Below are 71,560 nucleotides of genomic sequence, written 5' to 3'. Positions count from 1 at the left end.
CTGCTAAGAGTCACAGGGACATCTGGGTTTTAGAAAGACTGTCCAGGCAGAGAGATCTTGGGCTGGCTGATGGATTGGAAAGGGGGAAGTCGGGGCTGAGCTGGTGGGGGACTGTCAAGATGATCTCAGAAACAATAAGGACCTAACTAGGGTGCTGGCAGTATATATGGACAGGACCCACTAGCTACAAGACACTTCTGGGGTAACAGCACTTGACCTTGAGGATTAATTGGGCCCCAGGAATTGGAGAAAGTGGAGGATTGAAGATATCTTAATAATTCCTAGCTTGGGAGGCTGATGAGTCCATTAATCCAGATATTTCCAAGCAAGAAATCTTATATTAGTGAAATGCAAAGTTAGAATCTTCTCTAATGGGTTCAGTGGTCTTCTGAACTACAGTTCTCTAATCCCTACATAAGCCATTATATGGCTCTCTTGTGCTTCTGAAATACTAAGGATAATGACTATTATTATATTAATTTTAGTATTATAAAAAAAAAACAGCTCTTTCTCTGGCAGTGAAATGAGTTACTTTCCTAGAATTCACTATCATTTCCTATTAGTTTTCAGCTCTCTCCAACCTCCCAATTTCAGTATTTTTTCCCTCTCTCCAAATAACATTGGTTTTTTTCTGCCCTAAGGGCTTTTAATCTGATTTCTCAAAAATAATGTGTCTATTTTCCCATTAGTTCATTTATTTTTTTTCCATTCAATCATGCACCTTATAATATGAAAAATCTCCTGCCAAACCTGGAGGACACACAGAATAAGATGATCCTTCACACTCCAGGACATGGAGTCTACATGCAAAACACATATATAAACATTGAAACACACAGTTAAGTAGTTTAGGGAAGAGGACATGGGGGGGGGAGAAATATGTAGTTGATTTTACCAGGGAAGGGCAGGGGTTGGTGGTCAGGCAGGGTGGGTGGATAAAGCATCCTGGGGAGAAGGAGGAGCATAGACCAAGTCACAGAAACCCCAAATGCTTGGGATGCTGGGGGAAATATGTGGATCTCGCCTTAGCATGCATTTCATCACCTCTGCTTGCTTCTCCAGCTTCATCTGTACTACTCTCCCTCGTCATAATCAACCTCTCCATACACCAGTTAAAAGCATGGACAGGAGTTCCTGTCCTGGCTCAGCATTAAGAAACCCGAGTAGTATCCATGAGGATGCGGGTTTGATCCTCTGCCCTTGCTCAGTGGGCTAAGGATCCAGCGTTGCTGTGAGCTGTGCTGTAGGTCGCAGAGTCTCAGATGTGTGGCTGCGGCTGTGGCTGTGGTGAAGGATGGAAGCTGCAGATCCAATTCCACCCCTAGTCTGGGAACCTTCATATGCGGCTATGAAGAAAAAAAGCATGGACAGCCATGGAAGCCTTCCTAACTATAGCCAAAAAATACAGATATTAGTGGCATACCTGGGAATTGATTGATGAGCGATGGAGAGGAGTCGGAGTCGTGCTCGACAGTTGCCCTTTAGAACACTGAGTGGCGCTGTCCACTCACCAAGGGGAAAAGACTCATTTTTGAAAGCATTTTCGGCAATCATTTTCCTGGGAGATGAGACTCTAATTATCCCGCTTGAGGAACATATAAGGCAATTGAGCAGCCCTCTCTAAAAGGAGACTAGATTGAATTGGGACAAATAAAAACATAAAAAGAAAAATTTATGCTTCTCAGCAGTGCCGCTGGGTTAATCCTTTACATTAGGTCAGGTCACTCCTCTGTTCAAAACCCTCCGGTGGATCCCCATTTATTCATGGGTAAAAACCTAAGTCCTGATAGTGCCTGGCAAGACCCAACAGGATCTGACGCTTCTCCTCTTTCCCCCACCCCACCCCCACCCCAGCTTGCTTTGACATAGATGTTAATTATCCAGTATGTATAGTGTGTGAAATTCATTTGAACTCTCCACTTGCTATTTGCCTATTTTTTTCTTATGTTGGTTACAATTCAAAAATACAAAGAATAAGAACTAGTGGACCACCTGATGGACATTCATTTACTAATTTCAGAGATCATCTTTAAAATCAATTGTTCAGCCTCACATTTCATTTATGTGGAACGATCTTTTTTTTTTTTTTTTTTTTTTTTTAAAGTGTACCAGAGAGGAATATTGTGTCCTCGAAGTTAGACCCTCTCGAGGAAGGGGGCAGTTTGGCGTGAAGCAAAACCCCCAAAACACAGTTTGAATCGTTCCTTCTTCAAGTTCTGCTTGGCTCCGCTTGGACTCCAGCCAGACCTTGTCGCCCTGCCCCAGCTCTAAGAGAGCAGTTCCTGAGAGGTGGCCGTAACCTCCCTCAGCCTCGGCTTCTCCCTGGCTGACTTGAGTTCCATTCCTCATGAGCCCCACGCTGGCAGCTCGCTGGAACGTCTCCACGTGATATCCAAAGTGGTAGAGTCCCCGGATGACGCAGGTAAACACCCCCGTGGTGAGATTGAAGTGGCCCTGATGGTTGTGCAGGGTTTCGTTGAAGACGATGGGCTGGGAGGGGGCTGGGAACGGCTCGGTTAGCTTGACAGCGAAGGCTGACATTTGTCTGGGTGGACAGTTCTTAATATCTCCAGGTATCCCGTTCAGCCCGGGTGGTCCTGGTACACCAGGGGCTCCTAGACTCCCAAACAAACAAACAAAACAAACAAAAAGCCAGGCTGGAATGAGGTGCTTGTGAATCATTTTCACCCTCAGTGACTCTTTCCTTGCTCTGCCTCCTACCCCCGCCCAGCATCTCTACTGATCCTCTTTTACTTCAGTCTGGAAAACATTCTCTCTCCTCTGTTTGCCAGGCACAGTACTCATGACACTGCAATATAAACCTGGCTTGGGAGTTCCCGTTGTTGCTCACAAAATAGTGTCAATGAGGATGCAAATTGGATCCCTAGCCTTGCTCAGAGGGTCAAGGATTCTGGGATGCTGCAAGCTGTGGTGCAGACCTGCAGCTGCTGCTCTGATTCCATCCCTAGCCTAGGAACTTCTATATGCTGCAGGTGTGGTGGTAAAAAGAAAACAAACAAATAAACAAACAAACAAACTTGGCTTAAAGGGTTGGATCCCCTATTTGACAGTGACTTTCCTGAAGGCTGGAATACAAAGTTCCCCTCTAAAAGTTATGGAATTATTTTTGCTACGGAATTGACTCTCATTATTCGGTTAAATGGAAGAAGGAAGAATAAAGGAAAGGAGTTCTCGTCGTGGCGCCGTGGTTAACGAATCGGACTAGGAACCATGAGGTTGCAGGTTCAGTCCCTGCCCTTGCTCAGTGGGTTAACGATCCGGCGTTGCCGTGAGCTGTGGTGTAGGTTGCAGACGCGGCTCGGATCTCGCGTTGCTGTGGCTCTGGTGTAGGCTGGCAGCTACAGCTCCGATTAGACTCCTAGCCTGGGAACCTCCATATGCCGCAGGAGCGGCCCAAGAAATGGCAAAAAAAAAAAAAAAAAAAAAAAAAAGAATAAAGGAAAATAGGAAAAAAGGAATGAAAGAAGGTAGAAGAGAGGAGAGGTGAGAAAGAAGAGGAATAGAGGAAGGAAATGATTTTCCAAAGTTACTGTATTGCTATGAAATTTTATTTTTTTTACTACAACCTGGGAGTCAAAGATTGCAAGGCAGTAATGTGTAGTGAGGAGATCAGAATCTCTGGCTAATGTCAGAGAATTTCCCTTTTAAACATGCTTCGTAGGCATTTTAAGGGAAGCATTGCCTTAAAACACCTATTTATCTAGCAATCTTGAGTCAAAGTAACGGAATAAGTGGCATGTATGGTGAACAGTGCATAATTCTTTGCAATACTGACCTTGGTCATTACATCTTATACTAAAAATAAGTTTTATATTGGAAAAAATGCTTGTACTAATCAAACTATGTGGACTTCAAAAAAAAAAGAATTATTATTAACTATTATTTTGGCTCACACATCTGCAAGTAAGCTGTATAAAACCTCACCAATGAGCACATACCTCACAAGATAGAAGAACTGAAATTAGTATGATCATCTGTTCTTCAATTTTAAATTTAACATTATTGGTTGCCATGCACTTCCACAGTTTCTTACATTCACTAGTAGGCAAGCACAAACAAGTTGCAGAGGATAAATGTGAACTTGCATAAAGAGCAATATTTGAGGGAATTTTATCTGCAAATATAACTTCACCTGCAATTTGAGAAAATTGCCATTTCTAGACTTTAAAATTCAAGTATCTATTTTTGTGACCGAGGATGATTTCCCCATGGTGAGTCCAAACTTCCTTTTTCTTTCTTTTTTTCAAATGTAGAACATAAGTTATGATCTGGGGATTTTCTAAAGTCACACAGCTTGTTTATGACAGAATCTGGCATTCTCCTAATTTTTGGGTGTATTGCCTTCCATGACGTCACCCTGTTTCTTGGAAGGGGCTATAAATGTTCAAATATAATTCATACATTCAAGTATAATGATAAGTACCAAGCATGTGGCATCTGGTGCAGTAAAATACTTCATGTGTATCCCAGATTTGCTCCTTCTCTGTTCATCAATCTGGGACTACATACTAGAGGAATTGATGTCTCATCCTGGTTGTACTACTTACTAACCGTATTAATTTAAGATATGATGCTCCTTGGATTAGTGGCTGTCCAGTCCATTGTATTCTCATGATGGTAGAAGTTCAAGCAGAGGGAACATGCAATGCCTGTTAAACCCTCAACTTGGAGAGGCACACTGACACTTCCACCCAATTCTATTGGTCAAAGCAAGTCACATGGCCAAGCTCAACAGCAATAAGTTGGGGACAGTTCCTGTCTCCTCTGGTAAGAGACACTGTAAATCCACATGGAAAAGGGCATACATGTATATTGTAAAACTGAAACTTAGGGAGGGATTGGGGATGATAACTCAATGTACCAGAACTAAAATAACAGTATGTACATGAATTTCAAAAGATTATTTAAATATGTTTGCTTACACAAAAAAATACCACTTTCTTCTGTATTAAGAGTAAATCTTCATAGTCAGAGCCCCCCCAATTTAAGGTATGATCTTTATTTCCTATTCAATACATGATTGACATGAATCCAATGAGATTATGTGATCATGAAGAACTGGAACATAAAATATGTTATAGATAATATGTTTTCCTATCTTATGGAAAGCCAGAGTGAGGTACAGGTTTAGTGTCATACATCAGACTCTCTTTCTCAAAACTTTCATCACAAGGAATTTTGCATCTGATAAAATTATACCTCCAGATTCTTGCAACCATATCAATGGTTGTCATTTCTATATGATCTGCAGATGAAGATGGCATATTTTTTTCCTTTATAATATTGCAGTGATGTGTAATTTTCAATGCAGTAATCCATATAGACTTCTCGGCACAGTTCCTAGCATAAAGGAAGTGCTTAATCATTATTTGACTTTTATTATCTTAATTTTTCAAAATCCTAGGCATAGAATTCAGAACACATGGTAATACCTGTAAGCAGGCCCACAGCCGTTGACAAATTATCTTAAACACTTCAAGCCACAACATCTGCACCTGGGCATTGCACCCAAGGCCGCCCATCAGAATCATCTGGGGTCCTCTAAAAATCCAGATGCCTTTACTGCCCTCTCAGTGACACTGATTTATTAGATCTGTGTGGTAGACCGCATGCCCGTTTCCAGCCTTTTAGTCTCTCTCTCTGCCAGCTGACCTTGAATTACGCATTAGCTGGTAGAGTATATTCCCACCTTCACTGAGGTTTGGTCCCATGCTGTTTTGGGCAGTGGGCATGCAGACAGGAGTGATGGTGTGTAAACTCTCAGTTTGGGCTTCAGGGCCATCACGTGCTCATTTTCCTCCTAGCATGGCCAAAGGAAAGCATGCTCCAGGTAGCCACTGTTCTTTCTCACTGGACCTCGGAATGAAACACAGGGCAGATGTTTGCTCTCAACTTAAATCCTAAAACCAGGCTCAATAGGTCTGTAGCCTGAAGCTGAGTTGTCCCATGGGACCTGCAGACTTGTGAGTCAAAATACTTCATTGGGTGGATTTTTATTAATAGCACCTGTTTGTTTTTTTGTTTTTTTTCCTGAAGTATAGATGATTTAAAAGGCTGTTTTCATTTCTGCCATACAGCAAAGTGATTCAGTTATTCATATATGTGTATTCTTTTTCCTATTCTTTTCCATTGTGGTTTATTACAGGATATTGAATATAGTTCCCAGTGCTATGTAGGAGGACCTTCTTGTTTCTCCATCCTATATATAATGGTTTGCATCTGCTAGTTCCAAACTCCCAATCCTTCTCTCCCTCCCACCCCCTTACTCCTTGGCAACCACAAGTCTCTTCTTTATATCTGAATGCTACTCCATTTTGATTTATTTGTTGTGAAGCATTTTTTTGTGACAACAGATAGTACAGTTGGGATTTGGCTTCAGAAATTTTTTTTTTTTAAGGTCTGCACCCCGGCATATGGAGGTTCCCAGGCTAGGGGTCCAATCAGAGCTACAGCTGCTGGCCTACGCCACAGCTACAACACCACCAGATCTGAGCCATGTCTGCGAACTACACCACAGCTCATGGCAATGCCAGATCCTTAACCCACTGAGCGAGGCCAGGGATTGAACCTGCAACCTCATGGTTCCTAGTCAGATTTGTTTCCACTGTGCCATGGCAGGAACTCCAGAAATATTTTTTAAAGCATTCCAAGTAGTTATATGTGCAAATGTAATGGAGAAACAAGGAGGAAGGAGATGGAACTTGCCAGTTCTGTGCCCTTTTAACCAAGAAGTTTGTTTTGATAATCACAGTCCATCATGGTCACCTTAGACCTTTTGATGATTAAGGTCATTTCTATAGAATAATAAGAAAGCTGGGAAGAAGCAGAAGAAAGATGATTCTCACCTGTCATGCCAGGATACCCAGGATAACCTGGGGGACCAGGAGGCCCTGGAGGTCCTGAAAGGTCACAATGCCCAGGATTTTCTTGGTCTCCAGAGGACACCACAGCCACGAGCATGGACATGGCCAAAATCCAGACCCCTGCATCAGAGAAGCAAGAAAGGTGGACACTTGGTCAGTGCTGGCATTTCCTTCATGTTAATATGAATCATATGCGATGGATTTCCTGGTGGAGATAGGATGTTATTTTCTTTGGAGGAAGAAATCCTGTCCTAAAAAGTTATATTTATGTGTATGGGAAGTTTCTCATCTTTGGAACTATCCCTTTAAGTTAGGTACCAATGACATATATCCATCCATCTCTCAAAGGGAAAGTTTATTTTTTTAAATTATTTTTTTATTTTCCCACTGTACTGCAAGGGGATCAAGTTATCCTTACATGTACACATTACAATTACATTTTCCCCCCACCCTTTGTTCTGTTGCAACATGAGTATCTAGACATAGTTCTCAATGCTACTCAGCAGGATCTCCTTGTAAATCTATTCTAAGTTGTGTCTGATAACCCCAAGCTCCTGATCCCTCCCACTCCCTCCCCCTCCCATCAGGCAGCCACAAGTCTATTTTCCGAGTCCATGATTTTCTTTTCTGTGGAGATGTTCATTTGTGCTGGATATTAGATTCCAGTTATAAGTGATATCATATGGTTTTTGTCTTTGTCTTTCTGGCTCATTTCACTCACTATGAGATTCTCTAGTTCCATCCATGTTGCTGCAAATGGCATTATGTCATTCTTTTTTATGGCTGAGTAGTATTCCATTGTGTATATATACCACATCTTCCGAATCCAATCATCTGTCGATGGACATTTGGGTTGTTTCCATGTCCTGGCTATTGTGAATAGTGCTGCAATGAACATGCGGGTGCATGTGTCTCTTTTAAGTAGAGTTTTATCCGGATAGATGCCCAAGAGTGGGATTGCGGGGTCATGTGGAAGTTCTATGTATAGATTTCTAAGGTATCTCCAAACTGTTCTCCATAGTGGCTGTACCAGTTTACATTCCCACCAACAGTGCAGGAGGGTTCCCTTCAAAGGGAAAGTTTAACAGGATATATTTTGGCTTTTTAAGGAGTATGGTATGAACTATTGGAACTGGTCCAGTGGGAGGAACTGTTGGAAGGAAAAAGATATATGTAGCCTAACACTCTACTGGTAAAGAGAAGCAGTATACAATGCAGCAATACAGTTTAGTGGCCCTGGTATAAGACAATGTGGTTTGGGACCTACTTCAATGATTGTGTAATGCTTGGAAAAATCGTCACCTTTCAGTTAATTCTAATAATCATAGGAAGTATTACTATAAGCATCTCCATTTCATGGATGAAGAATTTGAAGACTGGAAGATGAAATTATTTTTCTAAGGTCACACAGCTTGTGGATGCAAGCTCACAAACACTTAACCATTAAGTAATGCTGTCTTATAGCATACATATTTGAGACATACATACTGTGAGAGAAAGAACTTCATTCTTTTCACCAAGAGGAGTCCCTAAAGGTGGAAGTTAGGACATTGGATAAATTAATCGTTGGGCTCTAAGGACGTGACCTTGTTTCGGCAAAATGTTTACGCATCTAAACAGTGAAGGCAGGTCAATTTTTTAACCCAGATCTGATTCCTGCTTTAGTGAGGCTGTAAGTACAATTATATAATTATGATTTATTTGATGGAGCTAGGGCCCCTAGGAGCCTCTAAGTACATAAAACAGAATTTGGTTCCAATGCATAGAGAAGGAAAGGATTTCCGTGAGAAACAAATTCTAACAGTTTGAATATTAAATGCAACATTATGTTAATTGTAATTAAAGTCTAGCCAAGCCTGGGGACATGTAGTTCACACAAATATGTAACTACTTCCTGTGGCAATATATACTTTGTAATAGATTGCTGAATTCTGTATGCTAATATCTACCAAAGAATTACAGGTCAGTGTTTCATGAGAAATTTACCTCTGTGAAGCATAATGTTCCTGAATGGAGTGGGACGACCTGGGCTGGTTCCTTAAAACTCAAGTGGAGGGAGAAGACAAGGATTATATTGTGAGGTTTGTTGGTTTCTACAAGAGTAGAGTCCATGTGTTATTGCTTACCTGTGTGGTCCATGAAGAGAATTGCCAAAAGACTTAGTCTGGGGCTCCTAGGTTTAGACAATGCTACGGATAAGGGGTGGGGTGATGGTTCGTCAGACAGAGACAAGGCAACCAGTGTACTCTTGAGTTTCATAACTTTCCCAAAAGCTGGACTAATGGAGCCTATCAATACCTACAGTCCTGGAGATGTGGGGAGTCTATCACGGATTAGGATTGGGAAATGTCAGGGTGGGTGTAGCCTGCTACAGCATGAGGACAATTCATGGGCCCAGGGAAGGAATGTGGTGTGAACGCCTGGCCGGGAGTTAGTTTGAAAATGAAGGAAAGCCCAGAACACGAATAGCTTTGAGTCAGATATTATATTGGCAACTTAATTGGAGTTATCTGTGCTAAATTTTTAACTTAAATGCATGAGAATTTATAGATTTATAAATTATAGATTTAGACAGAGATTTCACTAAATGACCCTCTCTTTTCACAAGAAATGGATTAAACAAAACATAGCAGTTATTGGGTGAACATAAACAGGTCAATAGAGCAGGGTCAAAAACTGTGGACCCTAGAGCCAAAATCCCCATTCCAAAGGTGGGTTCTGTACAAGTTACTAGATATCTGTTTACCTCCATTGCTTTTTTTTTTCCTTTTTCTTTTTAGGGGCACACCTGCAGCATATGGAAGTTCCTGGGCTAGGGGTTGAATCAGAGCTGCAGCTGTGGGCCTATGCCACAGCCACAGCCATGCCAGATCTGAGCCACATATGCGGCAATGCCAGATCCTTAATCCACTGAGCAAGGCCAGGCATCGAATCTGCATCTTTATGGATACTAGTTGGGTTATTAACCCTCTGAGCCACAACGGAAACTCCTCTCTGCCTCTATTTCATTATGTATAATTTGAAGAATAACAGTAACCCATATCATGGGCTCCTTGTGTATTAAGTAAAGTAATCATGCAAATTCTGGTACATAATAAATTCACAATAAATGTTAGCTATTGCTTTTGTTCTCATTATCACTATTGCTTACAAATCAATAAATTGAGATTTCACAAAAGATGAGGCTATATATAATAGAATAAAATGTTTGCTTACTTTTTCTTAAGCTTCCGTCGGCATAAACCTCTCTAGAGTAAAGCATGTTTATTTCTTTTGTGCTATGGTCAGTTATTCTGCATTTTATGGGAATTCAGTAATAAAAAGAGTATTAAAAACTTAGAATCAGACCTGAAGCAAAGTAAAATGTTTTAATACTGTTGTCTTCATAAGGGAGCCTTACCTGTGATTCCCATGAAGAAATTTCCTCTTACTTCCCCAGGCATCCTGACTTGTGGAAAGAAGCTTGAACAACCATATACAATGTCTTAATGTCCCTGATCCAGTTTCATGAGCTTCATTTAGAAAGGTTCAGGGGAGCTGATTAAATCAATTGATTTCAATAAATGTTTGATTTCTTATCTCTCCTGGGGTTAATGGGCTCGTTAATTTTTAACCAGAGAGAATTCAGGGCAACCGACATTCAAACTGGGGTCCTTGTCTCCACAGACCTCTGGCGGTGAGTTGTTGGCTGAAGACCGGAACATGGATTATTGAAGCAAGTGGACTCTGCCCTGAATCTATGCCTATTTTTGCCAAATCCTAGCCCCAGAATATGGACCCATCTCCCCTTATTCTTCCTCCTGCCTACAGAATAGGACCAGAGGTGTTCATTGAGTCTATTAACTTGGATTTTTTTCCTTGGCACTCAAAGACAGAAGCGGGAATTAAAGAATGCCAGTGGGAAGGGTATGAAAGCTACAAGTTCTGTGTGATTCTTGACAGCTGACATGAAATATTACTACCAATTTAGCAGCTAAAACAGCATCCATTTACTATCTCATAGTGTCCATGGGTCAGAAGTCTGGGCGTAATATAGCTGAGCCGGGCTCTCTGCTAAGAGTCTTTGTCAGTCGAAATCAGTGGGACCATAGGCCTGCCTTCCTTTCCGGAGGCACTGGGGGAAAGTCTGCTTCCAGGCTGATTCAGGCTGTTGGGAGAATCCCATTCAATGAGGTTGTAAGTCTGAGGTTCCTGTTTCCTTTCTGGCTCTTGGTCAAGGACCATTCTTAGCTCCTGAAACCTACCTTCATCAGCTATTCACACAGTTACCTGCCTTTCTCTTTTCCTTCCTTTTCTGCTTACAAGGAAGGGCTCACGTGATTACATTACGCCTGCCCAGACTATCCCAGGGAGTCTCCCCACTTTAGCTCAGGTGTGCCATATAATAAAAGAAAATCAGAGACGTGAAATCACATTCACAGGAGATTGGGCTTGACATATGGTGTGGAGGGGGCGTGATTCTACCAACCACAATATCTTCTTATTTTTTTTTTGGCCTTTTAGGGCTGCACCCAAGGCACATGGAGGTTCCCAGGCTAGGGGTCTAATTGGAGTTACAGCTGCCAGCCTACACCACAGCCACAGGAACTCAAGATCCGAGCCACATCTGCAACCTATAGTACAGCTCACGGCAACGCCTGATCCTTAACCCACTGAGCAAGGCCAGGGATGGAACCCGCAACCTCATGGTTCCTCGTCGGATTCATTTCCACTGCGCCACAACAGGAACTCCCAATATGTTCTAATTTCTGTGTGACGAATACTCAGGATTGGAATTTCCTGACTCATATGGTGGTAGGTTTTGAAGTCTTTTCCAGAGCAACTGTACCATTTCCATCCCTCTAACAACACGTGGGACCTCCAGTTGCTCTGTATCTTTGTATTATTAGCATTTTTAAAATTTTTCTCTGTCCTTGTGGGTGGTTAGTGCTATCCTGGGTTGGCTTTAATTTGTATTTCCCTAATGATTAATGATTTGGGGACATTTTTCAATGTGCTTATTTTCTATTTTCCATCTATTTTCTTAAATTATGGTATAGAGTTTATTTTTAAATTTTAAAATTTTTTATAGTTGATGTACAATGTTCTGTCAATTTCTGCTGTACAGCAAAGGGACCCAGCCATATATATGTATGTGTGTGTGTGTGTGTGTGGGTGGGTGTATACATATATATATGTTCTTTTTCTCACATTTTCCTCCATCATGTTCCATCATAAGTGGCTAGGTGTAGTTCCCTGTCCTATACAGCAGGGTCTCATTGCTTATCCATCTATATATTCTCTTTGGTGAAATGTCCATTTTCTAAAAGGATTGTTTGATTTCTTACTTTCAGGTTTAGAGCATTTGTTATGCAGTCTCTATATAAGTTCTTTGTCAGATGTGAGATTTGCAGATATTTTCTCCTAGTCTGTGACTTGTCTTTTCAATCTCTTAGCAGTATCTTAAGAGCAAGAGTTTTTCTTTCTTTTTCCTTTTTCTTTCTTTCTTTCCTTCTTTTTTTTTTTTAGGGCTGGATCCATGGCATATGGAGGTTCCTAGGCTGGGGGTTGAATCGGAGCTGCAGCCACCAGCCTACGCCACAGCCACAGCAATGCGGGGATCCAAGCCACCTCTGCAACCTGCATCCCAGCTCACAGCAATGCCTGATTCCTTAACCCACGGAGGGAGGCCAGGGATCAAACCCAAGTCCTCATGGATACTAGTTGGGTTCATTACCGCTGAGCCATGACAGGAATTCCCCAGAAGTTTCTTCTGTTCCATAAAGTCTGTTTATCAAATCCTTTCTTTTATGATTTATGTTTTTGATGTCATGTCTAAAACACCTCACTCAAGATCAGGAAGATTTTTTCCTATTTTCTTCTAAAAATACTACAGTTTTACATTTTACATTGAGACCTATCATCCATTTAGAGTTAATATTTATCTAAGGCATGAGAGTTAGGTTAAAATTAGTTTTTTTGAGTACCAATTTGTTAAATATTCTATTTTTTTCTCCGCAGAATTGGTTTTGCATCTTTGTAAAAAATAGGTTGTTCACATTCTGTGGTGGTCTATGCGGGAAAAGAGTCTGAAAAATAATGGATGTGTGTATATGTAGAACAGAATCACTTTGTTGTACAGCAGAAATTATCACAACGTTGTAAACCAACTATATCAATAAAATTAAAAAAAAAGACCTTCTAACAAATAAGCTTGGACAATCTTTAGAAAACAATGTTTAGTAAAATTCTTAAATTTCCACAATTTTTCATACACGGTTAAAAAAGAAAATATGTTTTACATCAAAAAAAAAAAAAGACAGAAAGGAAAAGAGAAATGGAGAGAGAAAGGTTAACTCAGTTACTGAAGAAATGGATATTAGAATACTGATCTTATATGGACTTGTGGTGGCCAAGGAAGAGAGAGGAGGAAGTGGGAGGGACTGGGAGTTTGGGGTTAGTAGGTGAAAACTATCACACATAGAATGGGAGTTCCTATTGTGGCTCAGAAGGTTAAGAACCTGACATAGTTTCTGAGGATGTGGATTTGATTCCTGGCCTCGCTCAGTGGGTTAAAGATCCATCCAGCATTGTCATAAGCTGCAGCTTAGGTTCCAGAGGCAGCTTGGATCCTGTGTGGCTGTGGCTGTGGCACAGGCCTGCAGCTGCAGCTCTGATTCAACCCCTAGCCTGGGAACTTCCATATGCCACAGCTGTAGCCATAAAACAACAACAACAACAACAACAACAACAAAAAAACCCAAAAAACATTGAAAATGGATAAACAATAAAGTTCTACTGTACAGCACAAGGAACTATACCCAGTATACTGGGATAGAACAGGATGGAAAATAAATTAAAAAAATAAATAGACCATGATGGAAAATAATATGCAGTCAGTCACTTTGCTGACAGAAATTGGCACAATATTGTAAATCCACTGTATTTTAATTAAAAAATCCATTACTAAGCAAAAGAAAATAGATTTGTCAAATGTGATTTACACACAGACTTTCTTTTTTGTTTGTTTTGTTTGCAAATTATTTCTGTCTCTTTATTTGTATTCTCTATTTGAAGAGACATTGTCATTATACTTTCCTTAACTTCTTTTTTTTTTTTTTTTTTTTGACTGCATCCATGGCATGTGGAAGTTCCCAATCTAGGGATTAAACCCGAGCCACAGCAGTGACAACACCGAATCTTTCATTGCTAGGCCACCAGAGAACTCCTAGACTTTCTTTTATGTTCCACTGATGTATGTTCATATCCCTCTGCCAATACCACATTGTCTTGATCACTAACACTGTATATTAAATCTTAAAAACAGAGCAGGAAATTATATGATGATATCAGTTGTTGCAGAAAAATACTTTGACAAAACTTCAGCATCCAGAGTTCCCGCTGTGGTACAACAGGATTGGCAGTGTCTCTGGAGCCCTGGGACACCAGTCTGATCCCCAACCAGGTTCGGTGGGTTGAGGATCCGCATTGCTGCATAAGTCGCAACTGTGGTTCGGATCTGATCCCTGGCATGGGAATTCCATATGCCAAGTTGGGGGGAGGCGGGCAAAAAAAAAAATGTCAATACCTATTCATACGAAAAAGTCTCAACAAACTAGGAATAAAGGAGGATGTACTCAACTTGATAAAGGACATCTATCCAAACAGCCTTTGTTAATATCATATTTATGGTCTGAAAATCACGTCTGGTACATGCCTGCTCATTTACTTCTCTTTGGTCTTGATTCTAGCCGTAACCACATCAAAACACATACTCTTAGCAAGGACCCTCCCCAATAAGAAGTACACCCTCCAAACGGAATTTTAGGGTCCACATGGAAGATGAGGAAATCTTTCCCCACCTTGTTGTATATGAGGTCAAGTTTTAACTTTATTTGATGCAAGGAAATCTCTAACCATCATCAATTATATATCTCCTTGGTAGATTTTTAAAAATCTCAATCATATCTTACACAAAAGCAAAACAATGACAACGGTTTGATACTGCTTGCAAAAGTATTCTGGGGAGTTCCCGTCATGGCGCAGTGGTTAACGAATCCGACTAGGAACCATGAGGTTGCGGTTCGGTCCCTGCCCTTGCTCAGTAGGTTAAGGATCCGGCGTTGCCGTGAGCTGTGGTGTAGGTCGCAGACGCGGCTCCGATCCCACGTTGCTGTGGCTCTGGCGTAGGCCGGTGGCTACAGCTCCGATTCGACCCCTAGCCTGGGAACCTCCATATGCCGCGGGAGCGGCCCAAGAAACAGCAAAAAGACAAAAAAAAAAAAAAAAAAAAAAAAAAAAAAAGTATCCTGGAAGTGAAGTCAGAAAACTCATTTACCTACACATTCTGGGTTGTTTACTAGATACTTAAAGTCCACTGGTAGGCCAGGCAATTTTATTCTTTTCTTTGACAGCCATCCCTATGCCATTCGGCCTTGTATTCAGGCAAGAGGTGGTTTACAGGAAAGTATCTAGAAATGACTCACTTTTGAATTAGTTCACCTGCTTTGCTTTGTTCAATGCTGAGCTCTCCCCTATGCTAACTTCTTATAAAAATGTCTTTGCTCCATATATATGTATGTTTTATATAGATACTGAAGGAGACATCTGACCCAAACTTTGGAAAATGAATAAGTTCATCAAACATCAGAGGCATAAGAATTCCAGGAAGAAAGCATAAAATAAGGATAATATGAAAGAATATGGAATGTTTTGCAAATATTTTGCTTTGTATAAAATATATCACAGATATTTTCCTTAAAAGATTGTAACAGGGATCCAAAGAGGTGAGTGCCATGCATGTTAAAACAGTAACTAATATTAATTAGCACTGTGTGCTTTATACTTGTCTGGACATTCAGTTATATATCAATTAATGCTGCTTTCCCCTTGCACATTATTCTCCTTGGAAATTGCCCTCAATTCTAGACTTGCTGCTCTGCATTTGGCTTCCTGTCAGAAAATAGTTTGTGATGACTCCATATCTGTGGTGAAACATAAGGAATAAGTCTTCTGAAAGAAGTACAATGGAAGGAGAAATGGCCACTTGACTTGGGCTTATCATAGCTGCTCCCATAATAGACCTGCTGGAAAGGAACTCTGAAAATGGACTAGGACTTGTCGCTGACAACCCTACCAAACCTGAGATCCAGATTCAGAAAAAGTGGGTGGCTTGAATCTACCTTGTGATTAAATATTAATTTTTTGTGGTTCCAGTGTGGACCAGCGGTAAATATTTGAAGAGGCGGTTTCGTACCATTTAGTTAAGGCCTTGACAGAGTGGACAGTGGCAGGGGCCCAAGCCTCGGACACACGGCTAGGCATTTCAGAAAGAAATTTGAGAGAAGCCCACCCCCACAGAGGAAAGGCTTTGTCCTGAGAATGGCTGGTAGGAGACGGACACAGGTTGTGGGAGGGGGTGATCTCCTGGTTCAAGTTTTTACAAGAGGGCGGATAGAGGGTATCATTTTGTTAACAGAGGTATGAATATCCTTGCGCCAAAAATGGGTTCTGAGATTATGTCTCTGGGGGAGAGAGAATAAACCTGGTGAATGTGGGAGTTCCTGTTGTGGCTCAGAGGGCACCTGACACATTGTCTGTGAGGATGCAGGTTCAATCCCTGGACTCAGTGGGTTAAGGATCTGGCGTTGCTGCAAGCTGTGGTATAGATCACAGATGTGGCTTGGATCCCAAGTCATGGTGGCTGTGGCATAGGCCAGCAGCTACAGCTTCAGTTCGACCCCTAGCCCAGGAACTTCCATATGCCACAAGTGTGGCCCTAGATAGGAAAAAAAAAAAAAGAATGCCATCCAACTCAGGGTTCTTCTTGTGGGTTGCAGTACTACAAGACTTGGCTGGAAAAGAAAAGTGAAAGCCAAGAGCAGAGGATTTGAAGAAATGAGAGGGCAGGGGCCACTGGCTAACAACTAATTAAAAACATCTCAAATGATATACATGTATGACTGGGTCACTTTGCTGTACAGCAGAAATTGGCACCACACTGCAAACCAACTATACTTTAACAAAAAATTTTTAAAACTACTTGTAATTAAGCATGCCGATTCTTCATTCAGAATGCCTTGAATTAGAATCCTGTCTCAGGCTATAATTAACTAGCAGTCTGGTTAGGAATAAGTAGGATCGCTTCTTTGAATCTCAAACCACTAATCTGTAAACTGGAATAGGAACCTTACCCTGTAGGGATAGAACAAATTGTTCTAAATACTTTCACTATAAGCTTCTTTGTCATTGACATCTCTGTCACAAGCATTTTTTGCTACAAATGTTTTTGCCTGTAACTAATTGGCTGTTAGGCAATTTTGCTGTAAAAGATAAAATCATGAAAAATAAAAGGAGGACATTTAAAAAAAAAGAAAAAAATGAAACAGAAGAAATGAATAACAAAATTCAAAAGACTTTATTGTGACATACAAAGTATTTAAATACATTAAAATATGTGCAGATTCATAGCGATACTCTGCAAATAACTGATTTTACTTTGTAGATTGTACCTAAGCACTTGTCTTCCAAGTCTTTTGCAGTATTTTATACTCTTTTCTCTTTTCCTCTTTTGGTTTGCTGATTTCTCTTCATTTGGCATCACACTTTTCCTTTTTTGCTAAAAATTCCTCCTTCATTAAGAGAGGAATCAGGGAGTTGCCTGGTAGACTAGCAGTTAAGGACTTGGCATTGTCACTGCTGTGGCTTGAGTTCAGTCCCTGGTCCAGGAGCTTCTGCATGCCATGGGTGCAGCCAGAGAGAGAGAGACGTCCATTGAAAGATGTTCCAAAGTTCTATGCCACATGTGGATTCAATTCTATGCCTTCAAATCACCTGAGGATTTGCAAACTAATATGTTGTCATTTTCTAGCATAGGATTCACTATGGCTTTTCACTCATTTGACACCTCTAATAATTTTTATCACCGTATTTTCTATCAAGTTGATACATGCAGTTGTGATCATCCACCGTTTTAAGACGGCCACATCTCCTTGTCTCTGAAGAGACCGTTATGAGGGCTAAGATTTATGTAATGTAAGAATACTGAATCAGTGGAGAAATGAAACCACACAACTGTCAAGCAGTTATTTTATCTTCAACAGTGAAATTGCCTTATGGCCCATTGGTTACGTGGCAAAAATGTTTGTCGTGAAAATGCTTGTGGCAGAGATGTCTGCCACAATGATGTTTAGGCAGAAACCCTGGTCATGTAATGAAAACTTAATAATACAGTGTTTCTAGCACAATGTCTTTTCCATAATAAGCTCTCAATATGTGATAGGCTTTGATGAGAACGAATCATTTAGCAATCCAAGAAACATCATCAGGATTTCTCATTGCGGCTCAGCGGTAATGAACCCGACTAGCATCCATGAGGATGCGGGTTCGATCCCCCCATGAGGATGCATTGCTGTGAGCTGTGGTTTAGGTCGCAGATGTGGCTCGGATGTAGGCTGACAATTGCAGCTGCAATTTGACCCATAGCCTGGGAACTTCCATATGCCACAGGCATGGCCCTAAAAAGACAAAAAAAGAGAAAAGAAGAAAAGAAAAGAAGCATTATAAAGTGCTTACTATATGCTATCATTTCAAAGATGGATGAAAACAAAGGTTGACCATCAAGGGTACAGAAATACTTCTGAGTAATTATTGCTGTGTATTAGGTGGTAAAGAAGGGGTGTCAATACCCTTTAGGTTAAGTTCAGAGTGTTACTTGCTCAGTTTACTGGTAAAGATAGGGGTGATGGTTGAGTCCATGTGTCTAATTCTAGAGATAATACCTTTGCTGGACCAGGTTGTGACCCTACCTGTCTAGTCTTCAAATAAAAGTAAAACAAAACAAAACAAACAAACAAACAAAACAGGAAAAAAAAAAAAAACAACCCTCTCTTTGTTTTTTAATCAAGGTATCTGGATACTGGCCAGCATCATCCTAGCGGCTGTGTTGGAGAAAGGAGGATGTGTTGGGCCTCCAGGGCCACGAGGGCCTCCAGGACCTCCAGGTCTCATGGGGTTTCCTGGTTTCAGAGGTGAGAAATATACTTCTTCTGCCCTTTACTTGCCCCCTTTGTTTCATATTCCTAGTAGAAAAGTCATCGTCTCCATAGGCTCGGGATCCTGAGGCGTTGAGGATGGAAAGAATGCGGAGAAAATGATTCGCTGTAGGCCTGGGTCCCAAGGCGGGGTGACCAGAGCCCAAATCACAGAGGGCAAGAGAGACCGGCCTAGCTCTCGTGGGTTAGTCATGGGGGGAGCAGGTGCTAAGTAGAGTCGGTATCGTGAATCAGACTGTCTGGTAAACAGCAAGAAAACCCGGGGGGCGTTATGAGTTTATCAGGGCATCATGTACCATCAGAGCAACTGGATTTCCCTGGGCACTCAGAGCCCCAAAGCTAGTTATTAAGAAAACAATGAGGCCCCATGAACACCTGAACAGGCAGCAAATTTCCCCTAGATTCTGTCCTGGTTACCTGGTTACCCAGAACTTCCTGGTAGCTCGGTGAGACTGGACCTAGAGGGGACTCTCAGGGAAGCTCACAATTCTGTGTGAGACTCTTGTGGGACCATTATCATTGGTCATTATCCTCAGGGATTAGATTGGGTAATCTAAAGGTTTTCTGGTCCCCAGGTTTGGACACCCAGGTCTTTTATTTATCATCCTCAATAAGGTTAGAGTCATTAGGATTCTCTGGTGGCTCAGCAGGTTACGAATCCAGCAATGTCACTGCTGTGGCGCAGGTTCAATCTCTGGCCCAGGATGGGCACGGCCAAAAAAAAAAAAAAAGATTGGAGTCATTAGCGACACTTAGCCACACCCAAATCAGAATGAGCTAATATGTAGGCTCATTATCATCCATACAGTTTCCAGAAATCACACTGTTCTCTCTTTACTGTTACTTTTCCCCTAAAATAGCCCAGGCAGTACAGAATCTTATCAAAAAAAACAAAAAACAAAAAACAAAAAAACAAAAACAAAAACAAAAAACCGGGAGGACAACAGAATTAATCATAGCCAATGTATGTTGTCTTAACATTTGGTTTCTTTAATGGACAAATAAAAATTGTAGATATTTAAGGTGAGATTTTATACATGTGTCCGTTGTGAAATGACCATCGTCAAGCCAATTAATGTATCTATCACCTCAGATAGTTACCCGTTTTTTGTGTGTGCTGAGAACATTTAGGATCCACCCTCTTAGTAAGTTTCAAATATACAGTACAGTATAGTTACTTGCAGTCACCAAGCTGACCATTAGATACCAGAAGTCATTCAGGCTGTGTAACTGACACTTTGTATCCTTTGACCCACATCCCCCTCCTAGATACCCCAAGTCATTCAGGCTGTGTAACTGACACTTTGTATCCTTTGACCCACATAGCCCCACTAGATACCAGAAGTCATTCAGGCTGCGTAACTGACACTTTGTATCCTTTGACCCACATCGCCCCACCTCCCTCTTTGGTGTGTATTTGATTAAAAGGGAAAAGAAAAGAAATAGAGCCATGTTGGGATTCATCTGCATTCTCACTCTCTGATACGGCAAGAATTGTGAATTTTCAATGGACAGTCACAATGCTGTTCCTTAAATCTCGAGAACCTAATCCTCCTGCATGACCAAAATGGTGTATCCTTTGATTCACATCTCCCTTGTTCCCCCGCCCCCCAATCTCTGGCAATCAGCATTCTGTGTCTGCTTCTATGAGTTCAACTTTTTTAGGTTCCACAGGTATGTGAGGTCATGCCGTGTAGGTCTTTCTGTAAGGCTTAAAGTTTGGTAAGCCCTGTATTTGGTACTTTAAATGCATTGTCTCATTCCAACTTCAGTCATACGAGAGGTCAATAATGTTATTTTCAGGTGAAGAAATACAGCCCAGAAAGATTAATTGACTTTCGCAAGACCACATGGTTGCTCAGTTTCAGAGAGGTGACTCAACCATTGACTCACACATCAAAGATCCATCTCTTGACCATGATGTTATAACCAAAAAGTGGTGGTTTTCCCAGATCCCCCGAGGTATCACCTTTTAGCAGATGCTCTGACCTTCCTCCTGGATCTTCTCCGTCTTCCCAGGTCCACCAGGATTACCAGGATTACCAGGATATCCAGGACCAAATACAAAATGCCCATGTAAGAGGGAGTCAGCCTTCACTGTGAAGCTCAGTGGCAAGCTGCCTTCACCTTCGAAGCCTGTCAACTTCACGGAGGTCCTGTACAATGCCCAGAAGGACTTTGGGGAGGACACAGGGGTCTTCACCTGTGAATTGCCAGGAAATTACCATTTCGTCTTTGATGTAGAGCTCCGTCACTGCAAGGTGATAATTTGGCTGATGAAGGACAAAAGTCCTGTCTTAGAAAAGCATCAGGTCTCCACCCAAGAGATCAGGAATCTCTCTGGCATGTTGACCCTCCCACTGAGCAAAGGTGATAAGGTGTGGCTGGAAGCAGAAGTGGAAACTAAAGATCCGGAGCAAGCCCTAGCCATAATCTATTTCTCTGGTTTTCTGATATAGTCCTGGCCTCTATATAACAAAGACAAACCCCTTATGATTCTGCTAAAGCAAACAAATAAATATGCATATCATGGCCTCTTGGGCTTTCCTTTTCTTAGCATTTTGGAATTTGGGGTAAAGAAATATGAGGGAACAGGTAGATTTGGTCACAGTGGAACTGGGCCTTAGAATTCTTTTCCAGAAAGCAAGACATTATTTCACTTAAAAATCACTCTTTTAAGATTTAAAATATATGGGAGTGGAGTTCCCATCTTGGCATAGCAGAAACGAATCCGACTAGGAACCATGAGGTTGCAGGTTTGATCCCTGGCTTTGCTCAGTGGGTTAAGGATCCAGTGTTTCTGTGAGCTGTGGTGTGGGTTGCAGATGCAGTTCAGATCCTGCATTGCTGTGGTTGTGGCTAGGGCTCTGATTCGACCCCTAGCTTGGGAACTTCCACATGCCATGGGTACAGCCCTAAAAATAAAAGGCAAAAAATAAAAAAATAAAATATATGGGAGGATGTGCATAGGTTATATGCAAATACTATATAAGGGACTTGAGCATCCACAGATTTTAGTATTCTGGGGGTAGAGGTGCATCTTGGAACCAATCCCCTGTGGATACTGAGGGACAACTGCACATTCAGTGTATATTCGGCAGTAAATAGTACCTTCATTTACTAACATGCTCCTCATTGGCTAAATTTTTAGGTACAGAAGACATATTATTTATTGATTTACAAATAAAAGATTTTATTAAATGTTAAAAAAGTCACTCTTCTAATAGTTACCAAGGCCATTCATTCTGTCACTTAGTCCCCAGATGCCCATTATGAGCTGGAGACCCTTTTATCCAAAGGAAACATGGTCCCCCCTTGACTCAATCTACTCAACCATCTAATTGGCAAGTTCTGCATCCCTCTAAAACTTTCCTTTTCTATCTTTCTCACTGCAAATTCTGTCAAGTCTTTTTTTTTTTTTTTTTTTTTTTGCTTTTTTTAGGGCCACATCCATGGCATATGGAGGTTCCCAGGCTAGGAGTTGAAACAGAGCTACAGCTGCCCGCCTATGCCACAGCCACAGCCACAGCAACGCCAGATCCGAGCTGCATCTTCGACCTACACCACAGCTCACAGCAATGCTGGATCCTTAACCCACTGAGTAAAGCCAGGGATTGAACCTGCATCTCATGGATACGAGTCAGATTCGTTTCCACAGAGCAATGATGGGAACTCCCTGTCAAGTCATTTTTATAGTTAAAGATGGTTAAAGTAAAACACATTGCCATTATTCTGCTTAAGATAACAGTAGGATTTACACTCCTTCCAAAACAACAAAAATTTGGGGAAATATTGTATGATTTACAGTAACATAATTAATGACATAGGAGGAAAGGGTATACCTCAATAGAAGTTTATTTCTCACACATTAATTCCAATATTGAGGAGTTCCCTGGTGGCATAGCAGTTAAGGATCCAGTGTTTTCACTGCTGTGGGCGTGGGTTTGATCCCTGGCCCGGGAACTTCCACATGCCATGGCCTGTGAGATGATTTCTGGCCTCACCCGAGCATGTGGAAGTTCCCAGGCCAGGAATCGAACCCACGTCCATAGCAGTGACAATGCTGGATCCTTAACCCACTGAGCCACCAGGAGGCTCTCTGCATGTGAGATATTTTTAATGGGCAAAGCCAAGAGATGGATCAAAGAATTTCTGCTTGCATGCTCTTGACAAAAGTTCACTCACTGACCATCCCTTTTGCTTCCTTCAGAATTTCTGGTATTTTGGCAAATAGAGTCTATACATTTAAAAATCATTTTTCTCACAGCTACCAATGCCACACTTTCTTCTTGTCCCTAGACCCACTTCAATCTCTGGAGGAACCTTTTATCATATTTACAAATTAAATAAGAAAATTACAGAGTCATTTAAAAGGACAATAAAAGCACTGGATTAAAAAAATCAGAACTTATTAATAATTTAAATGATTAATATTTATTAATAATAAATCAGTAATTTAAAAATCTGTTGGGAAATAAAGAATAGAAGAGAATTTTCTTAATCTGATAGTGGCTACTGAAAAATTACATGTAGAATATCTCACCCTGGAAATGTAAGCTTGCAGATCAAGAACTAGAATAAGGGAGTTCCCGTCGTGGCGCAGTGGTTAACGAATCCGACTAGGAACCATGAGGTTGCGGGTTCGGTCCCTGCCCTTGCTCAGTGGGTTAACGATCCGGCGTTGCCGTGAGCTGTGGTGTAGGTTGCAGACGCGGCTCGGATCCTGCGTTGCTGTGGCTCTGGCGTAGGCCGGTGGCTACAGCTCCGATTCAACCCCTAGCCTGGGGACCTCCATATGCTGCGGGAGCGGCCCAAGAAATAGCAACAACAACAACAACAACAAAAAGACAGAAGACAAAAAAAAAAAGAAAAAGAACTAGAATAATATGCCCACAATCACCTCTACTCACTGTTGTACAGGAGATGCTCACCCATGGAGTAAGCAGGAAAAAAATGTAAGACATATAAAATTGGAAGGGAAGAATCAAAGTTTATTCATGCCAGTTTATGAATTCAGGACCCCCTCAAAGCATTTATACATTATTAAATTAATGGAAATATTTAGCAGATATATGGATATAAATTTAACTTAAGAAATCAATTGTGTTTTTCTATAGCAGAATCAATCACTTAGAATATGAAATAAAACCATACCATTTAATTAGCAATGAAAATAGCAAATACAGAAGACTTGGGCTGGAGAAGAGGGGCCTGGGTCATACCCCCTTGCTAAGCCGAGCCTGTGAAAGGAGACTGAGCTGCTGATAAGCAGCTTCCTGCTGCTCATTGGCTCCCATGGCCACTTCCCCCTGCCTCTGCTGGGAGGGAGGCCCAGAGTATTGCGAAGGCACAGTGAGGGAAAAAAAAAAGGCAAATGCATCTAGGATCAAACCTAAAAAAATTGTGAAGAGTATCATGAAGAATAGTATACTTTTTTTAATGGCCACACCTGTAGCATATTGAAGTTCCCTGGCTAGGGCTTGAATCAGAGCTTCAGCTGCCAGCCTACACCACAGGCACAGCAACACCAGATCTGAGCTGCATCTGCAACATATGCCACAGCTTGCAGCAAAGCTGGATCCTTAACCCACTGAGCGAGGCCTGGGATTGAATCATATCCTCAAGGATACTAGGATAGGTCTTTAACCCACTGAGCCACAACAGGAACTCCTGGAGAGTAGTATACATTTTTACTGACAAGTTTTAAAGAAAATAAATGAAGAGAGACCCTGTACATGGTTTGTAAGACTTAACATGGTGTTTTCTCCACATGGATTGACAGCATTGTTGGATTCCCAGTAAAATGTACGTATGTATATATGTGTGTATTTTTGCTTTTTAGGGCCACACCCTTGGCATATGGAAGTTCCCAGGCTAGGAGTCAAATCAGAGCTAGAGCTGTTGGCTTACACCACAGCCACATCAACGCGGGATCTGAGCCATATTTGTGACCTACACCACAGCAGGATCCCTGACCCACTGAGCAAGGCCAGGGATTGAATTTGCACCCTCATGGAAACTAGTTGGATTCGTTTCTGCTGGGCCACAAGGGGAACTTCTAGATTCCTGGTAAAATTTTAAAAGGTGGGGTAGGAGGTTTATTGTGTGTCATATGCCTAGAGTATATCCTTGAAGAGCAGGCATGCATATGGGCGGAAGGTAAGTGTGTTTGCAATAGCATAGTAACAACTCAGGTGTACCTTGACAGCAAAATAGAAGCGGGATTGGTGGTGCCCTCATGCAGTGCAGTGCTATCCAATGATATTAAGCGAGTGTTGCCCACCTGCCTTACACATACTGTGGAGAGAAAGTGCTATTGATTTACAGGGATACTTACAATAAGATCCCATTCTTATAAATTTACAAAACATGCAAACCTACACTGCATTTTTTAATGATTGATGTCTATGTATTGAAATGAAGAGACACAGGAAACAAGTACCCGAAAAGAGCCATAAAAGGGAATCCTGCCTAGGGGGATATTTTCTAGTCATTTATCTTATTGTTTATTTACGCTCTGGACTTTTCTGTCCTGGGGCTTTTTGCACAATTAGAAAAGTGTTAGTATGCAGCCACACTGGCTTCATTCTCAACTCAGGACCATCGGTCACAAGGAGGCCCTTTATGTTGCTTAGCAACTCCATGCTGTCTCCTTCTTTTCCATTTCCTATGTGACTCGCCTGTCTCCACAGATCTTTAGCACCAGCACTCAGCTTATTTCCTGGTGTTCTATTTTGCTGAGAAAAAAAGTATTTAGAGGCAAACTTTCCAAAGTCCCTCCATCGCACTGCTCCACTGCCTGTATCTGCTGAATTCTCTGCTTTCCACCTTGTTCCCCAGGCTGATGCCCCTTCCCATGTAGAAATTCCACTGGTGCCCTTGAGGCTATGTTCTTGGACCACTTGTGGACATAGTTTTCCTAAGTCTCTCTTCTCTCACCTCTTGTTTGTTTTCTCCTATATCATTCCTTCTGTATGTAACCACACTGGGCTTTCATGTCTCAAAGGGAAAATTCTCTCTTGACACCACATCTTTCGCCAACTACTGCCTGATTTATCTTCTTTACACAAAATCTTCCCAAGAAAATTGTTATGAGGAGTTTCTGCTGTGGCGCCGTGGATGAAAAATCTGCCTGCAGCAGCTTGGGTCATGGCGGAGACATGGGTTTGATCCCCTGACCGGTGCAGTAGGTTAAAGGACCTGCTGTGACATTGGTCACAGCTGCAGCTCAGATTGAATCTCTGGCCTGGGAAATTCTATACGCTGAGGGTGCAGCCTTAAAAAAAAAAGAAAAAAGAAATTTGATATGGGCTGAATTATGTCCCTACAAAGTTCCCAACCCCTAATACCTCAGAATATTACAGGATTTTTAAAGATATGATTAAGGTCATGAACCCCCACAGAAAGGTTCAGAGAGACAGCACACGAAGGCACAGTGAGACGGTGACTGTCCACGAGCCAAGGAGAGAGGCCGCAGAGGAGACCAACTCTGCCATCACCTTGATCTCAAGCTTCCAGCCTCCAGAACCATGAGAAAAGAAATGCGTATTGTTTAAGCCACCCAGTTCTGTGGTACTTGTCGCGGCAGCCCTAGCAAACGAAAACAGTTGTCTGTACTTCAATTCCTAACCTCCCCTTCTCTTCAACCTACTTCACTCAAGCTTGCTGTACTGTCCCACCAAAAACGTTGTTACCAATGGCACAAATAACCTTGAAACTGGTTCCAGATGATCAGTCTACCTATTTCTTGACATATTTGATCCCTGACTTATTGCCACATTCCTTGTTTGGCTCCTATGTCATCACACTTGCCTGATATTCCTTCAGCTTCAGTGATTTTTCTCTTAATCACCTGTGTGCTGGCATGTTCTATTTTTCTTTGTGTTGGTCACGCCCGTGGCATGTGGAAGTTTGTGGGCCAGGGATCGAACTTGTGCCACTGCTGTGACCTGGGCTGCTGCAATGACAACACGGGATCCTTAACCTGCTGTGCCACAAGAGAACTCCTGGCATGCTATTTTTATATCTGTCCATTTTTACTTCTCCGTATCTGTTCACCTACCTGTGATTTCATTCCATATCATGTCTTTTAATAATTTCTAGATGCTGACTGTTCCAGAGTGTCTCTTTTCAGGTCAAACTCCTGTGACTGTGCTTGACCTGCTTAACATCTCTGCTGGAGTCTGGTGTCCAGGCACTCTTCTGCCTAAACTTGACCAGCTTCTCAGCTTATTCAGTGAACATCAAAGACCTTCCAATTGTCTATGAGGCCATTGATGATCTGTCTATGTTCATCCATCACCCCAACTCCATGCACCCTTTGACTGCAGCCTCTATTGCTTTTTTCCTTATTGATTCCTCTTCAGAAACAGTGACTCCCTTGCTGTTCCTTGACCATGAGAAATGCGCTCCTGCCTCAAGGCAGTTCCCATTGGTCCGTTCCCACTTCCCTGAGCAGTCTTTATAGTTAACAAATGTCATGCTTCCTTATAATCCAGAAGACTCGAAGGAGTTGAGTCCATTAGAAAGCATGGGATACAGCACCCTAGAGGATGCGGTGTCCTTCAACAGGAACCAGGAGATTTTCTTTATGGCATTGATAGTAAAGACGTAATAGATGACCAAAGATGTATCACAATTTGACAGTGGACAATGTTTTATAGGGCAAACTAGTGTATCAGCAAAACTGGTGCTTTCAGAGCAAGACAGCCCTCTTCTTACTACTTAGTTCACTTATTTGTCTTTTGGGGGCCACACCTCTGGCTTATGGAAGTTCCCAGGCTAGGGGTCGAATTGGAGCTTCAGTTGCCGGCCTATGCCACAGCCTCAGCAACAGCGACGCCAGATATGAGCCGCATCTGTGACCTGCACCACCACTCACAGCAATGCCAGATCCTTAACCTGCTGAGCGGGGCCAGGGATTGAACCCATGTCCTCATGGATACTAGGTGGGTTCGTTCCCACTGAGCAACAGTGGGAACTCCTTATTGTTTGTTTTTCTGAACTATGAGATATGTGAGTTCTTTTCCAGGATCAAAACATGCAGGCCTAATTATATCTTTATGTCATGCCCGTGAAAAGTACACTGTAGGGAACTGGACTAAGAGGAGAAAAAGGAAAGCCAGTGGTAGTATCCCACTAAAAGTATTAGAAACAAAGAATTCGGATTTGGAAATAGATTCATGCAGATATTGTGAACAGCCTCTTGAGATTTGGGGGACAGATCATACCACGTTAGATTGATGGTAAAATTTTCCTTAAAATGTAAGGGATATTCCCGCTGATATTCATACTGGGGAGAAATTCATGCTGGGGTAGGAAACAAAGCAGGCTCTGGGTTGGTGAGTGGATATTTCTTCTCTTTGCCTTGGGGCTGAGGATCCCTAAGAGTTAAAAAGACTATTGAAGAGAAACTTGGAGCAATTCAGCCCTTGATGTTACATCAGCTCCCTTCTGTGTGCTTTTGAGCAACTTCCTTATGGTTTTTCCAAATATTCTCTCCAATTTTGCGTCAGTACACTAATACTTCAAAATGAGAGGAGATAGTTTCTACTCTCCAGCTAATTTTCCACGTGTAATAGACAAAGATACACTCTGTCTTTCAAATACAGAGTGGGGATATATCCAAGGAATATGATTTCCCATCCTGGTTCTGTTTTACTCAGGCATTACAGGCATTTACAAGCCAAGCTCACTCTCTTATCAAAAGAGCAGAGAGAGGTGACCTTATAACAGGTGAGCTGGTGAAAAAATATTAGGCAGCCTAATTCACCAAAAGTCAATTTTCCAAAAGCCAGTTCTATGAATGAGCTATTAGATGACTGGCCATTTTGCTAAACGGGCTTTCAGAAAATAGACCTACACTCTAGAAATTTGATGGAAACTCAAAACTTGTCAAAATGTATATTATAGAGAAGACATTTTATAAGAATTCAGGGAGTTCCTGTCGTGGTGCAGTGGTTAACGAATCTGACTAGGAACCATGAGGTTGCAGGTTCGGTCCCTGCCCTTGCTCAGTGGGTTAACGATCCGGCGTTGCCATGAGCTGTGGTGTAGGTTGCAGACGTGGCTCGGATCCTGCATTGCTGTGGCTCTAGCATAGTCCAGTGGCTATAGCTCCGATTCAACCCCTAGCCTGGGAATCTCCATATGCCACGGGAGCGGCCCAAGAAATAGCAAAAAGACAAAAAAAAAAAAAAAAAAAAAAAAAAGACAAAAAAAGAATTCATATTATACCATTTCCACCCCAAAGTAACCTCCAGGCAACTCGATGGACTGTACCTATGTTGAATCACTTAATATTGTCCCAAGGAACACTGCAGCGCTGCTATTTTTCCTTCAATTTTTTCCTTCTCATTCTGTCCTTTGGATTGTGTAATTCTGTTGATCTTAATTTACTGTTCCTTTCCCCTGCCATCTCCAATCTGCTTAGGAGCCAATCTAGTAAAATTTTTAATCCAGTATTGTCTTTTTCATCTCTTGAACTTCTTTTCTGAATATACTTTTTATTTTTCTACTGCAATTCCCTTCCCAAGCACAGACCTTTTGGAACTTTTCTTAATTTTTCAGGGGTATTTGCTTTCCTCTCTATACTGTAAATTGTGAAATCGAAGTGGTGTTGGAGGCTATGATCAAGACTTTTTGTCTTTGGGTAAAAAATATTCACACATAGGAGTTCCCACTGTGGCAATGAACCCAACTAGTATCCATGAGGATCTGGGTTTGGTCCCTGGCCACGTTCAGTGGGTTGGGGTACCGGTGTTACCTTGAGCTACGGTGTAGGTTGCAGATACGGCTTGGATCCCGAGTTACTGTGGCTGTGGTGTTGGCTGGCAGCTATAGCTCTAATCTGACCCCAGTCCAGGAACTTCCATATGCCGAGGGTGCTGCCCTAAAAATACAAAAAACAGAAACAACAACAATATTTACACATAATCAAGGAAAGGGATAGTGACTTGCCTGGTGCCCCTGGACTCAAGTAGTAGTCCAGCTCTTTCTGCCAGGTCTTATTTCCTGATGTACCCCCTGCCTGACGTCCCCAGGATGTAGCAGGATACATGAAATCTGATGAGCTTTCAATAAGAAACTGTTGACCAGTTAATGGATAATTAATCTCTACCATGTTTAGGTTTGCATTCACCTTGGTAAACTGGGGTTCTTAATGTTATTCATCCGACAATCTTACTGAAAAATATCCAGGGTGGGGGAGGGAAGTTTGCTGTGAGATTTAGGACCTCGTGAGGAATGTAAGGGTGCTGCTATCCCTTAGCCAGTGTCATTTCCATAGAGAAGATACCCAAAGAATGCCCTTTGAATCAATCCTTTCTCTGTCTCTGCTGTGTCTAGCTTGGAATCCAGCCAGACTTGGTCTCCCATTATTAGCTGCAAGGCGACATTTCCAGAAACATGCCTGCAATTGTCCTTGGCCCTGGCTTCCTTCTCAAGGACTTGGGTGCCATTCTTCATGAGCCCTAACCTCACAGCATGCTGGAACAGCGCAAAGTCAAAGCCAAAGCGACGCACACCAGGGACGGTGCAGGTGCAGGTGGCCACTCCTGTGGTAAGGCTGAAGTGGTCCTGGTGGTTATGCAGGGCTTCCTTGAAGACTATGAGCTGGGAGGGGGCTGGGAGGGGACTACTCAGCTTCACGGCAAAGGCAGATTTGGCAGGGAGGTAGACACGTCTCAGTGTCACCAGGAATCCCCGGTAGCCCTTGTGGTCCTGGAAAGCCTGGTATCCTGAACACCAAGGGAAAAAAAAAAAAGAAGATAAAGGAGATTTGAAGTTCATGTGTTTTGCAACCTGAAAATTTCTTTGCACACCACCCCTCCCACTAACTTGCACTCACCCTTCAAGGATCATCTTAAACATCACTTTTCCCAGGAAGTCTTTCTCTCCTTGCTGCTGTGACAGTAGCAGAATCCAGTGTTTCCTTTGATCGTAACATTTGCCACCCTGAATAGTAATCGCTCCTCTAAGTACCTGTGTTGTGACCTTAACTAGACTATAAACCAGTTTCCTAGTTAATTATTTTTTTTCTAAAGTGCCCTCACACAGTGTCTAGTGTAGAGTTAGTACTTATAGTATGTTTTTGAAGCAATGATTGAATAAATGATTGTCTGAGTTGCCCTTTCAATTCACTTTATAGGTATGATCATGTTTTTTATTATCAAACACCAAATAAGGATTGTTCTCGGGACACACTGGCACAGAGAAATACAGTGAATAAAAAACAGTATCTTAACTAATAATGCGGTGATCTCCTTCTTTCTTTCTTTCTTTCTTCTTTTTTTTTTTTTTTTGCTTTTTAGGGCTGAATGTGTGGCATATGGAAGTTCCCAGGCCAGGGGTCTAATCAGAGCTGCAGCTCTGCCAGCCTACACCATAGCCATAGCAATGCAGGATCCAAGCTGCATTGTAAACTACACCACAGCTCATGGCAACACTGGATACTTAACCCACTGAGTGGGGCCAGGGACTGAAACTTCATCCTCATGGATACTATTCAGGTTCATTACCACTGAGTCACGATGGGAACTCCAATAATGCAGTGATCTTCTGAATCAGAATTTCAGGGAGATGAATCCAGGAATCTGTATAATAAATAATATTCACAGATGATTTTGATGCACAACCAGGTTGAGGATCAAACTGGTGAATAGTTTCTAGTGAGGTGAAGATGGCATTAGAATTGAGAGAAAATCACCTAATACCTTATTCTTAATTGTTTTATACAATATCATTTTGCCCTTGAATTTTTAGGAAACTCTCCAATACTCCAGTGTTAATTATGGGTGAGCACAGAGAAACCATGCCATTTAAAAAAGTACACAATTTAGGGAGTTTCCATCATGGCTCAGCAGAAACAAATCTGACCAGTATCCATAAGGACGCAGGTATGATCCCTGGCCTCGTTCAGTGGGTTAATGATCTTGTGTTGCCATGAGCTGTGGTGTAGGTTGCAGACATGCCTTGGATCCCGTGTTGCTGTGGTTGTGGTATAGGCTGACAGCTACAGCTCCTGATTTGACCCTTAGCCTGGGAAATTTCATATGCCAAGGGTGTGCTCCTAAAAAGATGAAAAAAATAAAATTAAAAAAATTAAAAAGTACATCAATTTAAATGTTATCTGAACTCCATTTAGGTTCACGTGGTAGTTTCTTCAGGACCCTGCTCTAAATGTCTGGATTTTAGCATGTGTTTACATGCATGTACACCCACAAAAACTGGATTTATTTTATGGTTGCATATAAAGTACTTCAGTTTCTTCCCCCAAAATCAGTTTCCTCCCCCACTTATTCACAGGTGTATAGTTATCTCCAAACTTATTAAGTTTTTACATTAAGTATGTAGATTTTTGTATGTCAGTCAGACTTTTATCCCTGAAATTTTTCTGGGGTAAAAACCTCATCATCTGTTTTAAAATCCTAGGCCCTTAGCCATGCTCGGAAGTGGGAATCCCTGGTAATTTTCCTCTGAAAAATCATTGTCTCTGCTGCTACAATCAGAAACACCTGGATATATCTATTGGGTTTATGGATATTTCAACCAGAGAGAAAGAAGAAGTGACCAATAAAATATGAAGAAAAATATTTTCTCACCTGGAGGGCCAGGTAAACCCACAGGGCCTTGGGGCACTGTAAGTCCTGGAAACCCTTAAGAATCACAGGGCCTGGAACTTTCTGGAGAGTTGACATCGGCTATGGCTGATAAAACAAACAAAGCTACAATCCAGACATTTAGAGCAGGGGACCAATTTACCTAAGTTGAAAGATGGTGCTGCTTCTCTTGAAAGATTATGTCCCTAACACTGTCTAGGGCAGCATATTCTCACGATCTCAAGAAAGAAGTATGAGCTTGGTCATATCAGTGTCTTCCCTCCACCTTCCTTCTTGGGGCAGTGCAGTCAGGGCTAAAGATGGTCTCCAGTTCCCTGTATTTGATGTTACTATCATTTATTGAAACTTGGATTTCTGATGACCTAGAGGTTCTCTCTAGGACACCTAAATTTCCCTAAGATGCACGTTTTTGTGGGTGCATATGCATGCAGACACATGCAAAAAATCGAAGCCCTCACATAAAATGTCATTTAAAATAGGGTCTTGCTAAAACCAAGAAAGATATCAATTAATCCTGCTCTACATTTAAAGCATTGAAGTCCGCCTATACTTTAGGGACACTATAACGCTAATATGAAACCCATCACCGAATTTATTGCAGGATTTTACTGAGGAAGTTGGTCATGCCCCTTAATGTTCCTTTTGTGAAAACCGAGGGAAAGATGTCCTTCTGATCTAAGTTCAAGTATCTTGACATGCTTTCTTTTATGCAAAATGCTAACTATGTGTGTTGTTCTGTATCCCTCTCCGTCTTTGACTAAGAATCTTGACATTGAAATATTCAGATAAAATTTAAAATTAATATAGGTACCAAGAGGCCATTCAACTACATGTTAACCTGTCACTCTCTCACGGGCTTTTGTCTTTTTAGTTCCTTCATTCTTCATTTTTATCTAGTAGTATTTTTCTGATTTATTTTATGATTGCATGTAAAATACTTCAGTTTCCTCTCCCACTTCTTCACAGGTGTATACTTATCTCCAAACTCATTAAGTTTTTACATATAAGTATGTAGGTTTTTGTATGTCAATCGGACCTTAGAAAAGTTATTATTATTTTTTTTTAAGAAAAAGGTGAGAGGGAGGAAGGTACAGTGCTAGCAGTGGCAAATAGGTAAATGAATGAAAAACTGTACACATCTTTTGCTTTTTTATATAAAGATTGGGAGCCCAAACTGAAATCAGTAGTACAATAAATACTATAGAAATTGGATTTTAATTCCGTATTATAATTGGTTAAATAGTGAAAGAAGTTGGATCATTTTCAGGAGAGAGTAAGAAGAATATGGGAGAAAGCCAGGGCTAAAAGAGAATGAAAATGGGATCAAAGAGGAAAAAGTGACATGAAGAATGACAGCAACACCCAGATGGGCAGAGAGAGAAAATGAGTGCCAGAATCACAGATGGGTACAAAGAGAAGCCCAGAGACTCTGCAGGTATTGAAATGTTTGATTATGAGGGAGTTCTTGTCATGGCTCAGCAGTTAGCGAACTTGACTAGCATGCATGAGGACGTGGGTTCAATCCTTGGGCTGGCTCAGTGGTTTAAGGATCTGGCATTGCCGTGAGCTATGGTGTAGGGGGAAGACGTGGCTCAGATCCTGAGTTGCTGTGGCTCTGGTGTAGGCTGGTAGCTACAGCTCTGATTGGATCCCTAGCCAGCCTGGGAACTTCCATATGCCGTGGGTTCAGCCCTAAAAAAGACAAAAAGACCAAAAAAAAGTCTGATTATAGGGAATCGAGGATTCATATTAGATTAGATATCGGAGTACTAACATAGAATACATGCTCCATAAGCAAATTATGAAATTTTTACATTATCGCCCCTTCTGCTTTATTTATAATTTTCCTGTACTAATTTGCATATATTAGAGTTAAGCATTGCATACTATTGACACAAGCTTTGGCACATGTATAACTTCCATTTATATTCCCTGCTATTTGCCATATCTGATTGGAAAGGCTGAAATGAAATCTATCATTTTGTCCAGTGTTGTATGAAATCTATCATTTTGTCCAGCATTGTATGTTGCCTCTGAGAATTTTTATGATAATAAAAGGAAATGCAAGTGATAGAGGGAGACAGTATTTTGGGTAGTTCTTTGGATTAACATATGGGATCCAATCCTTTACCATCAGTATTGATGACTTCAGCCAAAATTCCCATGGAGAAATACGGTCCTCCTTCTGAAGCAACCTGATATACAAATGGAAGTTGTAATGAGTCTGTCTTCAGCTGTCCCATTCCTCTTTCACTTGCTTGACTTTCAGAGGTATGGGGAAGAATAAATAATAAATTAATAATAAATCAATGTTCTTTAATATTTAATTTTTTTGCCTGTCTGAGACCAGTGACCTCCTAAGTTGGTTTTTAACCAGAGTGAGATTGTGCCAGTTGATGTTCAAACAGAAGCTCTATTTGTTATTTATTCTTTTTTCATTTACTACCTTCTTTCGGAAGAATGGAGAATTTTTTAAAAATTATTTATTTATTTATTTTGGTGTTCTTTTATATTTTTCTACACACATGTGCATAGTTTTTCTATTTCTTTTTTCTTTTTAAACAAAATGGTTTTATTGACTTTTTCACTTTTTATATCTTAGGCTTTTTTCTTTTTTTTTTTTTTTTTTTGGTCTTTTTGCTATTTCTTTGGGACGCTCCCAGGGCATATGGAGGTTCCCAGGCTAGGGGTTGAATCGGAGCTGTAGTCACTGGCCTACGCCAGAGCCACAGCAACGTGGGATCCGAGCCGCGTCTGCAACCTACACCACAGCTCACGGCAACGCCGGATCCTTAACCCACTGAGCGAGGGCAGGGACTGAACCTGCAACCTCATGGTTCCTCTTCGGATTCGTTAACCACTGCGCCACGACGGGAACTCCGGCTTTTTTCATATTTTTAATGTTTATGTATAGTTTTGCATGTCCACATGGATGTGCCCTAGTTAGCATATTTTTTCCTATTGAAGAGCATGTGCACTGGTTACGAGTGGGTTTTTTTAAATTTATTTACTTTTGCTGAACAAAAGGTTCTTTGAATTCTGTAGTGCTCTATAATTTTCAAAAGTTTCATACACATGATCTCATATAATCTCATAATAATCCTTTTGTTATTCCCCCACCTCTAAATTGCCCCTACCCCCTTCCCTCTTCCCACTGGTAACCACTAGTTTCTTCTCTATATGTGATTCTGCTTCTTTTTTTTAAAATTCCACATAGAAGTTATATCGCACTGTATTTGTTTTTCTCTGATTTGTTTCACTTAGCCTAATGCCCTCCAAGTCCATCCGTGTTGCTGCAAATGGCAAAATGTCATTCTTTTTATGGCTAAGTAATGTCCCATTGTACATATGCATTACATCTTCTTAAAATTATTTGTTTGTCACCACTATGGCTTCATTATCAATGCCTTTGGTTTTATTGTAAGATCATTAAATGAATTAAGTTTATAGTTAAAAATATTCTGAAAAGAGAAATTCCAACCAAGATGGTTTCAATGGCAAATTTTACCAAATATTTGAAGAAGAAATAAACATAATCCTATTCAATAGAAATAAAAGCAAAAATAAACAAATGAGACATAATCAAACTTAAAAGCTTTTATACGGCAAAGGAAACCATAAGCAAAATGAAAACACAACAGAGTTCCCATTGTGGCGCAGTGGTTAACGAATCCGACTAGGAACCATGAGGTTGCAGGTTCGATCCCTGGCCTCGCTCAGTGGCTTAAGCATCTGGCATTGCTGTGAACTGTGGTGCAAGTTGCAGACATGGCTTGGATCTGGCATTGCTGTGGCTCTGGAGTAGGCCACCAGCTACAGCTCCAACTAGACCTGTAGCCTGGGAAATTCCATGTGCCGTGGGTGCAGCCCTAAAAAGACAAAAAGACAAAAAAAAAAAAAAAAAAAGAAAGAAAGAAAGAAAACACAACATACAGAATGGGAGAAAATATTTGCAAATGATGCTACTGACAAGGGCTTAATCTCCAAAATATACAAACAACTCATACAATTCAACAACAACAACAAAACAAACAACCCAACTGACCTAAACAGAGATTTCTCCAAATAAAACATATAGATGGCCAGCAGTCACACCAAAAAAATGCTCAAATAACTAAATATGAGATAAATGCAAATCAAAACTACAAAGTACCACCTCACCTGTCGGAACAGCCATCTTTAATAGGTCTACAGATCACAAATGTTGGAGAGGGTGTGGAGAAAAGCAAACGCTTCTAATTGTCAGTGGGAATGTAAATTGGTAAAACCACTATGGAAAACAGTATGTAGGTTCTTCAGAAAACTAAATATAGAACTACCATGTGATCTAGCAATTCCACTCCTGGGCATATATTTGGACAAAACTATAGTTCAAAAAGATACATGCACCCCTGTGTTCACTGTAGCACTATTCACAATAGCCAAGACATGGAAACAACTCAAATGCGCATAATGGATGAATTGATTGAGAAGATGTGGTACATGTATACAATGAAATATTACTCAGCCACAAAAAGAATGAAATGTCATTTGAGGTAATATGGATGAACTTAGAGATAGCCAGACTAAATGAAGTAAATCAGAAAGGAATGCAAGACTATTTCAGTATGTAAAACTCAATCATACTAACATCTGGAAGAAAAATCTCATGGTCATCTCAGGAGATGCACAAAAACATTCAACTCCTATTCTTGATAAAAATTCTCACCAAACTAAGAATAAAATTGAACTTCCTAAATCCAATAAATAGTACCAACAAAAACTCTAGCTAACATTATACTTATCTGTCAAAGACTAAATTTAATTTCCCTAAGATCAGAAAAAAAGGTAAGGATATTTGCTTTCAACCTCATTCAACATAGTATTAGAAGTCTTAGCCAGTGCAATAAAAAATTAAAGGAAATAAAAGGCACACAGATTGAGGGGGAAAAAAGAAATAAAACTGTCCCAACTGTCTATATTAACATTTCAAGGAATCTACAAATGAAACTCCTAGTTAGGCAAGGTTAGATGATACAAGGTCAGCACCCACATAAAAATCAATCATGTTTCTGTATACTAGCAGTGAACCATGGGAAATAGATATGAAAAACACAGTACCCCTATATGTCTCTGAAAAAAATGAAATACTTACATAAAAGTCTAATAATACATGTATAGGATAGGTACGTTAAAAATTACAACCAAGCAATCCCACTCCAGGGTATTTATCCTAGAAAAGTGAAAATGTATGTTTCTGTCAAAACCTATGCATAAATGTTTCTAATAGTTTTACTTGTTACGGCCTCAAACTGGAAACAAACTTCAATGAATAAATGGATAAAATGTGGTTTATCATACAACAGAAGATTAGTGAACAACAAAAAAGAAATAAAATTGTACACATAGCAGCGTCAATGTGTTAAAAAACAAAATTCAATTGAGTAAATGAGAAGATCATATTAGCCTTATTAAGCTACTCCTGAATTGGATGGCACCCCATTAGCAACTAGAAGGGTGCTCCAGGAGAGGTACCAAGTTAAAAGCTTTTATAAAAAGGAGGGTAGGGCAAGGAAGTCATTAGCAAAAGAATAGAAAGGGTTATTTGGGGTCAGGACATTTTCTTTCTTTCTTTCTTTTTTTTTTTTTTGGTGAAAGGAAATGGTGAGGTTTTATCATGCATTTGCCTCTTCTTCCTTTTGGGGATGGAAAGGGACCACATGAATTACCTCACTGTACTGAGGAAAATTCCAAACTGATTGAGTAAGATTACAGGTCTGGGCAAATGAACCTTTCCACAGAAAAGAAACTCACGGACTTGGAGAACAGACTTTGGTTGCCAAGAGAAAGGGGGAGGGAGTGGGGTGGACTGGGAGTTTGGGGTTAATAGATGCAAACTATTAGGTTAGGTATTAAGTCTAGGCTTGGCATCAGGGGCTTTAGTACAAGTGATACCATTTTGAGTCTGTGATTTTTCTCTTTGTTAGATGGATATCAAGCTCATTATATTGAGTGAAAATGTCAATCACAAAGCCACTCAAATATCCATCTGCAGAAGGGCAAATAAATGTTTACACAACGGGATACTACCCATTCCTATGGGACTTCAAGGCCTATCCAAGGAGATAGAAGTCAAAGCTTCTGGCCCAAAGAATTATTAATCCCTCATCATTGCCCCACCCATCTCATTGTAATGCCCCCCCCCCACCTTGAGCAACCTGGCCTACTCCTTCCTACCCTCCTACTAGGTCAGGTATGTGGCCCACTCCTCACTCTGCCCCATAGGGGCATTATATGTCCCTAACGAACCAGCAAGTGTATCAGAAGACCTCTTTTCCCCAACCAATCATCAGGTTAGCAGGTGTACTATAAGACCTCTCCTCTCTCCCTGGGCTATAATAACAGAAATGATCATGCACTCAGGGTCAGCTCTCCCTGACCATCAGGAAGCTGCCCTGCTGTGCTAGAAGTGTCTCTTATCTCAATAAACTTATCTTTCTTTTCACCCTGCTATGACTCTGGAAAATTCTTTTTCCAACCCACACCCTCAACCATGAAAATTTCCATAAATGAAATACTTCCCTACTGTTACCACAGTGTGGATGGACTTCACAGACATTATGGTGACTGAAGAAACACTAGACACGAAGGATGTTATATTGGATTATTCTACTAAAAGTCCAAGAATAGGCAAAGATATGATGATGATGAAAGTCAGAATAATAGATTCAATGCTGCAGATGTGGCTGTGGACTGGAAAGGCACAAAAGAGGCTTCTAAGATGGTAGAAATGTTCTTTACATTGATCAGGATGGTAGGGCCTTGCTTATGTTAATAGAAAATCATTTAAGCTCTGTACTTTAGATTTGTGTGTTTTACTATATTTAAAATGTACTTTAATAATAAAGAAAAAACCCACCAGTATATTAAGTCTAGTCATAAATAGTTTAAGATTGGCTTATATGCTCATGTTGGTGTACAAAACAAAAAAAAAAAATGTGGTTACCTTTATCCTCCTGGGGCAGTGGTTACTTTTATATGGGCTCCAGGATATACATTTACAACTAGCTACCTGTTTATACTTCAAGATAGAAATACAATAGGCACAAAGTAAATATCTGGAATTTATCTTCTGTGGACACTTTAAACAATGGTAATGGCAGGAGACAGAGAAGGCCTGACCCCTGCTTGGGCAAAAGATCCAGAGGTCACATACTTCCTATCTTTGGGGCCAGAGAGACCCCAACTCCACATATGCAGAAAGACTCCTGGGGTCAAAAAGGGAGGGGGCACCAGGCCATAAGTCCTGATAACCATGCCATAATCTTTTGCTCTGGAATCCATCTTGGCCAAAAGGTGTGCACACATATTGGGAAGGGCCCTGGGTCTGGTCAGGTGTGAGAAATAAAACAAGATAATTGGCCAAGGAATTCCCTTAGTGGTGCAGTGGAAATGAATCCAACTAGGAACGATGAGGTTTTGGGTTTGATCCCTGGCCTTGCTCATCGGGTTAAGGATCTAACGTTGCCCTGAGTTGTGGTGTAGGTTGCAGACATGGCTCAGATCCTGCATTGCTGTGGCTGTGGGGTAGGCTGGCAGCTATAGCTCCAATTTGACCCCTAGCCTGGGAACCTCCATATGCTGCAGGTGTGGCCCTAAAGACAAAAAATTAAATTAAATTAAAAAAAATTGGCCAAAGGAAAAAATGACCCAGAAGAACAGATTTAATCACTTATAAATCACCTCCCTAGCACTCTTCTCACTCAGGGGGATGCCCACACCAAGACTCCTCCTTTGGGTGTGTATTACTGCTTCGCTTCCGCTGTAGATAAATAGACTACTTCTCCGTATGCTCTTTCACATGTTGTACTGTGTTTCTAATAACAAATTTGTACCTGCTTTTACAGTCTCTGCCTCCTTGAAACTTTCTTGTTTTCAACAGGGGGCAAGAATCAGGGCAATTCTGCTTTTAGCCTCTAGCTAGTCTAGTGACTAGGATCCCTGGTTTTCATCCAGGCTTCCCAGGTTCAATTCCTGAGCAGAGAATTAAGATCTCTCTTCAAGCCATCACTCACTGCTGTCTCGCCGAAAACCCTCCTGCTCCACGGTGGAATATGTGGCATTGGTTTGATACCTGCAAGATGGTTGCTGCAGCTGAAGAATGACATCTTCATTCTTCATAGAAGATATGGAGAAAGCAAAGGGCAGTGGCCAAAGGCCAAAGACACAAGCCAATTGAGTCAGTCCCCCCCCCCCCGCCCCTTTAAATACAACTCCTGCAATAACCACTCACTTATATCTCACCAGAAAGGATGGTGTTTTTTATGGCCACCTTGAATGTAATACAGGTCAAATTACCTTTTTTCCCCCTGCTTTATAGGGCTGCACCTGCAGCATATGGAATTTCCTAGGCTTGGGGTCGAATCAGGGCTGCAGCTGCCAGCCTACACCACAGCCACAGCAACACACGATCCAAGATACGTCTGTGACCTACACCACAGCTCATGGCAGCACTGGATCCTTAACCCACTTAACAAAGCAGGGATCGAACCTACATCCTCATGGAGATTAGTCAGGTTTATAACCCCCTGGAACTCCCAAATTACATTTCTTAACTGGCTTCATTGGGGCAATGCAAACACATTTAGCTAGAATAGAAATTAGATAGAAGGGATGTTGGATAAGTAAGTAGCATCCTGAAGTAAATGAATTATTAATATGAAAATTATGAAGCCACATAAATTCCCTCACCTCTATCTTTGGTCCTTAGTCTTAAACACCATCACCCATCCAGTTAGGATTTAGAGGAATCATCTGATGGGAAACATCTTCATTTGGTGTTTTAAGCAAACTTGCTATCTCTGTTAGAGATATTTACTTCTATTCCTGTAGCCTTAATCCCCAAAATAGATTGGAGAGTTTGAGTGAGGCTTTTGTCCCTAGGGTCACCTGGGGAACAAGTTTAATAAAGGAGCCAAATGGGGGATTTCCTGGTATATTTATCGGCAATGGGGCTGGGCAGCTTCCTACCTCAGTATGTTTTTTCCTCCACATTTTTGCTTTGTAGGACCTCGAATTTTTGGAAGCAAAAATAAGAAATTATTGAAAAACTGGTGCAGCATGAGTCTTTATTGGCATTAGTGATTGGTAAGACATTCATTTTGTTCAAGTTGGCCATTACTGATTGTGTGAGCAGTTCATTCAGTGGTTCACTGAGCGATTCTGAAGGAAATATTTGAGATGAGAGGAGGAGGAAGCTTCTTTTCTTAAATTCAGAGTTGCTTGAGGAGAGAACCATGCGGTTACCCCTGTCTTAATTTTCATTGAGCAAGAACCCATAAAACACAGTTTGAATGGTTTCTTTTTCATGTTCTTCTCTGTGCAGCTTAAACTCCAGCCAGACCCTGTCCCCTTTCTTCAGCTGCAAGATGGAGCTTCCTGAAGCTTGCTCATGGCTGTTCTTGGCCTCCACTTGTTTGTCCCTGATCTGGAAGCCATTCCACATGAGACTCACATTGACAGCGTTTTGAAACAATATGATATCAAAGCCAAAGTGGTACACACCAGGGACTGTGCAGGTGAACACTCCAGTGGCTGGGTCAAAGTGGCCCTGATCGTTGTACAGAACTTCCTGGAAAACGATGGGCTGGGAGGGTCCTGAGAAAGGCCCACTCAGCTTGACAGAAAAGGCAGATTGAGGTGGGGATGGGCATTTTTCAATGGCTCCAGGTGGCCCAGGTATTCCTCCTGGTCCTGGTGCACCTTGGGCTCCTAGATTCCAAAAGAAACAGAAAACAGAATGACATAATTGAAGTTCCATATTTTGCATGGTACATGAATGGCTTCTTCCTTCCAACCTTTCTTCTTCCAAGGGCCTAGTTCAAGAATCACTGCTTCCAGAAGTATCTCCTATCTACTCCAGATTTGGAAAGGTTCTGTCTCCTTGTACCATATCTGATATTGATTGTTACCATTGTTATCAAGAATTACCATGAAGAATTATAATCCCTCCCTAAGTTACTGCTTCCTTATCCATACTGGGATGAAGGGTTCTCCTCAATTTTCTTTCCACATGTCATTCTCTGTATCAGTTATAAAATTAACACTCAAAATATGTTCAATAAATGAATAATTGAGTGAATACACACAAGTATTGATCTTCAAACATGTTCTGCCATGTCTTTTCTTTCCTGTAAGGCTGAGTATTAAGGATCACTATTGGATTGGATTGCCCAGACAAATCTAGGGATCATATTATGCCAGAACTAAATGGGAATTTGAAACAGTGGAATCCAAAGTTGCCTGGTTATTAGAACCAGTTGTGGCACACCAGCCTACCCCAATCCTGTGATTGCACAGGGCCAGTCTACACTCAAGGACCTTGAGAGGAATCTTGGATGATGGAAACTAGGAACCTACATATTTAACAAGTCTGTGGATGATTCTGGTTCTCAGCCAGATTTCAAAACCATTGCTTTGGAGGTTAAGTACAAGGGTTAAATGCTGATGCGATCTTCATGTGAACTTAGCCCAGTATACTTCTCAGAAGGTGACAAGAGAGGAGGAAGCCAGTGTATCCACTGACCCGTGTTCCTGAGGCATCGCTGCTTGAATCTTGGCTTACACCTACACTGAGTGACACCAATCTGAGTGCTCTAGGTTACTCTAGAGATACAGTCATCAGTCTCAACTTGCACTGCACATCCAATGTATCTAAGGAGCTGTTTTAGCAACTTTGTGGTTGTTGGAAGCTCTCTTAGTAGATGAATCTTATGACTCTTCAGGGTTGAGAAAAAGAGATCAGAACCATTTGTTACTAAGAAACGACTTACCTCAATGGTCAATATTTTCATCAGATCACTCAGAAGACTTCACTGAATCTATGAACTTTGCAATCAAAGAGAAACTATGAGAGGTTAAAACAGTAATTGGATTTTTTTTTTCACCTGTTAAACCACGCGGTCCTGGAGGTCCTTGGGGTCCTGGAGGTCCTTGGGGTCCATGAGGTCCGCATGGCTCAGAATCTGCTGAAGATTGGACATTGGCCACAAGTAATGGGACAAAGAGAGCTAAAATCCAGAAACCTGAAGTAGAAGAAAAATAAATGAAGTTTCAAGTAGGTTGGTAGATGCATCATCCTCTGTTAAAGAGATGGTATTACACATTTTGTCAAGTGGCTACAAATTTTCACAATTCCAGGAAAATTGATGTTTTTTGGTCTTTGGTTCCATCAAATGCTACATGTATCAACACTATAACACACCAGATAAGATCAGGAGGCCCTCTGAGTTGAGATGCTTTCATGTTGAGCACAACAAAATCCAAAAAAATCAGCAAATCCATCCTATTTGAAACTAATAGTGCTTTCTCAACCTTATGTGAAGCCCAGAGATTCTCTCTCATGGACTCAGAGCCTCTTGCCATCTCTTTAGCAGTGATCTTTAAATACGATTACTGATTTGAGTAATCTTGCTCTTATGATGGATAAGCATCTGATTTGCCTATGTGTTATTCTATATTGTCATCTTGCTTTATCTTTTGGAAGGGCTTGGAACATAGAAGATATATGATGAATGGTTCTTTGATGGTGAATGAATCAATGAATACCAAATACTGAATTAGCAAATTTATCTTTCCCACCACCCTAAAACTTTTTTCTTAGTGCAGTGGCCTTTCTTCCACTTTGAAGTATCAAGCCCATAAGATCAGCATGCTTGCATTGTACTTGCTTCTACGAATGGACTTGTTAAGTTGTCCCATTTATGAAGCTACCAGATCCTGGAGGGAGTTCCTGAATCTTCTATTTGCCCTCAATAAGGAACTTCTATGGATTACAAATATGTGCAACAACTATAGAAATTTGTGTTGAGAAACATAACCAACTTTAACCTGATTAATACACTCTTGAAAGTAGAGTGGGATTTTTGTTTTGTTTTGTTTTGTTTTGTTTTTTGTTGTTGTTGTTCTTTTTAGGGCCACACCTGTAGCATACGGAAGTTCCCAGGTTAGGGGTCAAATAGGAGCTGAAGCTGCTGGCCTACACCACAGCCACAACACCGGATCCAAGTCACATCTACAAACTATGCTGCAGCTTGCAGCAATGCCAAATGCTTAACCCACTGAGCAAGACCAGAGATCAAACCCACATCCTCATGGATACTAATTGGGTTCTTAACCCACTGAGCCACAACAGAAACTCCTAGAGAGGTGTTTTGTTTTGTTTTGTTTTGTTTTTAAATTAAAGTATAGTCAATTTACAGTGTTGTGTCAATTTCTGCATATAGCAGAGTGTTTCTAATTGTTAAATTATCAGTCAGTAACGGTAACTTTTAGAATATCCTTTATAATTCAAATAAGATATTAGCCACTTTTTTTGGCTTTAATTCTGATTCAAACAATGCTTTTCCAAAGATGAAGATAAATCAAGAAAAGAAATACACTAATTTATGGGCATAATTTTAAAGTCAGAGGAAGTGGATTCAAATCCTAGCATTAATGCTGAGTGACCTTCCTTCTTGCCCAGTTACATCTACAGAATGATGCTGGGAGCATCTGCCTGCCTTGTTTAATAGTTTCAAAGTTTAAAGAAGATATATGTATATTTTTGTCTGGAGTCTAACAGATTTTTATATTCTTTAAAAGTTATTTCTTTTTCTTTGTCAGCTGCCCCATAGAATATGGAAATTCCAGGACCAGGGACCACATTTGTGCTGGAGCTGTGACCTATGCTGCAGCTGCAGCAACATCGGATGCTTAACCTGCTGTGTCAGGCCGGTGATTGAATCAGCTCCTCCACAGAGAAAAGCTAGATCATTAACCCACTGCATCAGAACAGGAACTCCTAAAAATTATTTCCTATTACTTCTATTCCTCTTGCTATCTTCCAAGGAGAGTGCTATTTTGATTTTAAAATTAGAATGTTAATTCAGTTTTGACAATCTATCACACAAAAACTACGGACATATCTTAAAACAATTTAAAAAGAGCTATAAAATATGTTGGACCTTTTGGCACATTCCTTTGCTTCACATTTCCCAAATTCCTCCCTGAAATAGTGAGAGGCTTGGTATCACATTCAATGATGTAGAGAAGGAGAAACTGAATCCTAGAAAAGGTGACGGCTGTACTTCTCCAGGCTTTTAGTTTTTGAGAGTGGAACCAGGATTGAAACCCAAATCTCTTGTTCTTTCACACAAATATGGTGCTGGATCGTCTGTCTTGGTGGATATAAGTAGGCAACAGCTTTTGTTTACAGTCCACTGACTCCCCGTTCCATTCCAACTGATCCCACAATATATACATAAACACACTCACACACACACACAAACACATAAAGGCCACATAGAAAATTAAATTAACATCGTATATTCAATTGGTTTTGCTGAGCTAAACCAGCATTATTCTCAAAATATAATGCTAGGACAATAAACTGACTCTAACAGGAAATCTTTCATGGAACTTATTGTAGGAATGTTCATTAGGAATTTATGGTTTAACTTACTCAATGTCCATAAGTGAAATCCAGGAAAATTATTTCCTTTTGACCTAAGTTCAAGACCCTCAAGAAAGAAGTGGGCATGACTGTCACAAAAAAATATAATTTGCGTAAGTGACTATGTTTTCTTCTGTATTTCTCCATCACCAAGCTTGGATACAAATTTTCATCTAAATTTCTAAAACTGTCTTGATACCTACATCTTATTTCTTCTACTCTTCATTTTAGCCTTCTTATTTTGGGCTTTGTGATAATAGAAGTTTTTTTTTTTTTAAATCTATTCTTCTCTGTTTATATTGTCCTGTGATAATATATGAATTCATGTAAACACCTCAAATACTTTGTGGAAATCAAGGGAAGTTTAAGAGGCAGAGATAAAAGATAATTGTGGCAGAGGCTGGGGGGGAGCACACAAACAACTACAACTAAACACTGATTGGGGAGTTCCCGTTGTGGCTCAGTGGAAACGAATATGACTAGGAACCATAAGGTTGCAGGTTCTATCCCTGGCCTTGCTTAGTGGGTTAAGGATCCAGCATTGCCGTGAACTGTGGTGTAGGTCGCAGACATGGCTCGGATCCTGCATTGCTGTGGCTGTGGTGTAGGCTGGCAGCTGTAGCTCTGATTAGACCCCTAGTCTAGGAATTTCCATATGCCACAGGTGTGGCCCTAAAAAGCCAAAAAAAAAAAATTTATTGGGAATTTCATTTCAAACATTAATAATTAAAAACAAGAGGTACTATAAAATATACTTTAATATCATATACATTGATATTGTTGAATGGCAGAGGAGTAAAATCAGTTGGAAGATAATGGACAAAGATATCAAGAAGGATATAAGTCAAGAGAGAGCTAGAAAGGGACAGAAAACAGAATGAAAGGGAATAAACAGTAAACACAGAAAGAGTAAACACATTTGGGGATAAAACCAAGACAAAGAAAGGCAGAAACAGAGACAGAGTTCAAGAAGGGTAAAGAGACTAAGAAAAATTTAACATGTAGGGCAATGTATTATACCACTGCTTTGATTATGAGCATTGTTTTAACTTTTAATACATAACTGAAAAATAAAATGGATTTTGTTATCATCCATTCTTTTGCTTATTTATGTCATAATGACTTTGATATTATTCGAATGATTTGACATTAATTTCATATGGAAAGCAAAGGTTTTGGCCCTCTGTTGGATTTCACTCCTTCCACTCCCTTTTATTTACAGTTTTCAATGGTAAGTTTGAAAACATGTTTTATTTTTATCCAGCATTATAGGCAATTGCCTCTCAGAGTTGTTCTAATTTTTAAAACAATAATAGAAATCAAGTGTATTGGAGAGTGACCTCTTCTTTTTTTTTTTTTTTTTTTTTTTTTTTTTTGTCTTTTGTTGTTGTTGTTGTTGCTATTTCTTGGGCGCTCCCAGGCATATGGAGTTCCCAGGCTAGGGGTTAATCGGAGCTGTAGCCACCGCCTACGCCAGAGCCACAGCAACGCGGGATCCGAGCCGCGTCTGCAACCTACACCACAGCTCACGGCAACACCGGATCGTTAACCCACTGAGCAAGGGCAGGGACCGAACCCGCAACCTCATGGTTCCTAGTCGGATTCGTTAACCACTGCGCCACGACGGGAACTCCAACCTCTTCTGATACAAGGTTGATGTTATTATGATAGATATTCATAGGAAGACTTACCTGCAATGCTCATGGAGCCAGCTCTTCCTCTTTCCCCAGACATGGAAGCTCTTTCATTGACCACCTCCTCATCTGTCTGATAACTAGCTTATCTGCTTGATTATGAAACTTTTCAGTAGATGGTTTCATAGATGGGTTTTTCTCAATATTTGATTTTCTGTTCTCCTGAGGCTGAAGTCAAGGTTAATTTTTAACGAGAGCAGTTAAACATTCAGATCTGTTTAGGAAAGCTGACAAGCTGACATTCAAAGTGAAATAGTCCACATACCTCTAGAACCCATCTCTTCTTATGACAGCCAAGCCTACACCTAAGCTGAGCAGCTTTGTTTTGGTTATTTTCTCTCTTCTAGTCATTTCTTCAACACCACCCTGTGAACCCATCTCTGGCTCTTCCAGGATGACAAAATATGAGAGATGAACAAGCATCTCATTCCCCCTAGTCTAAATTCTTAATTCTACAGACTGTGATATTGACCTGGGGGGAGGAAACGGTTTAGTTAATAAAATCAAAGCTAAAGGAGTTCCTGTTATGGCTCAGTGGTAAGGAACCAGTCTAGTACCCATGAGGATGCGGGTTCAATCCCTGGCCCAGCTCAGTGGGTTGAGGATTTGGTGTTGCTGTGAGCTGTGGTGTAGGCTGCTGACATGACTTGGATCCTGAGTTGCTGTGGCTATGGTGTAGGCTGGCTGGCGGCTACTCCAATTCAACCCCTAGCCTGGAAACCTCCATTCCATATGCAGCAGATCTGGCCCAAAAAGCCAAAACAAAACAAAACAAAAACGAATTGAAGCTAAAGATTGGACAATAAAGGCTTTTCTTCTAATTAAGAGCCCAGGAATTTTTTCTTCTGCTTCTCTTCCTTACTATCAATATTTTCTGAGCACTTCTTGCTTTTCTGTAATAACCTACTGACATCTTTGCACATGCCAACCAGACTCCGTGCTTGCCAAAGTAAGCCCAAGTTAATAAAAATTTAATTAATTGAGGGTGAGACCTTAGAAACCAGCTGAGTGAAGAGCTTGGCAGTCTTCTCTTTAAAAAGAAAAAAATAAAAAAAATTCTAAGTTAATAAAATAATAATGAGGGTGAGACCTTAGAAACAGCTGAGTGAAGAGCTTGGCAGTCTTCTCTTTAAAAAGAAAAAAATAAAACTGAACAAAATTGCCAAAAAACCCCAAGGGTTTAAAACTTTGGGAAAGTATAAGACAAACTAAGAAATATTTATTCTAAAAAGTCCACAGGGTCTCAGCAAGAACAGTGGAAATCTGTGGTTTCTTCATCGAGGGCTGCTCCCATCTAACCCCTGACACTGTGGCCAGAAGTTCTGCTGCAGTGGAGCAGGCTAGAAGGACAGGTAGCAGAGGGGACTGACTTTATTTCGAGCAGTAAGTGGAAGAGCCCATGTCCAGGGCACAGCCAAATAATAGTATTCTAAGTAGCCAATGATCAGGGAAGGAACACATCACAACTAGTCTGAGATCTTGATAATAGTTGGGTCAAGCAATGCACCAGCAAGAAATTGTAAAGGTGGTTTGGGGAACAGGACAGCCAGCAAAGACTTTAATAAGATCCTATTTATCCACGGGAGTCTGGAAAACTGTGCGTATATCTGTGGGCTTCCTTCAAGCTCAGAAATACTAGAAAGACAGGCTTGGCATTGCTAAGCCAATTGTCCCTGGCTGAACATGTGAATTTTTTGGTTCCTCAGTGTACCAGAAAGTTATGTTTATACTACACTGTATTAAGTACACAATGGAATTATGTCTAAAAAAAATGTACTTACTTTAATTTTAAAAATACTTTAATGCTTAAAAAAAAAAGGCTGACCATCATCTGAGCCTTCAGTGAGTTACAACAGCTTTGCTGATGGAGGGTCTTCCATGCTGATGGCTGCCAACTGACTAATCAGGGTGGTGGTTGCTGAAGGTTGGGGCAGCTGTGGCAATTTCTTAAAGTAAGACAAGAATGAAGTTTGCTGCATCAATTGACTCTTCCTTTCACCGAGAATGTCTCTGTTTCACGTAGCATTTTACTCACAGTAAAACTTCTTTCAAAATGGAAATCAACCCTCTCAAACCCTGCTGCTGCTCAGTGAACTTAAGTTTGCTTAATATTCCAAATCCTTTGTCATTATTTCAATAATCGATCCAGTTTGCCATCACATGCACGTGGTTCACAGTGCGCCCAAACAATCACAACAGTAACACCAAAGATCACTGATCACAGATCACCATAAGCAATATAATAAAAAATTGAAATATTGTGAGAATTATTGATATGTGACACAAAACATGAATAAATCTGTTGGAAAAATGGTGCCAACAGACTTGCTCAATTCAGGGTTACCACAATTCTTCAATTTGTAAAAAACACACTATCTGCCGAGTGCAATAAAGTGAAGCACAGTAAAACTTAGTGAACATGTAGATATGGCAGCAAAATGCACCCCCTCACAGGCTGAAAAGGCCTGCAGGTGCCCTGCTTTCTTTGTAAGTTTGGCTCAGAACTGAATGAGGCTTGATTCCTTTCTGCCAGTGGTTGACTAAGGCTGGATCAAACAAACTTTTCAGGGAAGTCCATACATTTTTTTAAAGGCTGCCTTGGGGGAGTTCCTGTTGTGGCTTAATGGTAATGAGCCTGACTAGTATCCATGAGGATGAGGGTTTGATCCCTGGCCTCACTCAGCGGGTTAAAGATCTGGCATTGCTGTGAGCTGTGGGGTAATTCGCAGATGCGGCTCAGATCATGTGTTGCTGTGACTGTGGTGTAGGCCCACATCTACAGCTCAGATTTGACCCCTAGCCTGGGAACTTCCATATGTCACGGGTGTGGCCATAAAAAGACACACACACACACACACACACACACACACACAAACCCAAAACCAAAAAACAAAAAAATAAAGGTTCCCTGGGTTCTCATACCATAGTCATTACATATCCAAATGTCGTCCTGTTTTTGGTTTAAGAGGCTATAGGTTTGATGAATTATAGTATCACTTATTCCAAAGATAAAAGACTGAGATCTTTGGTTAGACTTAGAATCTTCAGGAAGACCAATATCATTAAATACATTTTAGGAGTTCCCGTCGTGGCTCAGAAGTTAACGAAACTGACTGGCATCCATGAGGATGCAGGTTCGATCCCTGGCCTCACTCAGTGGGTCAAGGATCTGGTGTTGCTGTGAGCTGTGGTGTAGGTTGCAGATGCAGCTCGGATCCCACGTTGCTGTGGCTGTGGTGTAGGCTGGTGGCTACAGCTCTGACTGGACCCATAGCCTGGGAACCTCCATATGCCACGGGTGTGGCCCTAAAAAGAGAGAAAGACAAAGTAATAAAAATAAAAATAAATTTTAGATTCATCAAAATCAGGGGAAAAATAATATCCTATGGCTTTGTTACTAGATTTTTTTTTTAAACTTCCTCCAGGAACACAGAACCTAATCTAAAAGTGAGAAGCAAAGAGAAATAAAATAATAGTTTGTATTCATTTAGGGTTGCCATTCTCCAGACATGTGGTAAGTATTTTTCCTGGAAATTACTTTTACCATTTGCCTTTTTCCAATTCTGTCAAGTTTGGGTACCTACATGGCTTTCGTATGGGGCAAGGAGGGCAAAAGTCAACCCCAGGGTCTACACCATTGGGACATTTTTACTGGGACCCTCAAATTCCATCCTCAGTGTAAGGAAAAACAAAAAAATAAATCATCTCATTCAATTCCAGAACGCCAATTTTTACGTGACTAAAATAGGAGCAGTAATTTAAAAAAATATCTCTGAGAGGAGTTCCCGTCGTGGCGCAGTGGTTAACGAATCCGAAGAGGAACCATGAAGTTGCGGGTTCGGTCCCTGCCCTTGCTCAGTGGGTTAAGGATCCAGCCTTGCCATGTGCTGTGGTGTAGGTTGCAGATGTGGCTCGGATCCCGCGTTGCTGTGGCTCTGGCGTAGGCTGGTGGCTGCAGCTCCGATTCAACCCCTAGCCTGGGAACCTCCATATGCCGCAGGAGTGGCCCAAGAAATAGCAAAAAGAGACACAAACAAAACAAAAAAAAACAAAACAAACCTCTGAGAGAAGACACGGCCACAGGAAAACCCACACTGAAATATTACAGCCCAGGTATGCAGCTAGAAAAGCCTGTATGAGCATTTGATTTAAGATTATCCCACACTGATACCTCTTTGAGCCTACAGAAGACAATGAAATGTTCTCTGGAAAATGTACCTTCATCTCAGGTCTCCAAAAGTGCCTACACATATTTTTCTTCTCTGCCCTATTGTTGAGCATTCACGAAAACATATCACTAGAGATGTGAACCAACTCAAACCACCAGTAGCCACAAACACCTGCATAAGCTTCAGAAATTAGAATTATTAGACACATATAAAGTAACATTACTTACTAAGGGAAATTAATAAAACATCTTGAAAACAACATTATATGTGAGAGCAAATTTGAAAAAGCACGCCCCAAATATGGTAACAAAGCCAACAGCAACAAAACAAAACAAATTAAAAATTCAGCTTGTTTTGCTGAATCTTGTAATACTGTAGTATTTGCTGTTGAGAAAAATCTGCATATAAGTGGGCCCCACAGTTCAAGCTCATGTTATTCAAGGGTCAACTGCATTTACATAGCAGTTACGTAAGTGACTTCCATATAAGTCATCCAGAGATGATTTAAAGTATACAAGAGATACAAGTGATTTATTAAAGTCTGGGATGGAGGTGATTTCCTCCAAAGAGGATTATTTTTTCCTTCAGCCAAATGCCCGGAGGAAATTTCAGTTTTTAAATTAATTTCTCAGTTCGAGTTTAATATCTATGGAACAAATTTAAGCGAAGCCAGTCTGTAGCCACAGCTGTGAAGAATCTTTTTTTTTTTTTCCTTGATTATCATGTTTCCATTCACATTTGCTCCACTTAAAACCAAGGGAATATGATCTTTATTTACACTCTTCTGTAGCTGGGAAAAGTTAGATTTAGTTTCATTTCTTTCTTATTCTGGTCTAATGATTGTAGAGCTTAGTCATTGCAGGGTTTTTGGTTTTTTTTTTTGTTTTTGTTTGTTTGTTTTTAATAAGACTCCTCATCTTGAGTAGATCTGGAGATGTAACTTCTGGTCTCATTGTCCCATAAAGCACCTAAACAGCTGTTCATGTATGAATATATTGGAAAATGCCCTCTGTGGGGGGAAAAACAGCTTCTGTGTCATAATTTCCCTTTTATTTCTCTGGGATCAGGTTTTCCCTCTAATCTCAGGCTTGTATTTTTCTTAATATAGTGTTAGTTTTGAAGTGTGACTAAGGTGAATACAGGCATTTAGATAGATGTATATCCATACATTTATATATCTATATATCTATATCTGAGATGGGCTAGCTGTTCACCCAAACCGCTTCTCTTTTATTTTGGTTTTGTATTTAAACTTTCTTCACTTTGCAGTTAGTAGGGATCACGCAGCTGGCTTCTACATACAGCATAGGCACTCATACTGTGAACTGCTTCAGAGACTTGTCGGTAGAATTCTCCCTTAAATTGCCATCCACCTTCGTTTCTCCTCTGCTGCTTTAAACGTGGAGAGTCTGGAAGCACATATTGAAGAAGCTGCCCATCCACAGGAAGGCAGAATCTTGGTTCTCTTATCACTTGGAAGAGATTCACGCTTCAGAAATACCTTGCAGGAGTTTTGAGAGCACTACGTTCAACTACTGAGATTTACAGGTGTACCTGTTATAACAGCTATTATCACTTTTTCTAAACCTTCTCATATTTCAAGAAGAGGAATGATCAGAATTAGTTAGCCCTCTGTTATCAGAAAGGGGAAGTGCCAGCTTTGCCTCAGCAGTGCAAAGAGGCTTGATGGAGACTACGGGGTGAATAACAGAAAGTTAATTACCTGGAAGAATGTATAGAGAATAAGGTCTTCAGGTACATAAAAACTTTTTACAAAGAAGGGATGCCAGTAGAGAAAGTGGAGAGGGTGCACTGATCCCATTTTCCTGAGATGGATAAACTGGAGTTCGTGGACTCTAGTCTGAGTGGTATAAATAAGAATGGCCTTGGTCTTGAGGATGGGGTTTGAACAAGTTACTTTCCTGATTCCGATAACATCTTTCAAGCTCCAGCTTGCTTTCTGGCTTGCTTGCTTGCTTGCTTCTTCCCTCTTTCTTTCCTTCTTTTTCCTTCCTTCCTTCCTTCCTGCCTGCCTGCCTGCCTGCCTGCCTGCCTTCCTGCCTTCTTTATTTCTCTTTCTTTCTTGCTTGCTTGCCTGCTTGCTTTTCCATGCCATAGCATGTGGAAGTTCTGGGGCCAGGGATCAAACCCTGAACTCTTATGAGAAAAAGTTTTAATGGTAGAAATCCATTCCCATCCTCTCCCATCTTGCTGAGGAGCAAACTTGGTTTGAGGCAGCTGTTCATACTTTGAAAAGATCACCAAGAAAGGGATTCCATCTGCATACTGCTATTTATAGTAGGTTAAACCATTCAAAATTGCTGTTTCGTGGGGCAAACTCAAGGAAGTTCTGACATGTTAAACATTTTGATCTACTGTACATAGAGTAATCGAGGAATGGAACAGGTGACATGCAGTCAACTACGTAACAAGAAGTGCTCCCTGATGGGAGAATTGATGTCTGGTTGGTGTCCAGTGGGAGTGCACATACCTGATACTGCAGCTCTCAGCTAGAAACCTAGTGTTTCCCCACTAGTTAGTTATTCATCTAGAACTGGAAAAACATAGTAAGTTCTAAACTGAGATAACTACACTTCATGTGGTCAGAAAGATCACTCGGTTACCTACATACACATGCAAACACAATCTGGAAAATAACTCACTTGTAAAACATTTACAGATGAAATCTTTTGTGCTAGATTAGAGAAAATGGCTGGCCCTGGTGAATTTAGAGAGCATACCATACTAACCATGCATGAATACTCTGTGTGTTCTTCATTTTTTTTTTTTTTTTTGGCCATGTGGAAGTTCCTGGGCCAGGTATCAAACCTGTGCCACAGCATGACCTGAACCACAGCAGTGACAATGCTGGATCCTTAACCCACTGAGCCAACAGGGAACTCCTGTTCTTTAATTTTTAAGTTTAGCCATACATTTGGGTGGAATAAGCTAACTTTATATTCTAAAAAAGACAATGATGTTGCTTGTATGCTTTGTTATCAGTCAGGATAATTAGCTTGAAAAAACAGCTTGAATAGCCCTTAAGCAGATGGACTCTTGCCAATCTCATTGCTATTTCTGTACAGTGTGGCTGCACATATTTCACAATGAAGCAGTGGTGATTCCCACAAAATCAGGGGAAAGGTAGTATCATGGAAAGAGAAATCTCCATTCAGCTCTGAACAACTGCTCTGCCACTTGGATACCTAGGACAGTAATTTCCATCAGAATGACCTGCGTACATCATTAACCTGTGCTCCATGTCCAGGGATTCATATTGAGAAGAAATACAGTGCAGCCAGGAAATTAGTGGACTTTTAGAGCTCCATGGGTGGCTGTAATGCTTATGTGGGTTTCAGTACCACTGATCTGTGCTCTTTTAGTAGTACAATATCATTTCTGGATTTTTTTTTCTGCTTTAATTCCTATGGAAAGTGGTCCTTAGTTATAAGGTTTATAATAAAGAAAATATATGGTTCTGCCTGTGGGATAAGTTAAGAAAAAATAATTCATGCACTTATGCATCCAGAAAGTACACTTTGAGTGCTAACTTTAAGCTGGACACTTTGAGACACAATTATAGTTGACACAAGTGCTTGAGGAAGGGATTACAATTTAGTGTGGAAAAGCTATGATAAAAGTAAGCACTGGATGTTATTCCCATAGAACAGAGAGCAAAGTTTTAAGGAAAACTTTAAGATATAACTAAAAAGTGTAGAAGGGAGGGAGGGAGACAGAAATATTCTGATCATAAAATATGAGTTCAGAATTCCTTCCTTCCTTTGTCTGTATATCCTGACCATAGGTCCTCAAGGTTATCCAGGAAAAATGGGACTAAGAGGGTTACCTGAAGCTATTGAGAAGTGTCCATCAGCACCAAAATCTGCCTTTTTTTGTGAAGCTGAGTGAACCCTTTCCAAAGCCCTTCCAACCCACTGTTTTCAAGGAAGCCCTGTACAACCAGCAGGACCACTGTAATCTCACCGTTGGAGTGTTCAGCTGCACCGCCTTTGGTGTGTACAATTTTGGCTTTGACACTGGGCTGTTTTCAGAGATCTCTGAAGATAGGACTCACAAGACTGGCATCCAGGTCAGACAGAAGAAAACCTGAGCTGAAGATGGCTACAAACATGCTTTGGCAATTGTTACTGCATCTGGAGAAGGAAAACAAGGTTTGGCTGGAATCCAAGCTGAAGGAAGTAGAATCTAAAAAAGGAGTGACTCAAATTATATTCTTTAGGTATTTACTTCATGGAAATTAGGATATTTTGGTGTTAATAGAACTCTTTCTGTACTGCATTTAAGTCTGAATTAATGAGCATAATTTTCCCTTTCACACATTTCCTACAACATCGCCAAATAAAAGTCCATAAAGTTAAGTGCCCAATTGAGAATAGTGAATTTGACATAAAAACATAAAAGAAACATAAAAACAATCCTGGCCAATGATAAGTGAGAAAGGCTTCTGAGAAGTCTATTTAGGTGGGGACTCAACAGGATTTACTCTTTGACTCCAGACTTTCACCCTTTGTCCTTTCTCTTTCTTCTTCCTTGGTCTACAGGTATATTAGCAGGAGCTGCAGCAGCCATGTTGTGATCACAAAAACTAAATCTCAATGATTTTTAAAAAGCAAAGCATATCCTAAATTAAAACTGCACATAAAACATCAGTACAGTGCAAAGAGTAATCAAATGAATATCTATATATCTAATAGTCAGGTCAATTAATAGAAATTTTGTTATACGCCAGAAGAAAATTTGGTTCCTTAACAATTTCCTTAAGCGGGTGACCCAGCTCTGGTCTGGACTTTGTTCTTCTAGACATCTTTTTTTAAATTAAATTTTTTTTTTTTTTTTTTTGCTTTTTAGGGCTGCATCTGGGGCATATGGAAGTTCCGAGGGTAGGGGTTGAATCAGAGCTACAGCTGCCAGCTTACACCGCAGCGTTGCTCAAGGCAACACCGGATCCTTAACCCACTGAGAAAGTCCAGGGATCAAATCCACATTCCTCATGGATACTAGTCAGGTTCATAACCCACTGAGCCACAATGGGAACTCCCTAGACACATTGTTATATGAGATAAACAAACTTCTCACATAAATTATCATTTAGTTATGCCACTGCAGTGAAATTTCTGCCATAAAAAGTCAGATATAATCTTTAACTGAGCCTATTACTTTCACCATCCCTCCTTTTTCCTGCTCTGTCCCTTCCCAAAGTTAACAATGAACACTGTCACTGGGCATATAGGAATTGGCAGAACTCAGTTTCTACCCATGAAGGATTTAAACTAAGTGATATAAATATAAGCTACCAATCCCGTTCTCTAATGAGAAAGGAGAGTTCTAGCCCTGAAAAAAATTATCCAACAATGGTCAGTTGAAGCACAGCAATGAGTTTCCATGGGTGGGAGCTGAATGCTTGACCTCACTCTCCTTACCTGTGGCATCTTTTCCCATTCCTTCACGTCCAGCGACTATCAAAACTTCAACCCAGGCATGCCAACCATCTCTTTCTCTCTCACCTCCTTTGACCAATTCGAGTCTATCAATTTTACCTTCTAAGGTTTCTATAAAATCAATTTGTATTTCCCACATGTTTACAACTAATACCATCTTCTGCTAATACAGCGTCCATTCTCATGGACAGTACATAGCCAGACCTTCTGACAATTGCTTCTCAATCTGGCAGTCAGAGGAAGCTTTAAGAATACAGTATAGTCACCTTAACACTTGCCTTTACACCTTCAGTGGTTTTCCATTTTTCAACTCTGTGGCCACTTCATCCTCTTTTCCTGTTGGTTGCTGGGCTTTGGCTACAGACGTTTTATTGTCACACACTGCCATACTCTCTCCCACTTCACAGCTCTGAATATGCTCTTCCATTGCCTAGGAGCCCCATACCCCACTACTCCCATCTCCACCACCTCCACCACTGTCTGTGATTTCTCAGCAGGCTCAAGGGATGCCTTTCTGTGCCAAAGACGATTGGGCTTGATTGGCCAACCGTCTTTCCTACATTATTAATGCACCATGTTCCTCTCCTGTGTGGTATGTATTACAATTTAATTTATACCTTTTTAAAAAGTATTGAATTAATTTAGGATCCACCACTAAATTATGACTCCCATGACAGAAAGACTGTGATTTTTATTTCACCCTGCATTTTAATCCCATAGCTCAGTATTAGATATTAAGGGGATCCATAAACTTTTGAAAGAATGAAGCAATTAGAATTTATCATATCCACTGGCACAAAATGTATACTGGCCATTATTATTATGGTCAATTTTATGGCTGCATGTAGTTATCACACCCATATCCATATAAACTCAGATTTCACTTACTTGGTATGTTCAGATCCTTTATTCATTCATTTTTTTCAGTAAACAAAAATTTACTGAATGAGATAGAAAACATTAATAGAAATAAAGTGGCATTTATCAAATATTTTATATGCCAAATATGCCTCCTGGTCCCTCCACAATTCTTATATTATACATAAGGTGGACCCTTGTCTTAGCTGGCTTTGAACAGTCCCAGATGTTGCATATTGTGTCAATGCAATTTCATATTGTATCAGTACGATGATGACTAATATCCTTGTTATGAGAAAAGACTATAATATACATAATTTATATTTATGTGTAAATAAATATATATTTTTAAGCCATAAAAAGACAATAAATAGAAAAAATCATTTTGCATAAATTTTGAGCCCTTTATGAATACAAGGTAGAATAGATCATATGCTGTCTTCATATTTTCCAGATATTTTTCTAGGCACCAACACTGCTCTTGCTGATAGGTAACTTCCACAGGGAATTTTATTTATTTATTTTTTTTAGTATAATATTCTACTTTTTTAATTTATTTTTTCCCACTGTACAGCAAGGGGATCAAGTTATCCTTACATGTATACATTTTTCCCCCACCCTTTGTTCTGTTGCAATATGAGTATCTAGACATAGTTCTCAATGCTACTCAGCAGGATCTCCTTGTAAATCTAATCTAAGTTGTTTCTGATAACCCCAAGCTCCCAATCCCTCCCACTCCTTCCCTCTCCCATCAGGCAGCCACAAGTCTATTCTCCAAGTCCATGATTTTCTTTTCTGTGGAGATGTTCATTTGTGCTGGATATTAGATTCCAGTTATAAGTGATATCATATGGTATTTGTCTTTCTCTTTCTGGCTCATTTCACTCAGTATGAGATTTTCTAGTTCCATCCATGTTGCTGCAAATGGCATTATGTCATTCTTTTTTATGACTGAGTAGTATTCCATTGTGTGTATATACCACATCTTCCGAATCCAATCATCTGTCGATGGACATTTGAGTTGTTTCCTGGCTATTGTGAATAGTGCTGCAATGAACATGCGGTGCATGAGTCTCTTTTAAGAAGAGTTTTGTCTGGATAGATGCTCAAGAGTGGGATTGCGGGGCCATGTGGAAGTTCTATGTATAGATTTCTAAGGTATCTCCAAACTGTTCTCCATAGTGGCTGTACCAGTTTACATTCCCACCAACAGTGCAAAAGTGTTCCCTTTTCTCCACAGCCCCTCCAGCACTTGTTATTTGTGGACTTATTAATGATGGCCATTCTGACTGGTGTGAGGTGGTATCTCATGTTAGCTTTGATTTGCATTTCTCTTATAATCAGCGATGTTGAGCATTTTTTCATGTGCTTGCTGGCCATCTGTATATCTTCCTTGGAGAACAGTCTATTCAGGTCTTTTGCCCATTTTTCTATTGATTGATTGGTTTTTTTGCTGTTGAGTTGTATAAGTTGCTTATATATTCTAGAGATTAAGCCCTTGTCAGTTGCATCATTTGAAACTATTTTCTCCCATTCTGTAAGTTGTCTTTTTGTTTTCTTTTTGGTTTCCTTTGCTGTGCAAAAGCTTTTCAGTTTGATGAGGTCCCATGGGTTTATTTTTGCTCTAATTTCTATTGCTTTGGGAGACTGACCTGAGAAAATATTCATGATGTTGATGTCAGAGAGTGTTTTGCCTATGTTTTCTTCTAGGTGTTTGATGGTGTCCTGTCGTATATTTAAGTCTTTCAGCCATTTTGAGTTTATTTTTGTGCATGGTGTGAGGGTGTGTTCTAATTTCACACAGGGAATTTTAAAGTTGCAGAACCTTTCAAGAATATTTTCCTGGGAGTTCCTGTTGTGGCTCAGCAGTTAACAAACCCAACTAGTATCTATGAGGTCTTGGGTTCTATCTCTGACCGCACTATCAGTGGGTTAAGGATCCAGTGTTGTGAGCTGTGGTGTAGGTTTCAGATGAGGCTCAGATCCTGCCAATGCTCTGATCCAGCCCCTATCCTAGGAGCCTCCATATGCTGAGGGTGTAGCTCTAAAAAGACAAAAAAAAAAAAAAAAAAAAAAAAAGGAAGAATATTTTCCTGGACAATCTTCAGAGCAAGTTATTGGAGAACCATTTTTTTAGGTTACATTAGGAAAATAAATTGTTATGTGTCTGATTAAAATGGCCTATCTTTTGAGGCCATTTTTCAGCCTAACCATCTCTCATCGAGACCTAAATCAGCAGAAAAGAGGAAAGCAGGGGAAGCCAGGAGATATGTTTCCCCTCACATCTCTCTCCAGTGATGGTTCTGAAGTGCAGTTGTCTCAGGACCTCCTTGTGATCCTGTGGAATCTAACATTCAGCTGTGGCTATTGCAAAGTTTTGATGGGCATGGGAACCAACCACTTGTATTTGCTCTTTTTTTTTTTTTTTGGTTTCACTTCCAATTTCATACACTATTGGTGCCCTAAGTTGCACCTGCCAGTAAGTTATTAGCACACAAAGGCTTTTCCTCAGCCAGTGTTTTCTGGGGATCTGGACTAAACACCGCCATTAGCAAGAGCACTTAGAGGCAATTCACAAGCAGCGAGTTCGCCCACCTCCCTCAAGGAAAGCAGCTTGAGAATGGAAGCTCTTCTGTTAAGTGATTCCTCAAATGCGGTTTTGTCTTTTTTGTTTGTTTTCCAAGGCTTTGAAGAAGATGTATTATTAACCAATTTCCTTCATTATTTGCTAGTCTAGTCTCTCCCAAGATGATATGCATAAGTTAGAAGGCTTTGCTTCTGAACTAGGGTACACCTGGATATCCAATTCTGCTAGTTTATGACCACTTATACTGACGATCAGGTTATCTTTTACAGTATCCTGAATGGGGCTATTTCCCATCTTCATTTTGCCTAGCTTGCCAATGGTTCCAGGACAATAGTGTGTAGGAACAGGAAGACACCTGGAGTATTGCACTCCATCCCATTTTTTTTTTTTTTTTTTTTTTTTTTTTTGTTGTTGTTGTTGTTGCTATTTCTTGGGCCGCTCCCGCGGCATATGGAGGTTCCCAGGCTAGGGGTCTTCGGAGCTGTAGCCACCGGCCTACGCCAGAGCCACAGCAACGCTGGATCCGAGCCGCGTCTGCAACCTACACCACAGCTCACGGCAACGCCAGATCGTTAACCCACTGAGCAAGGGCAGGGACCGAACCTGCAACCTCATGGTTCCTAGTCGGATTCGTTAACCACTGCGCCACGACGGGAACTCCCCATTTTTTTTTTTTAATGGCTGTACCTGCAGCATATGAAAGTTTCCAGGCTAGGAGTCAAATTGGAGCTATAGCTACAGGCCTATGCTGCAGCCGTGGCAACATCAGACCTGAGCTGAATCCGTAACCTACACCACAGCTTACCGCAACACCGGATCCTTACCCCACTGAATACTAGTCAGGTTTTTTACCTCTGAGCCACAATGGGAACCCCATAGCATGTCATTTTAATTTGCATTTTTCTGGAGAGCAATTATTTGAGCACATTAGACTATGCGTCCTGGACATGTAGGAGAAAGAGCGGTTTGTCCATTTTTAAATTGGATTACCTTTTCCTCATTTATTGCAAGAAACCTCTATGCTTTACTATCACATGTTTTATTAGATATGTATAAAATCTGAATTCTTCTCTAATTCTCTGGATTACCTGTATACTCTGTTAATGGAATATCTTAACTGATCTGCATTTATTCATTATTTATTTTCTCTTTTCTTTTTTTGTTAAATTTTTATTTTTTCCATTATAGTTGATTGACAGTGTTCTGTCAATTTCTACTGTACAGCAAAGTGACCCAGTCACACACATATATATTCTTTTTCTCGCATTATCCTCCATCATGTTCCATCACAAGTGACTAGATATAGTTCTCTGTGCTATACAGCAGGATCTGATTGCTTATCCACTCCAATTGCAATAGTTGGCATCTATTATCCCCAAATTCCCAGTCCATCCCACTCCCTCCCCCTTGGCAATCACAAGTCTATTCTCCAAGTCCATGAGTTTCTTTTCTGTGGAAAGGTTCATTGGTGTAGTATATTAGATTTCAGATATAAGTGATATCATATGGTATTTGTATTTCTCTTTCTGGCTTACTTCACTTAGTATGAGAATCTCTAGATCCATCCATGTTGCTGCAAATGGCATTATTTTGTTCTTTGTTATGGCTGAGTAGTATTCCATTGTGTATATATAGCACATCTCCTTAATCCATTCATCTGTCGATGGACATTTAGGTTTTTTCCATGTCTTAGCTATTGTAAATAGTGCTGCAATGAACATACAGGTGCATTAATCTTTTTCAAGGAAAGTTTTATCCGGATATATGCTCAGGAGTGGGATTGCTGGGTCATGTGGTAGTTCCGTATTACTTTTCTGAAGAACCTCCATACAATTTTCCACAGTGGTTGTACCAATTTACATTCCCACCAACAGTGCAAGAGGGTTCCCTTTTCTCCACACTCTCTCTGGCGTTTGTTATTTGTGGACTTATTAATGATGGCCATTCTGACAGGTGTGAGGTGGTATCTCATGGTAGTTTTGATTTGCACCTCTCTAATAATCAGTGATGTTGAGCATTTTTTCATATGCTTGTTGGCCATCTGTATCTTCTTTGGAGAAATGTCTATTCAGGTGTTTTGCCCATTTTTCAATTGGATTGTTGATTCTTTTGCTGTTGAGTTGTATAAGTTGTTTGTATATTTTAGAGATTAAACCCTTGTTGGTTTCATCATTTGAAACTATTTTCTCCCATTCGTAGGTTGTCTTTTTGTTTTTTTACAGTTTCCTTGGTTGTGCAAAAGCTGGTCAGTTTGATGAGGTCCCGTTGGTTTATTTTTGCTTTTATTTCTGTTGCCTTGGGAGACTGACCTGAGAAAACATTTGTAAGGTTGATGTCAGAGAATGTTTTGCGTATGTTCTCTTCTAGGAGTTTTATGGTGTCTTATCTCACATTTCAGTCTTTAAGCCATTTTGAGTTTATTTTTGTGCTTGGTGGTGTGAAGGTGTGTTCCAGTTTCATTGCTTTACATGCGGCTGTCCACTTTTCCCAGAATCACTTGCTGAAAAGATTGTCTTTTTCCCATTTTATATTCTTACCTCCTTTGTTGAAGATTAATTGACCGTAGGTGTCTGGGTTTATTTCTGTGTTCTCTATTCTGTTCTCTTGGTCTGTATGTCTGTTTTGGTACCAGCATCACTCTGTCTTGATTACTGTGGCTTTGTGATATTGCCTGAAGTCTGGGAGAGTTATGCCCCCTGCTTGGTTTTTTCCCCCTCAGGGTTGCTTTGGCAATTCTGGGCCTTTTATGGTTCCATATAAAATTTTGGATTGTTTGTTCTAGTTCTGCAAAAAATATCATGGGTAATTTGATAGGGATTACATTGAATCCGTAGATTGCTTTGGTACTATGGCCATTTTTACAATATTATTTTTTCCAATCCAGGAGCATGGAATGTCTTTCCATTTCTTTAAATCCTCTTTAATTTCCTTGATTAATGTTTTATAGTTCTCAGCATATAAGTCTTTTACCTCCTTAGTCAGGGTTATTCCTAGGTATTTAATTTTTTTTAATTAAATTTTTAATTTAATTTTAAAATGTATTATATTTTTATGTTCCTTTTCTAATGTTTCATTTTTAATATACAGAAATGCAACCGATTTCTGAATGTTAATCTTGTATCCTGCTACTTTGCTGAATTTGTTGATCAGTTTGAGTAGTTTTTGTGTGGATTCCTTAGGATTTTCTATATACAGTGTCATGTCATCTGCATACAGTGACAATTTTACCTCTTCTCTTCCAATTTGGATACCTTTTATTTCCTTCATTTGTCTGATTGCTGTGGCTAGGACTTCCAATACTATGTTGAATAAAAGTGGTGAAAGTGGGCATCCTTGTCTTGTTCCAGATTTTAGCGGGAAGGCTTTCAGCTTTTCTCCATTGAGTATTAATATTTGCTGTGGGTTTTTCATAAATGGTTTTTATTATGTTAAGGTATGTTCCCTCTATATCCACTTTGGTAAGAGTTTTTTATCATGAATGGATGTTGGACTTTGTCAAATGCTTTTTATGCATCTTTTGAGACGATCATGTGTTTTTTTTTTACTTTTTCTTTTGTTAATGTGGTGTATGACATTGTTTGATTTGCATATATTGAACCATCCTTGCAAATCTGGGATGAATCCCACTTGTTTTAATGTATGATCTTTTTTATATGTTGTTGGATTTGGTTGGCTAATATTTTGCTGAGAATTTTTGCATCTATATTCATCAAAGATACTGGCTTGCAATTTTCTTTTTTGGTAGTATCTTTGTCTGGTTTTGGTATTGGGGTGATGGTGGCTTCATAGAATGTCTTTGGGAGTGTTCCTTCTTCTTCAACCTTTTGGAAAAGTTTAAGAAGGATGGGTATAAGTTCTTTTCTGTGTGTTTTGTAGAATTTGCCTGTGAAACTATCTGGTCCAGGATTTTTGTTTGTAGGGAGTGTTTTTATTACATAATCAATTTCATTTCTAGTGATTGGTCTGTTCAATTGATCTTCTTCTTGATTCAGTTTTGGTGGGCTCTATGTCTCTGTATTCCATTTCTTCTAGGTTGTCAAATTTGTTGGCATATAATTGTTCATAGTATTCTCTTACGGTTTTTTGTATTTCTGTGGTATCTGTTGAGATTTCTCCTTTTTCATTTCTTATTTTGCTTATTTGAGTTCTTTCTCTCCACTTCTTGGTAAGTCTGGCCAGAGGTTTGTCAAATTTGTTTACCCTTTTAAAGAACTGGCTCTTGGTTTTATTGATTTTTTCTATTGTTTTTTTGAATCTCTAATTTATTGATTTCCTCTCTGATCTTTATGATTTCCTTCCTTCTTCTGACTTTGGTTTTTGTTTGTTGTTTTTTTCTAATTCTTTTAGGTGGTAGGTTAAGTGGTTGATTTGAGATTTTTATTCTTTTCTAAGGAAGGCCTGTATAGCTATGAACTCTCCTCTAAGCACTGCTTTTGGGGCATCCCATAGGTTTTGAATGGTTCTGTTTTCATTAATACTTGTCTTGAGGTATTTTTCAATTTCCCTTTTGATTTCCTCCTTGACCCATTGGTTTTTTAGTAGCATGTTGTTTAGTCTCCATGTAGTCAGTTTTTTCTTATTTCTTTTCCTGTGGTTGATTTCTAGGTTCATGCCATTGTGGTCAGAGAAGATACTTGAAATGATTTTTATACTCTTAAATTTGTTGAGGTTAGTTTTGTGCCTCAGTATGTGGTCAATCCTTGAGAATGTTCCATATGCACTTGAAAAGAATGTATACTCTGAGTTTTTGGATGTAATGTCCTGAAAATGTCAATTAGGTCTAAATTTTCTATTGTGTCATTTAGGATGTCTGTTGCCTTATTTATTTTCTGTCTAGAGGTCTGTCTATTGATGTGAGTGGGGTGTTAGAGTCTCCTACTACTATTGTATTTCCATCAACTTATCATTTTATGTATGTTACTATTTGTTGTATGTATCTGGGTGCTCCTATATTAGGAGCATATATATTGATGATTGTAATATTCTCTTGAATGGATCCTTTATCATTAAATAGTGTCCTTCTCTGTCTTTCTTCATGGTCTTCATTTTAAAGTCTATTTTGTCTGATATGAGTATTGCAACTTCTGCTTTCCTGTCCTATCCATTGGCATGAAATATCTTTTCCCATCCCCTCACTTTCAATGTATATGTGTCCTTTGCCCTAAGGTGAGTCTGGTAGACAGCAGACTTTAGGCTCTTTCTTGTTTATCCAATCTGCCACTCTATGTCTTTTGATTAGAGCATTCAGTCCATTGACATTTAAGGTAATTATTGATAAATATGTATTTATTGCCATTCTGAACCTTGTTTTCCAGTTGATTCTATGGTTCTCCTTTGTTCCTTTCTTTTTGTGATTGGATGATTTCTTTTTATTTTATGCTCGTGTCCTTTTCTTTTTAACTTTTGTGAATGCAGTGTTTGGTTTTGATTTGTGGTTGCCCTGTTTTCCACGCATGTTAACCCCTTCCTATATCGGCTTGCTTTAGCCTGATAGTCATATAGACTCAAACACATTCTAAGAAAAAGAGTCTAGATTTTCTTACTTTCCTTCTCCACATTTTATGATTTTGAAGTCCTTTATTAACATGTTCATGTTTGTCCTTTTTCTGTTCCTTGTGTTTATTGTCAGTTTTACAAATAGGTTTTTTTTTTTTTCCTTTTAGATCTGTATTCTGGCTTATTTAAGTGATTACTTTCCAAATGTGATTTCCTCCATCCTATTCCTTCTTACTTCTTTTTTATTTAGAGCCCCTCTTTCAGTATTTCTTTTAGAATGGGTTTAGTATTGCTGTACTCTTTTAGTTTTTGTTTGTTGGAGAAATTCTATATTTCTCCTTCTGTTTTAAATGATATTCTTGCTTGGTAGAGTATTCTAGGCTGCAAATTTTTCCATTTTAGAACTTTCAATATATCTTGCCACTCTCTTCTGTCCTGTAGTGCTTCTGTACAGAAATCAGCTGATAGCCTTATGGGGGTTCCCTTATAATTAATGCTTTTTCTCTTGCTGCCTTTAGCATCCTCTCTTTAACTTTTGGCATTTTTATTATAATATGTCTTTGTGTGGGCCTCTTTGGGTTCAACTTCGGGTTCTGTGCTTCCTGTATCTTTATATCTGTTTCCTTTAGATTTGGAAAATTTTCAGATGTAATTTCTTGAAATATATTTTCAATCCCCCTTTCTTTTCCTTTTCCTTCTGGAAACCCTATTATGCATAGATGGCCCGCTTTATATTATCCCATAGATCTCTTATATTGCTTTCATGATTTTTCATTTTTTTTTCTGTTTGCTCTCCTGATTGGGTGATTTCCATTATTCTATCTTCCAAGTCACTAATTCGTTCCTCTGCATTATTCATTCTGTTCTTTAGTTTGTGTCTTTAACTCAGTTTGTGTCTCTGCAAATGCATTTCCTAATTTTTCTTGGCTCCTCCTTATATTTTCTCGCTCCTGTCTAAAGTAATCTGCAGTACTACTTATAGCCACTCTTAATTCCTTCATATTCACCCTTAATTCCTTCAGTATTTTCACTATCTATTTTTGAACAGTGTCTATAAGACTGCAGAGGTCTGTTTCATTGTTTTCTGCTTCAAGTGACTTCTCCTGTTCTTTTAACTGGGAACAGTTCCTGAGCTTCTTCATTTTGTTTATATTTTTCTCATCCTGTGAGTTCAGGGAAACCAACGACTGTAGTTTTGGAGGGCTATTTCTATGCTAATACCCCCTTTGTATTTTGCGGGGGGTTATTATTTATTTTTGGTGTGAGAGTTTGGATATTTGCTCTCTTTCCTCAGTGTGAGCAGGTTGTCATCCCCTTGACAGGGTGCTACATGTGTTTCCAGGGAGAAGGAGGCAGTGGGTAAGGCTAGACGTCAGTGCCTGGTTGCTGGGCTCTTGACAGTAGCAAGGACCTGCAGGAAGGTGGTGCAGACTTCTCCAGTTGCAGAGCCCTGGGAAGTGGTAATGAGCCACAGGCAGATTTAGGGGGTGCCTGGAGCATTTGGCAGTGGCAGTGGCAGGGTGTATGTTTACAGAGGTGTGAGAGCAACAACGCAGGCTGTTTGGTCGAAATTCCCTCTTCCGGGGTGCTCTCTGAGGTGACTGGGGCTGCAAGTGGTGCCTGTTCTTGGACCCCTGGTGGTGGTGGGCCATGCCCACCTCTGGAGTCAGACATAACTGTGGTGGTTTGCCCCTGCCACCTGTAGACCACGCAAGAAGCACCCAGTCCTGCTTAGCCCACACAGGAGGTGCTGCACAGGCTGCTCCTAGTTGCAGGGTCCTGGGAAGTGACAGTGCTCAGGCATGTGTAGGTGGTGCCCGGAGAGTTTGGCAGTGGCAGCAGCAGGGAGGGTGTGTTCCCAGGGGAGTGAAAGCAACAATGGATGGTGCCCAGTTGCAGTGCCCTCTTCCTTGCTGACCTCTGAGATGACTGGGTCCACTGGTGGAGCCTGTTCACAGATCTCTAGTGGTGGCCGGCCACACTCCCTTTTGGTTTCTGAGATGATTGCTGTGGTTTGTCTTCGCTGCCTGTACATCACTCAAGAGGTGTCCCATCATGCTTAGGTCCCGCTGCCCTTAGCCTACACAAGAGGTGCCTGGCCACCCATAGCCCACATAAGAGGCGCCCCGGTCTCCCATAGCCCAAACAAGAGGTGCTTGTTCCAGAGGCACCCTGCCCTCTGAGCGTCCACGCATGTGCAGGGAAAGAGATTCCTACGGCAGTCCACCCCTGCTCCTCTTGCCCACCCCAACAATGGCGCCTTGCTTCTCCTATGGGCCCAGACCTCCTCCCAGGTTCCCTCAGCTGTGGCATTTGGCTCCCCAGCCCACGGAACACTGCTCCCTAGCCCCTCCGGCTGTCTCCATACAGCCAGCCCTAGGCCTCTCCCTGGAACTGACCTCCGGAGCCTGAGTCTCAGCACCCAGCCCCTGCCCAAGCATCTCGGTCTGTGGTGTCTGGGTGGTGGTGCAGATGATCTGTGCAGCTCTCACTCTGTTTTGCTCTCCTCAGTCCAGCTGCTGTGCTTTTCTCAGTGACTTTGAGGTCCCTCTATCTCAGCTGATCTCCCCATTGGTTAGGTGGCTTCCCAAGGTGTGGGTTCTTTTCCTGCTTAACAGCTACCCCTCAGGAGTGCTAGTCCCATCCTGATGCCCTCTCTCTCTCCCTCTCTTTTTCTTCTTCTTTTTTTTTTTTTTTGTTCTACCCAGTTATATGGAGGGTTTCTTGCCCTTTTTGGAGTTTTAAAGTCTTCTGCCAGCATTCAGTGGATGTTCTGTGTGAATCCTTCTACATGTAGATTTTTTTTTTTTGATGTGTTTGTGGGAGAAGGTGAGCACCAGGTTTTATTCCTCTGCTGTCAAGATCCTTCTCCCTGATCTGCATTTAAATGAAAGTCTTTTTATCTTCTTTTACAGTTAGTCGGTTTGTGTCCTACTTAGAAAGAGTTGCTTAACTCAAACTAGAAATATAATTCCTCCCCTATTTCTCTGATAATCTTTGCTGTTTTAACATTCTCACTCTAACTTTAGGAAGTTTACTTAATCATTTGCTTCCAGAAACGGATGTAAGTGTTCTGAGTTTTTGGTGAGTTAATAACTCTCACTGACTATCCAAGGTGTAACCATCCTGAAGGGGTCTTATACCCTCCTCATTATTATCCGCTACAATCTCCCACTCTCCCCTTTTACCCCTTCACAATCTTCCCTTCTACGTTCAGGACATTTGTTGTTCTTCAGGTTTATTTAGTGATAGGAGTGATGTGGAATTCTAAAAGAGGTGAGTGTTGAGTATGAGAAAGAACTGGAGATTAGATATTTGAAGCTACATTTTATAATTAAAATTGCACTCTGCGGTTCATTGTGTTGAATAAGTTCTTCTCTTCCCTTCTTTTGACAATTGAACAAGACACGCTACCTAGATGATCCAAGAAGCTAATTCAGGCAACATATTTAGGGAGTACATTGGCCTATTCAGAATTCACTAGAGAGTCAGTCCTGATGGATGCACCCTCAGCTGCCTACCTGTGCTCAGAAACAGAAATTAATTTTTTTTTTTTCTGAATCCTGGGTGGCTTATCATCTTCAGGTCTATCTCGGGGTTGGAGATAAAAGCAACCAGAAAAGTGCACTGATAAGGAAGAGTGGATTAAGAAAACCTGGGGTTTTTCTTGCTTTTTCCCTCCATCCACATCTCACTTGCTCTTGGCACATTTCATCAGCACCAGTAGCTGAATGATGAGAAAAATCTATCTTCTTTCAATGGAACAGATCCCTCTGTTGTCTCTAGAGGGTGCTCAGAATCCACTGATATACACATAAGCAGTTTCTGGATCCAAAGCGAAGAACATGAAGAGCCAGAGAAAGAATAATGCAAAGAAGGAGCAGAGAGAGCTACAAAAGAACAGAGCAAAGCTCCCCTCTCCTTGGAGAAAGAATTAGTGACCACAGATTCTCTGACTTGTCTGACTATAGTATTTCAGTTAGCATTTGGCCTTCACCTAACAGCTATCGTTGGAGACAGAACTGATCTGTGCATTCCTCAATGCCAGGTACCAAAGGGATAGCAGTATATATAACATAGAATAAATATAACTACCATTATATAAACACCCATTTTTTGTGTTACTTTGTTCAAGGTGCTTTACTCTCACATTATAACTTATCACAGAAACATAAGAGGATATATTTTTATTTCCATTCATTGTGTAGATATGGAGATTAAGTTGCAGAGAAGATGACTAGCCTGTCCAAAATGAGCACGGCTTATTGGTATGGGAAGAAATCTCAAATCCATGTTTTCTCCAATTCCCCATCCAGCCTTTTCCTCAGGCTCTCAGGAAATCCATAACTGAGTTACATAATAAATTATTTACACACATCCTGCAAAAAAATCTTGATATAAAAATTTAAATGCAGCCATATGGAAGATTATAAAATAGAATTTCAGGGCTAAAATTGACCTCAGAGGTCACTCAGTTCAAAACACAAATCAATTAGTCAATCTTCACCATATGTTAGAGTCCCCTCCAACTTCTGCTTGAATGCCTCAAATAAGAAAGAATCCCCTACTTTGCAAGTAAATCCTTCTGATAAACTGCTCTGTCAGAAAGACTGTCCTTGTGTGACCTCAAGTCTGTTGCCCTGAAACTTTAAGCTCTATCCTAAAAGCATCCTTTGTAGTCACACAGTACGAGACCATTCTTTATCTTTTTTTTTTTTCCTTTTCCTTTTTCAGCCATACCTGTGGCATATAGAAGTTCCTAGGCCAGGGACGGAATCTGAGCCACAGCTGCAACCTATGTCACAGTTGTGGCAGTGTCAGATCCTAAACCTATTCTGCTGGGCTGGGGATCAAATACGTGCTGTTGCAGAAACAATGCCAGATCCTTCACCCACTGTGCCACAACAGGAACTCCGGAGACCATTCCTTATTTTATATAACAACATCTCACATATTGCATGTACATTAAGATGGCCCTATTCCTAAGATTTCTCAGATACAGGTTTTTTTTTTTTTTTTAAACACCCCAATTCTTTCTGTATTAGCTTACATGTTGCCAGGTTGAGGTTGACTCACAATTCCAGTTATCTTATCCTGGCACATTCCTAAAGATGGGTACCAAGAATGAGCAAAAATCTATTCATCACACACCCTGAAACCCCACTTTTGTCCCATCCACTGCAACTCTTTCCCAGGCACCTCCTATAAAGAGTTAATTGTGCACTTCTCACAACCACTCTTCTTTCTAAAGTTATAATGCATGTAACATTTCTGGGTTATGATTATACATT

General features: G+C 40.4%; 4 protein-coding genes across 4 annotated transcripts; 1 reads left to right on the top strand and 3 right to left on the bottom strand.

Moving 5' to 3' along the window:
• Positions 1 to 1,981: 1,981 nt before the first annotated feature.
• Positions 1,982 to 10,561, bottom strand: LOC110258310 (hibernation-associated plasma protein HP-27-like). Its single transcript, XM_021081474.1, has 3 exons — positions 10,285 to 10,561; positions 6,867 to 7,004; positions 1,982 to 2,615 (listed from the first exon to the last, which is right to left on the bottom strand). Exons 1-3 carry the CDS (start codon positions 10,325 to 10,327, stop codon positions 2,050 to 2,052), a joined length of 747 nt encoding a protein of 248 aa, XP_020937133.1. The 5' UTR covers positions 10,328 to 10,561; the 3' UTR covers positions 1,982 to 2,049.
• A 5,546-nt stretch (positions 10,562 to 16,107) lies between these two features.
• On the top strand, positions 16,108 to 21,451 carry LOC110258309 (protein HP-20 homolog). Its single transcript, XM_021081473.1, has 3 exons — positions 16,108 to 16,251; positions 18,770 to 18,892; positions 20,936 to 21,451. Exons 1-3 carry the CDS (start codon positions 16,245 to 16,247, stop codon positions 21,373 to 21,375), a joined length of 570 nt encoding a protein of 189 aa, XP_020937132.1. The 5' UTR covers positions 16,108 to 16,244; the 3' UTR covers positions 21,376 to 21,451.
• Positions 21,452 to 29,815: 8,364 nt separating this feature from the next.
• LOC110258314 (protein HP-25 homolog 2-like) lies at positions 29,816 to 31,188 on the bottom strand. The gene has a single exon (XM_021081476.1). It carries the CDS (start codon positions 30,704 to 30,706, stop codon positions 30,182 to 30,184), a length of 525 nt encoding a protein of 174 aa, XP_020937135.1. The 5' UTR covers positions 30,707 to 31,188; the 3' UTR covers positions 29,816 to 30,181.
• A 10,434-nt stretch (positions 31,189 to 41,622) lies between these two features.
• LOC110258312 (protein HP-25 homolog 1-like) lies at positions 41,623 to 47,863 on the bottom strand. The gene is made up of 3 exons (XM_021081475.1): positions 47,698 to 47,863; positions 43,461 to 43,598; positions 41,623 to 42,285 (listed from the first exon to the last, which is right to left on the bottom strand). Exons 1-3 carry the CDS (start codon positions 47,738 to 47,740, stop codon positions 41,828 to 41,830), a joined length of 639 nt encoding a protein of 212 aa, XP_020937134.1. The 5' UTR covers positions 47,741 to 47,863; the 3' UTR covers positions 41,623 to 41,827.
• Positions 47,864 to 71,560: the final 23,697 nt, after the last annotated feature.

The sequence above is a fragment of the Sus scrofa genome, unplaced genomic scaffold (genome assembly GCF_000003025.6).
Source record: "Sus scrofa isolate TJ Tabasco breed Duroc unplaced genomic scaffold, Sscrofa11.1 Contig1878, whole genome shotgun sequence".
NCBI lineage: Eukaryota > Metazoa > Chordata > Mammalia > Artiodactyla > Suidae > Sus > Sus scrofa.
Note: the sequence above shows the minus strand (reverse complement) of the source record. Positions and strands in the feature narration are given on the sequence as shown.

What these genes read in the sequence shown, in the direction of transcription:
- LOC110258309 (XM_021081473.1), top strand. An exon ending in GGGGTTTCCTGGTTTCAGAG is followed by an intron (nt 18,893 to 20,935) that starts GTGAGAAATATA and finishes CCGTCTTCCCAG; the next exon opens with GTCCACCAGGATTACCAGGA.
- LOC110258312 (XM_021081475.1), bottom strand. Translation starts at nt 47,740, where the DNA reads ATGTCTGGGGAAAGAGGAAGAGCTGGCTCCATGAGCATTGCAG. An exon ending in TGGCTCCATGAGCATTGCAG is followed by an intron (nt 43,599 to 47,697) that starts GTAAGTCTTCCT and finishes CTTCTACTTCAG; the next exon opens with GTTTCTGGATTTTAGCTCTC. An exon ending in AGGACCGCGTGGTTTAACAG is followed by an intron (nt 42,286 to 43,460) that starts GTGAAAAAAAAA and finishes TTTGGAATCTAG; the next exon opens with GAGCCCAAGGTGCACCAGGA.
- LOC110258314 (XM_021081476.1), bottom strand. Translation starts at nt 30,706, where the DNA reads ATGAACTTCAAATCTCCTTTATCTTCTTTTTTTTTTTTCCCTTGGTGT.
- LOC110258310 (XM_021081474.1), bottom strand. Translation starts at nt 10,327, where the DNA reads ATGCCTGGGGAAGTAAGAGGAAATTTCTTCATGGGAATCACAG. An exon ending in TTTCTTCATGGGAATCACAG is followed by an intron (nt 7,005 to 10,284) that starts GTAAGGCTCCCT and finishes TCTCTGATGCAG; the next exon opens with GGGTCTGGATTTTGGCCATG. An exon ending in TGGGTATCCTGGCATGACAG is followed by an intron (nt 2,616 to 6,866) that starts GTGAGAATCATC and finishes TTGGGAGTCTAG; the next exon opens with GAGCCCCTGGTGTACCAGGA.